Source organism: Aplidium turbinatum, chromosome 18, assembly GCF_918807975.1.
Source record: "Aplidium turbinatum chromosome 18, kaAplTurb1.1, whole genome shotgun sequence".
Classification (NCBI taxonomy): domain Eukaryota; kingdom Metazoa; phylum Chordata; class Ascidiacea; order Aplousobranchia; family Polyclinidae; genus Aplidium; species Aplidium turbinatum.
In genome coordinates, this window is record NC_137489.1 from 6,645,869 (window position 1) to 6,717,232 (window position 71,364).

At 37.4% G+C, this 71,364-nt stretch overlaps 5 protein-coding genes across 8 annotated transcripts in view; 2 read left to right on the top strand and 3 right to left on the bottom strand.

The window, feature by feature from the left end:
* Window positions 1-6,046: 6,046 nt before the first annotated feature.
* On the top strand, window positions 6,047-9,516 carry LOC145787091 (PACRG-like protein). The gene is made up of 4 exons (XM_082598808.1): window positions 6,047-6,218; window positions 6,532-6,687; window positions 7,143-7,370; window positions 8,298-9,516. The coding sequence occupies exons 1-4, from the start codon at window positions 6,105-6,107 to the stop codon at window positions 8,451-8,453; spliced, it is 654 nt and encodes a 217-aa protein (XP_082454934.1). The 5' UTR covers window positions 6,047-6,104; the 3' UTR covers window positions 8,454-9,516.
* Window positions 9,517-13,624: 4,108 nt separating this feature from the next.
* Window positions 13,625-24,967, top strand: LOC145787075 (ciliary-associated calcium-binding coiled-coil protein 1-like). Of its 3 annotated transcripts, none has more exons than XM_082598793.1 (7): window positions 13,625-13,788; window positions 14,926-14,964; window positions 15,493-15,602; window positions 20,141-20,310; window positions 22,170-22,390; window positions 23,411-23,506; window positions 24,591-24,967. In XM_082598793.1, the coding sequence occupies exons 1-7, from the start codon at window positions 13,741-13,743 to the stop codon at window positions 24,828-24,830; spliced, it is 924 nt and encodes a 307-aa protein (XP_082454919.1). In that variant the 5' UTR covers window positions 13,625-13,740; the 3' UTR covers window positions 24,831-24,967. The 3 variants fall into 3 exon arrangements, with proteins under 3 accessions (XP_082454919.1, XP_082454917.1, XP_082454918.1); XM_082598791.1 differs by lacking the exon at window positions 13,625-13,788 and adding an exon at window positions 14,508-14,632; XM_082598792.1 differs by lacking the exon at window positions 13,625-13,788 and adding an exon at window positions 14,508-14,632 and having other exon boundaries at window positions 23,411-23,503.
* Window positions 24,968-25,081: 114 nt separating this feature from the next.
* On the bottom strand, window positions 25,082-37,224 carry LOC145787074 (26S proteasome non-ATPase regulatory subunit 4-like). The gene is made up of 8 exons (XM_082598790.1): window positions 37,083-37,224; window positions 36,852-36,992; window positions 29,059-29,257; window positions 28,705-28,835; window positions 27,629-27,888; window positions 26,656-26,841; window positions 26,147-26,202; window positions 25,082-25,551 (listed from the first exon to the last, which is right to left on the bottom strand). Exons 1-8 carry the CDS (start codon window positions 37,106-37,108, stop codon window positions 25,357-25,359), a joined length of 1,194 nt encoding a protein of 397 aa, XP_082454916.1. The 5' UTR covers window positions 37,109-37,224; the 3' UTR covers window positions 25,082-25,356.
* A 14,807-nt stretch (window positions 37,225-52,031) lies between these two features.
* LOC145787578 (uncharacterized) lies at window positions 52,032-59,428 on the bottom strand. Its single transcript, XM_082599345.1, has 5 exons — window positions 59,236-59,428; window positions 58,268-58,373; window positions 56,062-56,144; window positions 55,600-55,736; window positions 52,032-55,390 (listed from the first exon to the last, which is right to left on the bottom strand). Exons 1-5 carry the CDS (start codon window positions 59,265-59,267, stop codon window positions 55,194-55,196), a joined length of 555 nt encoding a protein of 184 aa, XP_082455471.1. The 5' UTR covers window positions 59,268-59,428; the 3' UTR covers window positions 52,032-55,193.
* A 3,699-nt stretch (window positions 59,429-63,127) lies between these two features.
* LOC145787492 (serine/threonine-protein kinase/endoribonuclease IRE2-like) overlaps window positions 63,128-71,364 on the bottom strand; it is a 9,284-nt gene continuing 1,047 nt past the window's right edge. The window contains exons 2-11 of one of the 2 annotated variants that reach the window (XM_082599244.1): window positions 70,669-70,813; window positions 69,611-69,661; window positions 69,278-69,425; window positions 68,325-68,500; window positions 67,961-68,111; window positions 67,492-67,637; window positions 66,700-66,897; window positions 66,140-66,318; window positions 65,849-65,976; window positions 63,128-65,003 (exon numbers count right to left, since the gene is read on the bottom strand). In XM_082599244.1, coding sequence (XP_082455370.1) covers window positions 64,456-65,003; window positions 65,849-65,976; window positions 66,140-66,318; window positions 66,700-66,897; window positions 67,492-67,637; window positions 67,961-68,111; window positions 68,325-68,500; window positions 69,278-69,425; window positions 69,611-69,661; window positions 70,669-70,813 — 1,870 coding nt within the window. In that variant the 3' untranslated portion in view covers window positions 63,128-64,455. Of the gene's footprint in view, window positions 65,004-65,848; window positions 65,977-66,139; window positions 66,319-66,684; window positions 66,898-67,491; window positions 67,638-67,960; window positions 68,112-68,324; window positions 68,501-69,277; window positions 69,426-69,610; window positions 69,662-70,668; window positions 70,814-71,364 lie in introns of both variants that reach the window. The other variant, XM_082599243.1, reaches the window with a different exon arrangement.

A 71,364-nucleotide genomic window follows, 5' to 3' on the forward strand; every position in this document is an offset into this window, starting at 1 on the left:
AAGCCAAATAAAAGATTTTATGAAAGAGTGGTGAAGTCCGGAACAGAAGCCTTCATTCCTCACGATATACTTACTTCCCCGAGACTGGTGTCATAGCTACACGACTGAAAATGACACCTGCACAGCAAGCCGCCTTTAGTGAGGCATTTGTAAAGGAAGCTGGGGGTGATGCTTCAAAAGTCTCTACATCATATTTACAATCGGCTAAGGTCAGATGTGTAGTGAACAAAAAAATAGCTGGTGAAATTAAGAAATCCTGGATCCCACCGACCTTTGCCTCTATTCACTGGGATGGGAAGAGCTTACCCACTCTTCAAAACAAATACGAAAAAGAAGAGATATTGGCCATCGCCATTGGCAAGTTCCCTGATGAACTAAAGTTACTGGGAACACCTGCTTATCAATCTGGTATGGAAAAGCGAGCTGGCGGAATCATATCAAGACTGACCTTAGAGTTACTCCAAGAATGGCAATGCTCTGAAAAAGTTGTGAGTATAGTATTTGACACAACCTCATCAAACACTGGACACTTGACTGCTATCCAAAATCAGGCACGTCTTGAACGTGCACTATTCTGGGCAGGTTGTTCTCATCATGTCGGTGAGTTGATAGTGGGACATGTATTTGAGGACTTGAAGATAGATGTCAGCAAGTCACCAGAAGTAACTTTATTTACCAGAATTCGTAAAAACTGGAATTATATTTCACATGACATCAATCAACCACTCAACTCCTTTGACATTTCCAAGCTCCCAAAAGAAGCACACGAGTATGTTTTGAAATGGAAAGATAAACTGATTTGTTTATCAGAGCAGAAAGCCAAGTTCTTGAGGGATGACTATAAAGAGATGATAAATTTGTGTGTGTCATACTTAACTCCAGCCACACAGGTAAAATTCTGTGTCCTGGAGCTGTGCATAAGACCAGGTGGATGGCCAAGTTGATTTATGCATTAAAACTTGTTCTACTGGAGGATCAAATTGCAGCTCTGCCGAAGGGAACTGTCATGACAACTTCTCAGGCCACCAAGATTAGAGATTTTGTGAACGTTGTCTCACTTGTGTACTGTACCTGGTGGTTTAGATGCAGTGTAGCTACTGATGCACCTTTGAATAGCTTACAGTTATATATAGACATTCTGAAGTACAAAGCCATCAACAGCATCATATCAGACAGTGCTGCACGATGTCTCAAACGACATTTGTGGTACTTGTCCAGTGAATTTGTTCCTACATCTTCATTCAGTTCTAAAGTGAGCAATGCAGATAAGCGTCAAATAGCTGACAGACTTCTCAATTTAAAACCGGCAGAACCACTTGCTGCTCCAACTAGACGTTTCGGCACCAGGTACGGAAAACCTACATTTCCGGACTCCATTAAGCTAGACTCCAAACTTTCAGACTTTGTTGATGTGGACTCATGGTTTTTTTTCTCATCTTTAAGAATTAAAGATGAATTCCTTGTTTTACCGGTCAAAGATCAGGAGTTGTGCAAGGCCTATCAAGAAGCTAAATGCAATGTTAGAGCTATAAATGTTACCAATGATATTGCTGAGAGAGGCGTGAAACTCAGTACTGATTTTTTAAATAGTGCAAGAATTGAAGAAAATTACCAAAACACACTCCAAGTAGTGGAGAATGCGAGAAAAATGACACTTAATTTGTGAGAGAAAACAAAGAACTCTTCAAACAATGAAAATGTATCATTGTGTATCAATTGTGTACTGTACCTTAATGTGTATTTTTCTTGTATCTATAATTATGTGTACCGTAAAACAGCACAACTTTGCCCAAAATTTGTGAGTTAAAGTTTGACCACAATATGGTCTTAATATTTTATTGGATTTGTCTAATGGATAATATTTAACAGTATTATTCATTAGACAAATCCTATAAAACATGAAGACCATATTGTAGTCACACTTTAACTCACAAATTTTGGGCAAAGTTGTCCATCCGGGCAAAGTTGTGTTACTGTATTTTACGGTATCTATAAGAATGCTCAATACTAAGAGCAATATCAATACATTTCATTAGGAACACATAAAGTCTTCTTTGTAGATATAGATACATAATAGAGTGTATCAGAATGTGTATCTTAATTTTGGTAACTTGTCCAAAATGTTAGAAATAGTCAAAATAATTACATGAATGCATGTATTTTGTATGAGGTTATATACAGTAATTGTACAATTTTTGTTACTTTTTCGGAAATTATGGGATTTTTTGATAGTGGTGTTGCCCACATAGACATTCACCAATCTCACTGATATTTGGCCCAGCATAGTTACTCATCTAATCGAACAAACAGGGGAATCTACAAATGAATCGGGTAAAAAAATTCAAAAAAGTCGGCATTGTGTGCACCCTAACCTACGTAGGTTGCAAACCGAATTTATTAGAACCGTTGCTTGAAACGATTAGTTTTACGCATGCAGTACGGTACGCCTAGTCGTAAAAATTTTGATATTGTTAGCTCATAATTGGAACAGTTGGAAAACAAGCAGATTCATTTTCTTTTGTGTGAGTGAATAATAGGGTGGCTCTTATTTGGCAAAAAATGAAAAAAATTTGAATTTTGTGTGGGACACCCTTTGAAAAGGTGAGGTTGTCAGAAAACATAACTCCTGCAAAAAAATTTTTGACTTTGAAATTGATTTAGAGGTGGCCCTCCCCCCCTAAAGTTTTGCGCCCTCCTCCCAAATACCAAATCTGCATATCTCAAAAACTGTTTGAGCTAAAGATACGGTTTTTGTGTCAAAAGATGCAGAAAGCATGATTTCCTATCTGCTTTCTGAACAGTGATTGCGTCTATCTTGATTAGAAAAGCAGTTATTTAGAAAAAACCTGTTTTCGGTATTCTAGCACAAAACAGTGCTAAACAAGTATTGTGGTCCAAGCTATTCAATAAACAAAGTTCATAAACTAACCTGTAAAACTGGTAAAGTAATAAACGAAATAAGTATTCCTAAACTTTTATGCATTCATGAATAGCTAAAATGCCCATTTTTTGTCATATTCCTTGAAGAAACTCCTGAGTGTGGAATCTGCTTTCAAGCTTCAGGTGCTATGCATTGCACTTGTTGGAAGGCGAAGGCGATTTATGCAAAAGCTTGGTCTGCTTTTATGGTATCTGTCTGAAGAAATGGTTGAACTAGCCTTGTTTGACTCTCGATTGTCTGTGGAAAGTAACAAGGTAATGGTGGCAACCATGTTAAATGAAACAGCAGAACGTCCACCAAGGAGACGAAGCATCAAAGTAGATGCGTTTCTTAGCAATAAGGGTCTAGAACAGTATTGCACCTCTAATTCAAAATGGCTTCAGCTGTTGGGTGAAGATGAAGCAATAATTAGACTGTCAAAGGATCCTGCTCATTGGACTGAAGATGGTGCATTTATTCAAGCTTTACACATGGCGAAGGGACTTTCAGTAGTCAATGACAGAGCAGAGAGAGGAGTTGCTCTCAGTCTAATCCCGGATTTTAACAAACTCTCAACTGAAGATGAGTACCAACTTCAGTTTCTTTTGCAAGTTGTTACTGAACACAGGAAACTGTTGAATCCAAATTCCAACAAGAACAATATTGTCGATTCTTCTTTGTTTAAACCTTCTTTGTTACTCCAGGGGTCAAGGGGCTCTATCTTTTACCACCCTTGGGCAGTGCCGATGTGGTTTAGATGCTTGAGCAGGTGTCGAGTAGCAATTGCATTGATTCGTCATCCAGTTCAAGCAGACCACGCACACCATTTGGCGCAGTTACAGATGGTGTGGTCTGTGGTTTGTTCCTCTTTGCCACACTCACAGATTGCGGATGGAGCCATCCCCAATTTGTGCATGTTTGAGCGGAATAGTCTGACTCCAGTAGCCCAGCACGCAGGCGGTTGTGCCACACCCAGGCCTTCCTTGGCAAATTATGCATTCTGGTTGGATGGGGGCTGGTGTCGGAGATAAAACTTTAGAGCCTTGAGGAGTTCTTCTTCCTCTCTGAGCTCTATTTGTTGTCCTCCCAGGTAGCCGCGCTGATGGATTGGTTTTCAGCGGTTTTCATCAGGAGTTGTGCGTCACATACAAATGGGTGTCTCGATTTCAGTTGGCGAGGATGCTCGATTGCTCGCTCACAGACTTGTAGAGACTTGAGTGGAGCAAGTGGTTGGGGTTCGTAATGCCGAGAAAGAGACAGGATGGCTTCTTCGCGACAAAACTCAGCTGGTTGGTTGCCTGCAAGGACAGGGAAATTGTCCGATTGTGTACAATGTGTAGGTCGCAGACATCCTGTCACGATACGCAAGGCAATATGTAAAATATTGTCGATAATATCGCTTCTTGCAGTACTGACCAGAATTACATTTTGAAATGAATATTGTTACCAGTGTTCCCTCTAAGGTGCAAAAATTAAGAAAAAAAAACGAAATTTTGTAGACGGTTTCGTGGTCACAAAAAAGGTTGTAAAATCAAGATTTGGTCAAATGCGTTTTTTCTAAATAACTGCTTTTCTACTCAAGATAGATGCATTCAATGTTCAGAAAGCAGATAGAAAACCATGTTTTCTGCATCTTTTAACACAAAAACCGTATCTCTAGCTCAAGTGGTTTTCGAGATACGCAGATTTGGTATTTCGAGAGAGGGCACAGAACTTTAGAGGGGGAGGGCCACCTCTAAATCAACTTCAAATTTAAAAAAAATTTGCAAGAGTTATTTTTTCTGACAACCTCACCATTTGAAAGGGTGTCCCATGCAAAATTCAAAAACTCAATTTTAAGAGCCACCCTAGTGAATAACACCGATCAAGACAGTGAAGTTATCGAAATAAAACGCAAAAAAATCATGATCTCAAGCAGAGTGAAAATCCGCTACCAGTTTTATTAACCTCCTTTCACTCGTTTTGCTAATTACTTACCTTCAAAGCGCTAACAACGGCGAAGTGTTTTCTCTTCTGTTTTTTATCGAATACCGTAATTATACTCAAGTACAGGTCGAGATGTTCGCAAGTGATTTTCACCTCAAAAAGACAGGTTCAACTTACAGGACAAGCTGTTGTTTCCAGCTCGGCAGTTTTAAAAATGAACACATTTTTTGCTGCGGCAAAATCATTGTCGAGGTAGATTACGGAGTGTGAAATGGCGTCGACCGAAGTAAAAGTTTTAAATACGTTTATTTGCAGTAATTCAAACTTAATTTTCAAATTTAATGATTTCTTGTCCATTCTAAACTATGCACTTGTTGAGCAATATGCAAAGCTCATGAGACAAACAGCAGAAAGAGCTGTTTTAAGAGATCAATCTTTTTTTATTTTTGCGTGTAGGATATAGTCTTTCTTTTTACGTAACATTCCGTGATCGTTGAAGTCGACGTCAAACCTTAGCGGCCGCATAAAACAATGATGTCAGGTTGGCTAAGTGATATTAGCGGTAAGAGACGTCGTTAATGCAAGCAATATCTGCGACCAAAACCATTAAACACCTTTTCTTTCATCGATTTTTGATTTAATTTTCACACATTGCGAACAAAATAATGCATTTTGTTGAATCATAATTGATCTCACAGCAAATAGTTACCGTATGTGACTATTCCAGCAGCGTAAGTTACTCTTCTATCTACTTTGAAATTTTCATACCGTATGACGGTATGAGAAAGCCATACGATCGCCGATCAGCTGCTGTTTTGCGGGTAAGAGCAACATAGGTTATTTTTCGCTTTCGGCATTCTTTAAGTCCGTTTAAATGATCTAAATGTCTTTTGCGAAGTATTTCATCTTTGAAACACCGCTTGTAATAACCATTTTTGTTGCCCCTCAACCATAAATTTCCGGGGGCGCCGCCCCCCGGAAGTCAGCGCGTATGCCAGTGCCTCTTCATCTTGAGTCAAGCACATAACCACTGAGTTAATGGGGTGACTACTTGAATTAAAACCGGATTTTAGGAACAAGTTGTACCTATTTACTTATTATATCGACATCTTTCTTTATCCTTGAGATGTCCATAAGTCAATTCTACTTCATCATATTGATAAACAACATTAACTCATATGAATTCATTACAGACTATAATTAAAAGTTATAGCCTTTACATTTAAATTTTATATTACTATCATAAAAGTTGCATAGTATGTCTAATACAAATAAAGTGAAGCAGTCATTGAATCAGAGAAGAGTTTCCTCTGCTGATCAGAAACGAAGAGCGCTTCCTTCAGATAAGCTTAATCCCAAGACAATTGATCCTGTAAGTGGTCAAATTTTATTTATAATATGTGTTAATAATATGTGACAAAATGTGGTCACCTGTTGAGAGATGTATTGCACATTATGTGCTCATTTTTTACTTAAATGTAAATGTGTGAACTGAATTGCTTCAACTGCTGTTTAGTTTGCCAAAAGATCATCACAAACAGCCTTTGAATCTGTTTATTCAAGAGTTGGCATTCCTTCCGATGTGACAAAATGTGGTCACCTGTTGAGAGATGTATTGCACATCATGTGCTCATTTTTTACTTAAATGTAAATATGTGAACTGAATTGCTTCAACTGCTGTTTAGTTTGCCAAAAGATCATCACAAACAGCCTTTGAATCTGTTTATTCAAGAGGTGGCATTCCTTGTCGTCTAGTTCATGGGTCTGTCAAGCATAAACTTCAGTGGGATACACCAAAGGAAAAAGTACCTTTTGATCCTGTACTGGTGACACTTGCAGAGGTAATCTGACATTGGACTTTAAACCTTTGATACACTACCGTGATTGCATTTAATCTAAACAATTATTTTTCAAAATGGATTTAATAGTATTTTTTAAAACAAGGTTTTATGAGTATGAATGATTTCAAGCTGAATGATGGGGTCGGCATGCACCGTAATCGAATGCTCTGAAGCTGTGATGACTTCTTACCCAAATATTGTAGCCTAATGGCTTCCACTCGAATGATGAAAGGCATGATTGTTTCTTGTATTTGAGGTTGCAGTGTTTAAGGTTATTACAGTTGGTTAGTAGTTGCATTATTTTTATATAATCTTATGTGATTGTTAAGAAAAGGAGGTGAAATAAATATTGTTTCATTTTGAATGTTTAAATAAGTTCATTTGTATACCAACTGAAGGAAATCACACACTTTTTTGTATGTTTTCATACTAATCACTAATCTTTTACTCTTTAGGGTTTACGAGAAACCCAACATCCGTACACATTTGTGTCAATAGAAGGATTTAAAGAGTTACTCACTGCTCCTGAAGCCGCACAAAAAGCTTCTCCGTTGCTCTTCAGAGTCGCGCCTTCACTTAGAAGTGCGCTCAGCTCAAGAGATGCTGGTGCTTTTGAGAGAGGCTTAATTGCATTGGCACACTTAAGTGATTGTGTTGGCCCTGAACTTAATTCAGCTTTGAAGGTAGGTTATTATATTTCTTATATATAAATGAGCAATTGTGCAATTAGATTGAAGGTTTCTATTCAAAGCCAATTGAGAAAATTTTATTACTGCGTTTTTCTTTGTATTCGTCTTGTTGAACTGTTGTAACTTACTAGATGGATGCCCATTTACACTTATTCTTTATTGACGCTTTATCAATATAAACTTACGGCAATGGACTGAAACTAAATTGCGTTTTTCTTTGTATTCGCCTTCTTAAACTGTTGTAATTTACTAGACGGATGATTAGGTTAATGTATTTCTTGAATTTTGTACCAGTATATTGTTGGAAATCGTGGGAGAACACCAGTTAAGATTTAGGCTTGCAGGTTTTGATTTTAATATTATGTAACCATCTATTTAAAATATAATTTTTATGCGTGTTGATAACATCGGAGTTTGCTTTATTTGTTCGTTTTACGTATTTTTCAAATTTTCTTCTTTTTTTACATGTGCTAGCTGAAGATGCTATTACTATAGCGAAATCGATTCTTAACTTAATAAAATACACTAAGAGGTTAGATTGTTGTGCAAATGCCAGCATTTGATGAATGCAAATTAGCAGTACCATTAACTGAGTGTAAATGCACTTCTCTAAACTTGTAGAGGGAGTAAATCAATCAGGATTGAACTTGTGAAATCTCTTTTGTACTGTGTTGCTGAGTGTATACTTGAATTCAAGAGCACTCATGACAATTGCGTACCTCACAATGTTTAATCAACATCATTTTTGTTGCCATCTACAGTAGTGTTTCTAATTCTAATGACAATCTTCGATTTGTTGCTTCATTGATGTTTTTAAGGCTAAAGTTAACAAAAGTACATTAACCTTCTCAAGTTAGTGATGTTAAGGTTAAATTGTGAACTCGTATAATCGTGTAAAACAACATGTATTGGTGAACGCAGGCGCTAATGACTTGTCTAGCAAAGCGCATGCAATCAGACAGAAAGATGCGGGACGAAATCACTGCTGTATTGCAAAAGCTTGAAGTAAATGGTGGGAAAGATGTTTTGCCAATTATCAAGTCAAAGCTTCCGGCATATTGTTCAGTTTATTCCTGATTTGTATTTATTTTTGACTACTCCTTGGTCCTTACTTGCGCATAGGAAAAGCCCTGAAAATTGTGTTATGCAAAAAGGAGTCTTAGTTGCGCTTAACATAAGGTGCTGATCAACAACATATAATGGACAACACTGTGAAAATGGAGACTAAATTCGTTCTCCTGTCTTTGTAGATGCTACACCTACTGTTCTTGGAAATCGATTTTATAGAATGTTTACTCGCCATTCACCAACATTTCTTACTGATCACTGTATAGTGTATATGCTAGCATTTGTACCAATTGTTGCAAGGGCACGGGAGGCTTACGAATCAGACCACTAACAACATAGACGTACAATATTTATATCGGTTGAAGCACCCCCAAATAAAGGCAGATTACATTTGGTATATTTTCTCTTGTCGAAGTTGTGTCCTTATTCTGAACAAACATCATGACAGGGACATTTAAACTCACATTAATTTAAATTTTGTAATGGGAAAGATAAGCGAACGAAAGTAAATAGCCGAAAGTTACTTATCGTTTTACTGACAATATTTGATCCAAGGGTAACCAATTTTTTTCACAAAAAGCATTTTGTGCAGCAACGACGTTTAAATGACAGACCCTCAATTTGAATCAAAGCGATGTTGGGGCAAAGTGTTTTGACGCCAAACGTCAAAATACTGAAGTACTTTTGCTTTGAACACTCAATTCAGCTTAATAAATTGTGGTTGAACATGACGCAAAACCACGAAGTAAAATTTTGCGGTGTTTCCTTATTCCAATCAGTGTAGTGCGTTTTGAACTCACAAGGAGATGAAATTGTTTGGACTTCTAAATAATCTTCTATTGTTTGAGTGAAACTTATCAGCCTGGGTTAAGGTTCTGTTGAACTCAAGCAAAGTTGAGTTATATTTGTAAACTAGACTACTGCTTAACATTCTTCTATGCTACTGTGCTGTTAACAGATTTTTATATTGTCGATATCAAAAGAAAAACTGATGGTTTTATTAGTGACTTACTGCTTTGTAGCCTGTTTATGTGAAATAATTTGTATTTTTTCTAAATAAAACAATTCATTTATCCTATTTCGTTGTAATTGTTTACGAGAAACTGTATTCTTGGACTAAGAAACCACATTGGAAGCTTAAGTTTCGTACAACTTTGAGGGCTGCCAAAAAGTTTTTTTTTTAATTTGGTACAGCCAGCACAGAATATTTAGCTATATAACTTGTCACAAATTTGCAACATTGAGCTATAAATAGTAGGGTGTTTCATTTTTTCACCATTTTTGAAATTCAAAATGCCTGGGGTCCCATCTGGTGGTATTTGGGGAAAAAAGTTTATACCCCAAATTTTTTTCAATTATGACGTCATATTGAGGTGGTCCACGAGGTTTGAAATTTTTGGACCTCAAAATCTCGAAATTTGGCCGTATCTCCGGAACCGCTCATCATAGATCGACAAAATTAGTATCAAAATGCGCAGAAGGGTCGGTTTCCTATACCTGATGTAGAGAATATTAAGGTCTATCTGCTTCAAAAAAAAAGTTATTTCAAAAAATCTGATTTGCGGTCTATTTTCTCCTGATGAACAGAGATCAGGTGATCAAGATAAAAGTTTTTCTGTATTTTTCCATCTTGGAAGCTGCTATTGCGTAATAATAGTCCTTGTTCGTTTAGCAAGAGATGAAATGGTAATTTAAAGGTATTACTACTATAATATTAATGTAACCGTTGAGGAAGAGGTATGCTGCTCACCTGCTTTAGATTAAGTGTCATTACGGCATTAAGGTCAGGTATTTGTAAGTCGATACAAAACTTCAAGGAATTGGAGAGAAATGTGCTTCCCCTGAATTCAGACATAGTCAGTCACTATTTTTACTCGAGGAAAAAAGTAGCCGAAACTAATCCTAAGTTTTTGAAGAAAATACCCCATTTCAAAGATTTAAAAGATGAAAGATGTAGTTGGCATATGGAACAAAGCTGGTCTTCCAGTGCATAGCAAACAGAGAAACCTAGCACTTCTGGCATACAATCTGCCAAAGCATCGGCACTACTATGTTTGAAACAAAGAAAAAGAAATGAAGTAGTTAGATGTCTACACAGTAGCGAAAGCGACTCTGATGGTGACATGAATTGGGAAGATGATAAGGAATACGAGCCTCTGAAACCAGCTGTTTGAGGAAAACTGTACAAGAAAGTACATTCTTTTTCCATAAATGATAGAAGTTGTGTACTTGCTGATCGTAGGATGACTTCGGTACGCCAGCAGTCAGACCTTCTGAGGTCGGTTCTTGGAAAAGATCAAGTAGCTGCAATGCTGCATCACCTTCGACAGTATACCGCCAACGACAAAAAACGAGAGAAAAATCTCTGATGGAAAGTGAGAACCTTCTCAACTCAGCTTCTGCCATGCAGTTATGTTATGATGGGCGCGTTGTCGATAAAGTAGGTCGAGTGTCGGTCACTGCAGTACTGATTTTTGGCACCATCATCCAGTAGGCTTGCAGAGTTCACCTATCCCAAATATATTCAGTCATGGCTGATACGACTGCTCTCAACACAGGAAAAAGGTCCGGAGTCAATACTCGACTGGTCAATTATTTTAATGATGAAGTTGGTCATGATATTCATACCCTTTAATGCAAGTTCCACATAAACGAAATATATCTTTCCCATGTCATTTCTTTTGTGGACGGCGCCAAGAAGAGTCCCGGAGCACTGCAAGATGGGGCTTTACCAGATAGCAAGACCAGACAAGCCCAGTACTGAAACCTTAACACCAACTATTATTACGCAATAACAGCTTCCAAGATGGAAAAATACAGAAAAACTTTTATCTTAATCACCTGATCTCTGTTCATCAGGAGAAAATAGACCGAAAATCAGACTTTTTGAAATAACTTTTTTTCTGAAGCAGAAAGACCTTAATATTCTCTACATCAGGTATAGGAAACCGACCCTTCTGCGCATTTTGATACTAATTTTGTCGATCTATGATTAGCAGTTCCGGAGATACGGCCAAATTTCGAGATTTTGAGGCCCAAAAATTTCAAACCTCGTGGACCACCTCAATATGACGTCATAATTGAAAAAAATTTGAGGTGTAAACTTTTTTCCCCAAATACCACCAGATGGGACCCCAGGCATTTTGAATTTCAAAAATGGTGAAAAAATGAAACACCCTAATAAATAGTGCATTGAAAGTATTTTTTGCTTCATTTTGTACTGACTGAAGTTTCTGTTTGTTGAAGTGTTATCTAAATTATTTTTTTCACCACGTGCCGCTAAAAGTTCTCGCCTTTTCATTCACGCAATCGAGCACTTCACCAAGTGCACTATCCGAGCAACAAATAAGCTTTTCGACGACAAAAATTTGCGTGCGTAGTTTGAGGTCAGCCGTTTCTTTTATTTACAAAATGGTCAACTTTAGAAGTTGCACACCTGTGAGTATAAAGTTGTAATTAGATATAACGTATTGTTATGTGGTTATGGCTGCCTATACGACCGCATGGTCGCGCAAGCTAGGATATGGCCTTTTCCTACATCGTGATTGTGTCAAACTTACTTACAGCACAATGCATTGTTTTGAAAGATAAATTGACGAGAATTGTTTGACTTCTTGGTAAGTTTTGAAATGTGTGAAAATTTTGTGACCATTTACAAAAACAAAGCAACGGCTTCGATCAAGCCCGTTTTCTCACGCCAGCGACATCAATCAAATCTCACGCCCGGAGCCCACTGGTCAAATCAATTCAACTTTTAAAGGAGGAGTTGAAGAACATCAAGGACAACACCTTTTCAACGAAAGTTTTGCCGACCTCACTTCTCTAATAATTAAATGCATGGTGGGTTCTTTACACAAACTTTGAATTTTTTTGCTTACAGTACGGTAGTAACGTAGCCTATCTATAGCGTGTAGCCTAAGCACTATGATCTCGGAGTCCCCAGAAATCCACTATGGTGAGTGCCTATTTCAATGACTGGGCCTAAAATTTCTTGCGATGTGGGTTAGCCTATGGGCCTGTTTAAATGTAGAGTGTGAAAACATTAATTTCAGGGCTTTATTACGGGACGAGTAACTCAATTTTTCCGCCCGGCATAAGCAGAGTTACCGATATTTTGACTTAACTTGGCAATGGCAACAAACTAAATGAAATGAAGATCTGAACTCAATGACAAAGAGTTGCGTTGAAGTTTTGGGGGCGTGCAACGTCCAACAAGTCGCTCACGTAGCCAATATGCTCGCATTTGCACCAACTGTTGCAAGGGCACGGAGGCTTATGGATCAGACTACTTACAAGTTTACAACATAGACCTAAGTTACAATATTTATATTGGTTGAAGCACCCCCTATCAATGGCAGATTACATTTGGTAGCCTATCTAGCCTATAGTTTCTTTTGTCGAAGTTGTGTCTTTGTCCTGAACGATCATCATGACAGGGACATTTCAACTCATAATTAATTTATGGATGAAGCATTAATATAAATTTTATAATGGAAAAGATAAGCGAACGGTAGCCTATTGCTTTAAAATAAGTAGCCGAAAGTTAGCCTACTATTCGAACACGACACAAGGCGACGAAGTAAAATTTGCGGTTTTTGTTTACGCGTAAACGTTTGAGTTACTATGTTATATCTTTTGTTTTGTGTGTAATACATTATGTTAAACCGGCTAAAGTTACTTTGTTTTATGGTTCAAAAAGCAACTCTTTACCAAAGAGTTGCTTTTTACCAAAGCTTTAAATTTTTTTCTATGTTATGTTTTCTTTTCTTTATTTTACAATTCTACATTGTTTCCATGCATTTTGCTGAGTAGTCTTGAAATACAAAGGTAAAAATTTATTTTAACTGAAATGCGAGTGCAGTATTTGTCACTGTTGGCTGTATTTTCATATATGGCAAGAGCTTAACAAATTGGTGCTGCTTCATCTTTACTGTACCACCCCATCAGAAAATCTGCTGATGAAAGGAAGACATAGGCTACTGTGGAATGAAATCTCATTTGTCACGCTGAAAAAATTTAATATTCGAAAAATAAATGTAGTGAAAATTGCTGTGACGTGCATCAGTGCATAAAATGGACCAACCTTGTTTTTCTACAATAAAACGACTTCTGTAAATGATTCAACAGCTTGAAGTAAGCAAATTTACTGTTAGCTGCTGAGCTTGGGAATTGGGATTTAGGAAGATGATTTGTTTTATTTATCACCAAAGATGTTTTGTGGGTTTCCTGACTTTCCAGTAGTAGATTTTTATGTGGTGTTACTTTAGCGTGATATAAAATACATCTGAATAAAAATATGGGAAAGTTAAACAAAATGACAAGTGGAGCTCGCAAGAAAATAGCAGTAAGTTGCTAGCCAATTGTGCATTGCTAACAGGCAGCTGCATGCTAAATGTTTTTTCACTCTTTCTCTATTAAAATTAACCTGAACAGTTGGTAACAAGGCTAAATACCAAAATAATTGATCAAAATAGTGTTAATTTTTTATTGCATTTCACTGCAGTTTTAGCTTATTGCGCTTCATTGCCAAATCATATTATGAATCAGTAAACTGCTTTAATTTTGACAGTTTACCTTGGTTGATACCAAGGTACCACTACCAGCACTGGAAATGTTTTATTGGATTCTTTTAAGTTATTCAGGTAATAAGTACACATTCAAGCTTTGATAAAGAACATCAAAATTGTTATAAATAAATTAAAATAATATAGGGCCCATTTGTGACGTAATTGCAACCACTTCATAAATTTGTAGATATTTTGCAATGGAAAATAACTTAACAAAAGAATTTACCAGTTTATCCATCAATAATTTATTTCTTGAAATTTTTTTATAGCCCAGCATGGCATAGCCTTTTAGCAGGCTAGCTCTTTAAAAATCTATCTGAGGTGTCTTTACCTTGCTTCACCTAATGTATTTTCGTCGTACATTTCACTTCATAACGTATCTCCATTAACACCAAGATTTATCAATTTAATTGTTAGTTAATTAGGCTATTTGAGTGAGCACTGAGCAGTGTTTACTTCATAATATTAGTCCTTTAATTATTTTGTTAGCTTTTATGGTATACAAAAGATTTGTTCTCCTTTAATTCACTTTTTGAAATAATGTATGTCCTATATTGCTGGTTAGGTGAAGAAATTGTGGTCGAGAAGAAAAACCAGGAAGAAATTTTTGAAAAAATGGAAGTAAAATTTCATATTAAACGTTTAAAATCTCAAGCCGAAAAATGCTGCACAAACTAAATATGTATGGGCCCCTAGATGGAGGTGAAGCTCCAGCCAGGGCTTTGGGAAGCAGTAAATACAGTCTTTCATGATTTAAGTTATTGATTATCAAGCTTTTGTAGCAGCTTTTTTCCTTTTTAAACAGTCAAAAAAATTAAACAGACTAAAATCAGTGGGCTCCTCCCGGACGGAGGCACAGGGGGTGATTAACATGGCTCTGGTTTGACTATATGCTTATTAACTTTATTTCATAGGTACCCAAGCAAGAAAGTAGTCCACCTCCAAGCAATGATGTAAGTGGGTCAACTTTTTCATAGAAACCTATAAAAATATAGTTTGAAAATATTTTGATTTGAAAAAAGAGCAAGTTTGTTGTGAGTTTGAAGCGAAATGATTTGCAGTGCATGTTCACAAATACATTTTATTTTGACATGAAATTCTGTGTTTTGTATTCGTTTTAAATTAAATTCTTTGTGAATGATTTCATTCAGACAAAAATAAAATTCATTTATTCAGCCTTAAATACAACCCAATAGCTATGGTTTACTGCAGCATATAATTTCATTTTCAGAAGGTAATTAAAATGCAGCAGATGTGTGATTTTTCTTTCATTTTGGTTGTTTCTGTATTTTCATTCTCCAACTGTGTTCTATATCACCAGCACACTTCTATCAACTTACTGTAGTCCACTTCTAAAAATTGTATTTGAACATACACAGCTTTAAAGCTTTATTATTAATACCTTGCAATAGCCCATTGCTCAATAGCATGTTGTATCCAATATTTACTTTTCCCACTATAGAAAATTTTTATTTTTCAAGGATGATGTAACCGCTGAGAATGAACCGCTGGACTCGTTTGCTTGGACAGTGCTTTTCCCATCACAAGTGAGAGAGTGGATTGCCTGCGAGAACCTTCAACAGCTTCAGGGGTAATTTTCACCTACCTAGACCAGTACAAATCAAGGTTCTCAGCTAGATTTATCTTTATTTAAATAAACGACGCCTTCTGTTTATTTAGAGAATTTTGTATTTTATTCCACAATATCGTTTCTTGCATTCCGACAAAGAAAAATAAATTGAAATGAAATTTAGCTAAAAATGTTTGAACTATTAAATTAAAATGTTTGCTCACATAAAATTGACATGTATCCTACGTCAGTGCTTCTTAAACAGGTGAATGGTTCACCCCAGGGTGAATAAAATTTTTGCAGGGGTGAACCAACCAAAAGGGGTGAATAATGGTGAACCGTTAGAAAAGGATAATAGCTTGCCAGCAGGGGCTGCAGGGCGGATATTCCAGGTGTTCAACCTGTTTAGTGAACAGGTGAGAATTTCCAAAAACAAAATCAATTTTAAGTTTTTCATTTTTTAATCAAAACTAATTGTTTTTTATAAATTTCAATATTTTTTTTTTTATAAATATCAAATAAAAATATTTTGTTATAATATAGACGAGGCGGAATGCTGGTTGAACAAGTCAAAAGCTTTACCTATCTGGGACACACAATAACTGAAAATGGCAGATGCGATACAGAAATATTGAGACGAATAGAAATAGCAAGAAACAACTTCGTGAAAATGAAAAAGACATTAACAACACGCAAAATTAACATCAACACTCGAAAACGAATTGCGAAATGCTATATATGGACTACACTACTCTACAATGCAGAAACATGGACACTGTCATCACAAATGGTTAAACGACTTGAGGCATTTGAAATGTGGATTTATAGAAGAATGCTTAAAATTTTATGGAGGGATAAAATCACAAACAAAGATGTACTATCCAGAATACAAACCAACATGGAAATTCTACAAACAATTAAATCAAGAAAATTGAAATATTTTGGCCACATGATTCGCAATAATTCTATTCAAACACAACTACTAGAAGGAAAAATGAACGGCAAACGAAATAGGGGCAGACCACCAAGAATTTGGACTAATGATATTGAAGACTGGTCAGGACTTAACTACAAAACTGCAAAAGAAAAAGCTCAAAACAGAGAAACTTGGCGTCTCATTGCCTCCAACCCTCGACGAGAGGAAGGAACTTAATGATGATGATGAGACGAGGTAGTTTTATCATATCATGAGACAAGGGTGAATGAAATCTGGAGATAGATGCTAGGGGTGAACAAAACTAAAAAAGTTTAAGAAGCACTGTCCTACGTCACCGTCTGTATGCAAACTTAGAATATATTCAAATCCTCAACTATTACAAAATTCCAAATCCAACAACGCCTTCTGTTTATTTAGAGAGTTTTGTATTTTATTCCACAATATCGTTTCTTGCATTCCGACAAAGAAAAATAAATTGAAAGGAAATTTAGCGAAAAATATTTGAACTATTAAATTGGTAAGGAACTAACCGAAGGAATGCGAGGTCATGTAACGCCAAAACCCAGGTTCATTCTAAACTGCCACTTAGGCTTTAACTTCATCTTTTATGTCAAACGCTATTTGGCAACTGTATTTTTTTCGGATGGGACAGTCTCCACTCTGTTTTTTGTCTTTTTTTTATTGACACGTGTTTGCTGAGACTTTATCTCATTAACCTCTATTGTTAATCATGAAACGCTGTTGGAGCAAATCGGTGTTGCAATTGATCGGCGAAATGATCCTTGCATTTACCAGCTCGCCGCGCCAGTCAGCAAAACAGTCTTTTTTACATTGAATCAACCTGTTCAGACGTGAAATCACTGTAAAGAAAAACGATAGGCCAACTGAGTGATTCAACGTATTCATACATTGAATCAATGTAAATACAAACTGTTAGGCTAATTGGGTTCTTTGAACAAATCGTATGGCTTTTGTAAATGTTTCTCAGTTACAACCTATGCCTGGTCAGGAAAAGTTCTCTTTTGTATACGATTTCAACGTCTGGCGACGTTAAAACGATGTAAAAATGACAATTTTTGCTGGCCGGGAGCTAGGCTACCGTACCGAAGTTGAACTTGACCAATTAGGCGGTTGCAAACATCTTTCCTTTCGATAAAACCTATAGGCCACCACGTTTGGTTTGCCTTTACATTAAATTCAAAAGTTTTGTTGACATCAAAAATATTTGACTGTTTTAAGTTACAGCAGCTTTTTGTGAAAAAGGTTGTTTTGATGTAAAACAAATATTTTATTTTGAACAGTCTGTTCAAAATACTAACTTAGCCTACAGGCTGAAGGCACCCAAAAGTAAACACTGGATGAGATATATTTGAAATATCATATAAAATCAACAAATAGCTTATTGAAAAAATGACATGACGAATGACATAAACATGACGCAAAGAAGGTGGATGAAACAATATTGATTCTATAGCCCAGAATGTGTATTCTGTGAAACGGCTGCACAGCTAAAAATATTTGGAAACTACTGCCATAGCTTATGCATACAAATGGTCTCTACAACAATCCAATCCATCAATGCATTAGAAACACCAACAATCCAATCGTTCATTATCATTCCTCATCATCCATTTATCTATTGTAAGCTAATTCCTTTCAATATACAGTACATATGCCGCTGTGATTTTACAATTCTCTGAAAAAGACTGTCTCCGAATCGGATTCGCCGAATAGTAGTAGCAGACCCAAAATATGCATTGTAGAGAGTTTAATGGGTAAGCGCAATTCACGATGGTTGCTCAACCTAGAATGAAATGAAAGCAAAAAGTAGGTAAGAAAACTAATGATCCTGTGTAAAACATGAAATTCCAAAATAAAACTTTGCTACTAAACTCACTTTGAGCTAAAAATCTTCCTTTAGATTCACTAATGATCCAAAAGGATGCATACTGCGTAGTGCGACACCGAGGGAAAAGCTGTTTGGTAATCTGATTTTGTATGATTGAATAAAACTCTTGTGGTATCATTCCTTGAGTGTAGAAATGGATTTGATTGAATCTTTATCCTCAGACTGGGAAGGCTTCATGCAGAGCTTAAATTTGCAGAGCAGTTTCGCATACTTGTAGAGCAGGGGCTCCCAACCTTTTTACGATCTCGTACCGCTTGGACGCTCTGTACTGCTAAGTGTACCACTTGTTGCAGAACAACTAATTTGATCGAATCATATTTTATTCAGAAGAATAATTTTGGCGTACTAAAATAACACTACTGAAAATCCCTGCTCACATTCCCATGTGCAAGAGAAATCAGTAGCTGTGGAATAGCATGGGAAGCTTGCGTTGAATGTAAAGAGGCCATACTGAGCCAGAAGTTTATTGGTTAACTGTTATTGAACATTTTATTCTGATCTATTTTTAGCTTATAACTAGCATTATTCAACGCTATTTGCAGCTTAAGCTATAAAACAATAGATGATATCTATCAAGAGCAATCATTTGAGGTAATTAACGCCCACTGTCCCACAGCGTTGTACGGTTTTTCAAAGCAACTGTGCTCCTTGTTGACAATTGACATGACCTGTATTCTGAAGATCGTAATGATACCAAACAACAGGAATAGTTACGTAACAATAAGAATTGGCTTCCGGATTTTTTTTTTGTAAACAAAACCAGATAAACAAAAAATGAAGTTGTGAATCCAGGTTTTTGTGAAAAAAAACGGAAACTTCCCGCGTACCACCTGGACATTGGTCAACCTTCAAAGTACCACAGGTTGGGAACCCATGTTGTAGAGGCTTTGAATCACGGACGCAGGCCCTGTCACCGAGATTGACAGAGTGAAGTTTCCGATTGTTGAAGTCTTGTTGCTATGGAATTATTCCATCTATTACATGCCGCTGAATGGAAAGCAGTCCTTAAAGGCATACTAAAGGAAAATTTCAAACCGGAATTAAGCATTAAAATGAGTAAACTGAACATTCAAGAATACATTTCAAAAACAATTACCCAAAAAAATTTGTTTTCAATGGCGCTGGCAAGGCCCAAAGTCCAGTGTTTCATTTATTTTCATTTTTTTCAAAATGACCAAAACGTGCAAACACAGCTCAAGAATACGTCATAAAGTCCAGCAATAACAAAAACCACGTTACCAATCTGATGTTTTGAGCAAACTGTCTGCTGTTTTGATGTAAATACATACATAGCCTACAGTCAAATCGCCCGCAGTAACAATTATTGCGTGATCGGTTGATTGCTAGACTTTATGACGTAGACTTTATGACGTTCTTTACAGTCGCACGCTTCGTTGCTCAGGCCAATCTCATTTTGAAAGCTCTGACAAAAGCACGCGCACAATGGTGGTCAGACCGCAATGGGGCAAAATTTTATTGAAAATCGTTTTATGGTAGCATGTTAAACACAAAGAACGTGGAAAATCGCCAAGTCAGGTTTTTCCTTTAATACCCCTTTAACGTGCGTTGCTCAAGCGCACACCCCCAGAGTCGAACCAGCGCCGCTTGATCTTAAAGCTTCTTCGTTCCAGAAGTCACGCGCTAACCAACTGAGCTATCGGGGCGGACAGAGTTTGTAGGCATACATGTTTATGCTAAATGCACTTTTCACAGACTAATATCAACTACAATGGAATTGGAACAGTATGAGTACGAAGTGAAAGATGCTTGTCTATTAGATTATTATGTCATTGCATTTCACTGGGCAAAAGAAAAGGGTTTTGATGAACGACAGATAGGCGGTTTCATAACGTTGATAGTGAATCTTATTGACAACATAAAAGGTAAGCTTTAGCATTTGTAGCTATTTTATCTAACCCACCGAGCTCTCTAACTGCAGTGTTAACAAGGTGAGGTTATTTCACATATATTACAGGTTAATAGTGTTCTATTCAGTATAGGGTAGGCTATGTTTTGAGTAGGGATGAAGATAATGTTTTGAGAAGAGCGCTGGAGTTGCGAGTGGATCGTTGTAGAAAAAAAGAAGACCCAAGAAAATCTGAAAACGGCAAGTTGAGGAAGAAAGCAGGAAGGTTGGCTTGACAAGAGAGGACGCTTTAGGCAGGTCAATCTGGAGGCAGGGTGTGAAGGCAATTGCGACACGTAGAGGTGGATCCGGTCACCCTTTGTAACAGGGACGTCACCGGATTAGACGACTACTACATAGGCCTACTTTATTTAGCACAGTGATGCCAAACACTGAAACTTGTAGACAGAGAGGATTAAGTAGGTAGCTCATATCAGGTTTAGATAAGATGTGCTATCTAGGAGAAGTGTGGGACCTATGGAACGATTTTTTGTTTATTGGCCACTATGTCTAGAAACTCAATTAAAATTTCCTAATTGTTTTTCTACATTGTTGTGGAACTAACCTACCTTCACAATTAATTAATTTTCAATTTTTTATTTTAATAGTGTATCACAAGAAACTTGTAAAAAGTTGTCAATTGTTCCAAAGATCCCATCCATTTTTCACCAATGGAACACCCAATAGGACTTTTGGAACAGTAGCTTATTTACAAACTCCTGTAAAACATGCAATCTGGCATTTTAAATTTTTGGATCATTTGCAGAACATAACTGAATGAAGCTGTTCACCAGGCATTTAGTTGAATAACATGATATGCGTTCTTCTGGTGCAAACTAAACTGAACTATCACAAGATGTATAAGGTGACAGTCTGTTTTTATTTCGACGTTTCCTCAATCAGACAAGACTGACTTCTTCAAGGGGCTAGGTCAAGTAGGGACTATCTGTCTAGCATGGTAAAACACATGTTTAACGAACAAAATAAAAGAAATACAAAAAGAAATATACGAAGGCACAATGCAAACTTAGGCTCATTGTATTTGAAAAAAACATCAGTTATAGTTTTCTGAATACTGAAAAGTTTGGGTGTTCATTAGGACAAGTATCGTTTCTAGCATTAGTTGCTACGTTCATCTGATGAAATTGAAAGTAAAATTAACAACAAACAAGATGGTTTATTGCTTCACTGACGTTTCGCGCACCATGACAATGCGCATCCTCAGAGCAAATAATATACAAAATAAAATTTCACCAGGTTATATACTGCAGTGCGATTGAAGGCAAGAAAAAATAAAACACGCAATATTTTAAAAAATTGGCCAATGATGTGTGAGCGGTTACTTTCCACGTTAAATTACGTAAAAACTTCCAACACTAAACATAAAATTTTAAAGCAGTGACAACAAGCAGTTGGTAATCGGACTCATCTGCATGGTAATCGGACCACTCGGCATGCGACAACTCAGCAAGTACATTTCAGCAACTGCTCAAGTCAGCCAATGAAATTTTTATCTACCATCAGACTTGCTTGGTCATCGCTTTCTAAACTGAATTGCTACATGCCAAGTATCGGCTTTGTCAGCTTTTACTTGCTTAGGTTCATTATTTACCTATTTTATCCACTTGCTGAAATGTTGCTAGCTCAGTTGTTACTTGCTTAACTGCAATGTGCTGAGTTGTAGGAGACTCCGACTGCATATCTTAATCAACATTATGCCTTGAATAAGTAAGAAATTTTAAATGCCATTGATTTTTTGGTGTAGGCACTAATAGGTTACTTGCAGAAGATAGCACTAAGTTAATATCACTTAACTGGAATATTGAATTTGTCCAGAACTTCAAATGACAAAGTGCGAAAACTTGACCTACTTGAAGGAGTGTTTCTCTGGTGTTGGTTTGGAGAATTCTGAAAATGCATTAGCGTCTTTGTATTTCTTTAACCTTGAAGAAGCAAAGCTGATTATGGAATACTTGATCAAAACCTTTTTTCATCATTACGCTTTGTATGAGCATGTTTTTGCCCAGGAACAAGACGAAATGATCATTGGAACTGACGTAAGATTTTTTTTTACTTTTTCTGGCAAATTGACAGCAAGATCTGGCAACATTGGCCTGCTGTAATGTGGGTTCATGGAGAATCTCTTGTGTTATCTTGGCACTGAGAGAACGGGATGCTAAACAAAATGTTCTTTACAATTCCTGACCGGAACCATGTAGTCTACACGCGCCATCATTTTGTGATAAGCTTACCCCATCTCATTCCATTTGTTTCAAGAGCTGTTTTCTTTTATAAATTTCAACATTCTTTATTTTTCCGGCCACCAAGCATGGCCTACCAGGGCTTCTTCCTGGCGGCTAATCAAAAATCCGTTAAAAATTCGTGTTTTTGCCTTCACTCACGCAAGGACAATAGCAAACAAGGCCTTGAAACATATTTGCGGTTGTATTTAGGCTATATGCTCTGCTTCCTTAGCAGATGTAGAGCTAATCTTTGAGTTTTTATAGGTCCATGCTCAGATTTTTTGCGAACGTTTTATGAGCAATATTTGTCGTTGGCGTGTGAGAGACTTTGCTTTGTTTGTGAAACAAGGTTGCAAATGCGAGTAAAAAGATTCAAATTCAACGGTTGGCTTATTGAAGCCGGCGACCAAACATGGCCTACCGGCGCGGTAGTTTCGGCGGCCATGACTTAAGAGGCATGTCTTGGCATAGGATTATCCACTGTCCCTAGATTATCAGCCCACAGAGAAGTAAAAACAGAAGTGACATGCTACAAATTCCGTGATTATAAAACAGTAGAAAAGAAAACGTCCCGCGAGGCTATTGTTTTCAGTTTGCCACTCAATGTGGTTTTAGTCGGTTACTTTTAGTTTCCTTATTCAAGCTAGTTTTGCCTCAAATCTACTGGAAAGTGGCCACGTCGTTGTAGGCTACGTGCAAAACGCCACGTAATAATTTGATGAACTCTTTTTTGCTGCATAAATGTGCAATTTATTTTAATTGTTCAAAATGGAAAAATGGACATGACCTTTAAATAGAGAACGTAGGCTATAACAATCCCATTGTTGGTAACAGCTGGAAGTTGAAGTTTTTCCCACACCTCCACCATTACTCGAAAGTCTTCCTGTGGACATCTACGAACAATACGTCATTGGACACAGTCCTGAGGTGGTATGGAAACGTGTTTGCATAGCGCAATGTTCGATACTTAACCTATTTAAGCACAGCCTCACGACTACCGTTAGTGTGATCACAAACTGCATTCTTTGCAAAAAATTGTTTTAGAAAATAGCCAGTGACCGTTGTAAATTAGATTGAAAAATGCATGGTTTTCAAGCCTTATATTTGATACAGTAGAATTCGCCTATAACGGCTTCGTTTATAACGTCAATTCGCCTATTACGTCACATTTCGCTCGGTCCCGGCAGAATTCCTATCTTTTACATACATTGTAGTTCGGCTACAACAGCATCGCCTATAACGTCAATTCGCATGTAACAGCACCCTTTATTGGTCCCCAGACGTCTTTTGTTCGTTTATAACGTCACTTTAAGCCACCACCTTCACCACGAACGGTCAGTCTTTTAATCCAGTTAGCGCTGCTGCTTGCACAATGTCTTCCCTTTATTTCGCTACGTCGTTCTCAGCAGGGACTTTAACTGAATTAACTTTTTTCCCGCGTGAAAAACTATCACGTGTCAAAAGCAGCTCGACAGCTGACCTTTAAACAACCCAAAGCAACAGTTGTACAATGTACGTGCAGTAGCCTACTGTATAAACTAATTAACTTTTTTTTCCCCCGCGTGAAAAACTACCACGTGTAAAAAACAGCTCTACAGCTGTGTCAAAACCGAAACAGCTTAAGATCAATGCCTTTTTTGCTAATAAACAATGAACTTTTCTACTACTGTATGTAGCGAGCTGAATTGCGCAAATTTCCTGTACCTTTCGCTGTAGGTTATTTTTTTTAAACAATTTCTTTGTTTACTGTATTTTTCTGCGTGCCCTTTGTCAGTTTGGTGGTACACAGTAACCCTGATTGGATTATACACCTCTTTCTTTAATAAAAAAACAGTTGTGGAATAGTTTGCGGTAGTTCGTCTATAACGTCAATTCGGCTATAACGTAAGTTTTTGCAAATCCCCTAGAGGTGCCGTTATAGGTGAATTTTACTGTAGCCTATAATAAATTCTAGTTGAATGTGGTCCATTCGGTGAACTTCACTTTAACAATATTGCGCCTTTACTTTATACAGAAATTGTCAAAAGGAGAATCAAGCCATGGTGAAATAGATGACTTTTCAGAAGCAGTGTTGAAAGCAGTTTCATTATCCAACAATGAGGCAGTCAAGGCGGTCACCCCATCTCAACTGCGAAAAATTATCGAAAAAGTTACAAAGGAAATGATTGAGCCGGCTCAAGAACACATACACAGCAGGATAAGACACCATGAGGCACACCATCTTTCACATATAAGGAAGATGAAATTTTATTGACTATTATAGAGCATCGAAGATGATAAAGGGTCTATTGCAACGAGACTGGACGACACGAGTTGATTTATTGTTATTGTTGATACTTTTCGTGGTGTTTATTTTTGATGTTTGTGTTATCATGACTATTTTTGGTGTCATTTACTGCATGAAAACTTGGTTCATAGTCAAACTTAAAGATAGAAAATAAGAACTGCATTACGATAAGCCACTTCCGAAAAATAGCTAACTCTGCGACTAACTTTTAGACAATGTCCACGAATCCCCGCGATGCTTAGGCAACCAGGCTTTTTCTTTGTTCAGCATTTCGTATAAGTACAGTAATTTACTACAGCAAGCCGAAGCTCGTACGGATTAACACCAAATACATAAAAGCCTCCAAGAACGTTTGCTGAAAATCGTATAATTTGACCGGTATTGTATTTCATGCAGAAGATAATGTGAATCAGCATCTTATTTACGCCAGCCATGTCTGCAAACTAAAAAAATAACAGCAAAAGAATCGTCTGTCGGGCGGCACACGTCTCTTTCACGCCTCATCATCTTTCTTCTTATCCTCGTCTTCTTTCTTAGTAGTGGATGGTTTAGGCTGAGCAAGCTCGCTCATGGCCTGTCGGACCGCATCACTCTGAGGATCGACTCCGGGTAGGCTTTGAAGGACGCTCTGGAGGAATTCCGGATCTGCCATCACTTCGTCATCGCTCTCCTCATACTCCGCAGCTTCCTAAAGAATAAGTTTTTTTCTGAAGTCGCATTATCAAAGCGCTCTTTATCACGAGGAAGTGCTTTATTTCCAAGAACAACTTCCTCTTCAACCATAACACCCAGCCGGAAAATCCGTCTATTTTACACTGATTCAACATCTGTAGACGTTCACATAATAAGAGCGGGGTTTGCTAACTGGTTGGTATGGCTTATAAAGAGGACATTCTTCCTAAAAATCATCAACAGTCCGATCACTCATTGGCCAAGCGAGCATTAAGCGATTAGCTAACCTTATCGATATAGCTTCCACAGTGGCTGTAACTTCCGAATCAATTATGTGATTAACAGCTATGGATAACAATTTTGCTAAACACATTGTGTGGTTTGCACTACAACATCAAACCAACCATACAAAAACTTTTCGTAGTCGCACACTCTCATTAATTATATTTCAGGAGGTCACAGCTGATCAATCTGTCGAAGATGGTGCAAGGACATATTCTAATGTTCAACAAACCAAAGTTAACTTCAGGAAATGTTAATTGCAACAATCAATGGTCATCCACACAATAGATGTAAGAATGTGATCCAACATTATTGCAGCCATGACTCACCTTTGCTTGGTAACCCGCAGCACTCTCAGTTTCCATTGGAGTTTGTGCCACACTTTCTGCAAAGACAGACAAAACAAAGTAACTTTAACGGATTGAACATAACGTATTATACACCAAAAATATAACATAAGTAAAATAAACTCTAACGTTTTCGACACGTACTCGTGTGTCCTCATCAGGAATTACAAATCTGCAATATACATAAAATAAAAACTATAAGATAAATCTGACTATGGTTCAACAAAGCGAACTCTCTATCAAAGCTTTAACTGTCTGCAAAAGTAATGACCATACATTTTTTCAAGTTTACAATTGATTTTATGCATGAAAAAGATACATGCTATCATGATTGAAATTATTAAAGTAATCGTTAGCAATGAGGACTCCGGAATATACTACAATATTTAATGTTGTTCAATAAACTGTGGCTGCACCAAAATGTACAGTACGGTAGTGATTCTAAGCCGAGCATAGTGCCACAGTTAAGTGTAGGCTGCGTACTGACATACCACTTGGAGTTCCCTGCATTGACATCTGCATGGCGTAAGCTATCTGCTCTTCTTCAGTCATCGCAGAAACATCCACATCCTGAGCCATGGCTGCAGGGGGAGCCGTGGCAGGAGGCTCCATCAGATCAGGATCCATAGACATTGCTATGGCAGCCCGTAACATTTCGTCATCTGAAGTCGCATTTCCTGAACAAACATATAAATGTATTTAGACCTTTAAAAGTCATTTAATTTCAACGAATCCATAGCTTTATCAATGTATTCTGCGCTTCTTCCCTCCATTGTGACGTTTTTTGACAACACAATTTGAGTAGAGAGGTAACTCTTTTGAACCACCTTTGGTTTTTTGACAACCTCCCCAAAAGTGCCATACTGCCATATGCTATTTGAATACCCTGAGGTGAAAATAATTAGGTACTGTGACTGTGCATATTTTACAATCTTTACTCCAAAAATTTTTAAAACCATGTTCAAAGATTGGTAAATTTGTTTGCTTTATTCTGTCACATTGGCTAAATGCAAAGTCAGGCAAGACAAAACAACACAACAGGGTTGAGCAATATAACAATATATTTTACATATTTGCAAATAGTTTTAACAGTCGAACGTTTTCGGCTTAACTTAAGCCTTCATCAGGAATTTGAAATTATTTATAAAAATGCCATAAATTTCAACCTTTTGAAGGTAACTAGCTAACTTATTGCATTTTTATAAATATTTTCAGATTCTTGAGGAGTGCTTGAGTTAAGCCGAAAACGTTCGACTGTTAAATTTGTAAATATGTAAAGTATATTGTTATAATTATCAACTCTGTTGTATTGTTGTGTCTTACCTGTCTTTGGTATAAGAAAGCAAACTCTCCCAAAACTATAAATACAAAGTATATTTTTATGAAAATGCGAAGGAAAAAGTACACTAGCTGATTTAACGAGGTAAATAGGTTGTGCACAAAGATTTAATAAAGCAAAATAACCTCCTGCTGTAGCCGGTGCTGATTGGGTTTCTTGTGCAGTATTTTTCGATTTTCTTGCTTCCTCCTCTTGCCTGTGCCGTTGCTCTTCCAGTGATACTCTGAGCGCCAATGCCAGCTCCGGATCCGAGTTGGGATCGAATCCCAAGTCAAAGTCATTTCCACCGCCAGGAGCTGAAACTCCTCCTTCTTCCACAACAATAGGGGAACCAGCAATGGCTTGTGAGAGCATTGAGCCAGGAGGAATAGTCACCAAATGCGAGCTGAAAACCAAACATGCAACTGAAGATGCAGATGTGTTAGTCGACAAAGCACTTAATAGTTTTTTGTAGATTGTATTCAAGTTTCAACAAATATATATTGATTTGTCTTTAAAACATGTGCTGTAACTAAAATAAATTTTGATGCAATACCAAACAGTTGGGCTCAAAACGATTTTATAAAATAGCCGCTTCCATATCCCTGAATTTTTGTAACAGTTTAACTGGTGCAGCTAAACTGGTACATAAAAACATACGATTGACTGGATTGGCAAGAAAAAGAGAAGGCCTTCGCTCAACAGTGGTATACCAGAGGCTGACAGCGATGATGATATCCCTGATGCTAACTCTATGCTACATAGATAGATATAGATACATAGAACATATCAACTCATCAGAAGTGAGCTAAGGAAAGTGAATAGCCAATTTTGGTTCCTTCACGCATTCTTGTTATCACCATAACTTGACTTGAAAGATCGTAGTTATAATAAGCTGCACATTTATTTAACCCATCGTACATCGTTTCTCTTAAAAAGAACATACGGTAAAACCGTTCTGTTCTTTTTCCACCATGCCTATTCCCATTCAGGTTTCACACGGATCAAATAGATGCTAAAGCTACGCAACATTTCTGCTTAAGTAATTTCTGCTTGGCACTGAGTAATGGAGTGGATTCGGGTAATAATGTACTCAGTTGCGCCTCAATACGGCTGCATTGACACTGTCTGCTTTGTAAAGCGCTGAGGAGCAACGCATTCTGCGATGGATACAGCGCTATATAAAAACTAACATTATTATTATTATTATAACATAACTCACCTTGAACCATCTTTTCCATTTAAAGTATTTATCAAATTAGTTAGCTTTTCAGTGTTAGCAGCTTGTTCTCCAAAATTGACAATATCCACAGAAACTTTTTCTTTCTTCAGCTTCTTTGCTACTTTAGTTATCTGGTTATAAACCACAATAGTAATATTTTGAATTGCCTAAACCACATTTGTTTTAAAAGAAAGGAACAACAACTAAATCATTTTTCTAATCATGCTACAAACTTATTGTTGACACAAGATACCCTTGCAATCTTGCATATGTGGTAAGCATCCAATCAGTAGTAAATGAAAACACAAAAGTTGTTGACATTTAACACAAAAGTAAAACAAATCTATGCTGCACCTCTTTTTCATCTTCTTCAATAGGACTTCCAACAAACACAACGATCCTTGTCCGATGATTTTTACTTTGGCGATGTTTTAACGCCAAATGAGCAATACGTAGGCCATTCAAAAACTTCATCTGTCCACTTGGCTGAACCATATTTAACTTTGAAAGCAGTTTTCCAGAATCAGTTGTCAGTGTGACATGCACTTGCGTACTAAAAAGGATAAACATGATCAGTTTTTCAAGTGGGTAGAATATGCTGACATTTTTTGAAGTGCAATCAGTTGCAAAAAATAATTAATCAATAGCTTTTTATGCAATAACATCTTGCACCGTTAGTCACATGACGTGAGCATATGACATAACTGTATGTTATAGGTTTCCTCGCTTGGATTGATTTTTATGCTCTCATTGACTTGATAAACAAAGAAAAAAATGTACATCGAGCGACTCTCTGCATCTTAAGTTGGGAAGTAGACTTCAAAAACAGCCCATTTGACAACACTTGGATGGAAATACTTTTGCGGGCAACAAGAAGAAAAAAATTCAAACTGTTAATGGTTTTTAAGCTTTTCAACAAGTATACATATAGAACATCCAACATTAAGTTCCTTTAGAAACGCTTATCTCAGTTTCAATTTATCAAAAAAGCGACAGTACCATGCTTTCATTCAGTATTTCCTTGAACAAACTGATTGTTTTAACACATGGTCTTAACATGGTCCTAATCCAGTGTACCTACTACACTGAGGAGACCGGAAGGTTGAAACGTTGTGCACTGTCTGCAGTTATGGTCTTAATATTATACAGTTTATACATTTAAAAAATGCTTCCAAAAATATTTATCAACAATTGATTGATTGATTGATTGATTTTATTTCGTTGTAGGTAAATATAATACAATAAATACAGCAATAAAAAAGGAATTTCCAGCAACGGGAATCTGCGAAGAGACCATGGGTCTTCGAGTCAAGCAGATACCCCAGATTCTAATAGAAGTTCTAAAATTGCGATAAGAATAATTCAATAACGAAAATTGAGACAAGGTGTTAGAAGATGGTCATAGAGAAATATATTTAGTAGTCTATCGGTAGCATAAAGGTAATACAAAATTAATCGTGCTAATATTTGGCGATGAGTGAGTATTTGTGTTGTTTTTTAAAAGAATAAAATGACAATTTACGCAAGCTCGTTGGTAAGGAGTTCCAGACTTTCACTCCGGCATATTTAATGCTGCGCTGGAGTCGGGATGAGGCGTAACGTGGGACAAAATAACAATCATTGGAAGAGTGTCTAGTAAGTCGTGCATTATACATGAGTTTGGTTTTTTCAAAGTAGTGTGCGAAAGGCAGAGGCAATACATCCGTATCAAATTTAAACATGAATTTAGCAATTTCATGTTCGTACAAATCTTTAAGCTTGAGTATGTTAAGTTTCTTATAGAAAGGTGTGACATGATCAGACCACCTGCCACCTGCTACTATTCTGACAGCCTTATTTTGTAAGGTGCTAAGCTTGTTCATTTGTGTCTTGCAGCATGAACCCCAAATCGTTATCCCATATACGATATGAGAATGTACCAGTGCGTAGTATAATTGTAATAATGTTTTGTTTGGAAGAATGTATTTGAGTTTCGACAATATCCCTACAGATATAGAAAGTTTCTTGTGGAGCATATTAATATGAGGTTCAAAATTTAGACCATTGTCAAAAATAATGCCAAGGTATTTGGCAAACTTAACTTGTTCGATCTGAACACAATTATAAAGTACATTGATATCTTCTGGGTAGCTGCATTTTTTAGGAGGGATTACAATGACATTTGATTTGGAAGGATTGATAACTAATTTATTGGCATTAATCCAGTTCTTGATGTTAAGTAATTCAGACGATGTTTCCTTTTCTAAGTAGGTTAGATTAGGAGCGTTAATTACCAGGCAGGTATCGTCTGCGAAAAGTCTTGGAACAGAAGACGTGCAGTTTGGTAAGTCGTTTACGTACAATAAAAACAGTAATGGACCCAGCGTTGAACCCTGAGGTACACCGTGTGTTATGCATCTCTGTTCAGATTCCTGTTCATTAATCGCGACATACTGCATTCTGTCTTTTAGGTAGGAGGAGAATAATTCGTTTGCTGTACCTCGGATTCCATAGTGGTTGAGTTTGTATAGTAGAATGGGATGGTATACTGTGTCAAAGGCTTTTTTGAGATCCAAGAGAACCAAACCTGTGTACAGGTTGCTTTTTACGTGTTCATAGGTGGCACTAATAATATCAATAGCGGCATATGAAGTAGAGGAGCCAGACCGAAATCCAAATTGCGTAGGAGCAAGGACAGAATGTTTGTCTAGAAAGGAAGAGACCCTTTTATATATGAGCTTTTCCAAAATTTTTTCGAAAGACGATAAAAGGGAGATAGGTCTATAATTATTTACCTCAAGTTTGTCTCCAGATTTGAAGACGGGTACAACTTTGGCAAGTTTAAATGTATCAGGGAAAATACCGAACTGAAAGGAATAGTTAATAAGATTTGAGAAGGGCAGGGCAATAATCACGGAGGCGATCTGTATGAAATATGCTGAAATGTCATCGTAGCCAGTTGCTTTGTTGGGTTTTAGAGCTCGGATTTCTTTGAGTACCTCATCGCCAGTCGTTGGTTCAAGAAAAATAGAAGAAGGAACGTGGTTTGTAAGGTAGGATGTGAAGTTGTTATCGTTGGCAAGCGGAACGCTGTCAGAGATCTCTTTTCCAACGTTGCAGAAGAATTTATTGAATTGGTTCGCCATTTCGATGGGTTTGTTTGATGACACTCCATCAATATTAATGGAATTGATTGTTTGCTTTGATTTTTGTTTATTTGGCAGCAGTGAGTTAATGACTTCCCATACTTTACGTGGGGAAGATTTGTTCAGTTCAATTTCCGAATGTATATAATTTTGCTTGGAAATGTATTTCAATTTAGTGAGCTTATTTGCGTATTTTTTGTACTCTAGCCTGTCTGTTTGATTCCCTTTCAGGTAGTGCGATTGGTACATTTTTTGCTTATTTTTAATTGAAGTAAACAACCCACTGGTAATCCACGGCTTCCTTTTTAACTTGCACATTTTCCTTGACATTTTTTTCAGTGGAGCGTATTTGTCAATTGCGTTTTTTAAAATCTGTAATAGTTCGCTATATTTATAATCCAGTTCCTGAGGTTGTAATGATTTAATACCCAACAGAAACGTGCCTAGTTGGGAGTTCAAGTCCTCAATGAAGGAAGCCGAATCAAGGTTACGCTTGTCTCTGTAGAAACGAGGTTTGTGTTGATGCGAGTTGTCAACATGGGAAATTATACAAAAAGTAGGGTAGTGATCAGAGATGTCAGACTTAATTATTCCAGGTAATACGGAATGAGAAACATCGTTCGATAAAATGTGATCAATTAGTGTTGACGATTTATCAGTAACTCTTGTTGGCTGAGTAATTATAGGGCAAGTACCATTGCTGTTTAGCATATTTAGATAATTTGTGACCGGTGAAGGGAGAACGTCGTTTAAAATATTGATATTGAAATCACCTAATATATAGTAGGTTTGATTCATTTTGTTTAAGTTACTTAGCACACTGTCCAGCGCATCAACAAAACGTTGGATATTGGTGTTTGGGTGACGGTATACTACGCCAATTTTCATGTTAGCGCTTGTTGTGGTGTTACTTATATTAACAAATAAGCTTTCACAGTCAACACAAGGCACTTCAAAAGGTTTCAAGGGTGTGATATTATATTTGTCTAGTGCGTAAATCAAAACTCCACCTGCAGAAGTAATGGAGTTAACGTATTTATACTCGTACCCAGGTAGCGTAATATTTGACAGAGGAGTGACTTTAATACGAGTTTCAGTTATGCAAATAACATCAGGAAGTTTGTCGAAGTTAGCAAGAAAATCGTACAAAGAGTCAAAATTTTTTTGTAATGACCTGATATTTACATGAATAACGAATAATGATGCACTACGAATTGTCTCAAAAGTAGGAGAGTTGATGTTGTGGTATTCGCAGTTATTGAAGTTGCGAGTTAGTGACCGATTAAGAGAATCGCATAGGTAGAACGCATTTTCTGCGTCTGAATCAAGAGCAGCAGCCTGACTCGAGGACACATGGGTCTCTGAAATGTCATTATTGGTACAGTTAATTACGAGATATGTAGATCAGCACAGTTTGACGCGGTAATCAGCACGCAGGGTTTATTCAAGATATGAAGAGCACGCAAAAGAATAGCATCACGTGGCATTGCGGAAGGCCAAATGTTGAATTGAATTATCACTAAGAATCCACGCAGATGCATGAGTGAAAGACATTAGACAAATAACAAGCAAACAAATGATAAGGTTTTGTAAAAAATTAAATGTTACTATTAACAAAAATCAACACAGAGAGAGCAGAAGTTAATTACAGTTCGCAGGCAAGTATGCATAGGCTATTCATGCCAGGGTAATGGAACATAAAGAAGTATAGTACACATTCGTGTCTACAAAACTAGGCCGTTGAATGAAATGTCCGGAGTATTGAAAGGAAACTCTTTTACAAACATAATGTCAATGATTTCCATTGCTTCTACACTTAAAGCAAGACAGAATCAACCAGTGCCCACAAACACCGAAAGAAAACTAGTGCCCGGAGCATCGAAGGAATCCAACAATGCCTACGGCACCGAAGGAAACAATCAGTGCTTGCAGCGCCGGAAGGTTCTCAAAACCAAGGCGAAACACACTTGCTTAGTTTCACAAACTGATTTTGCTATGGGATGCAATTGAGTGAATGTTGCATATCTTATACACTAAACACAAATCTTAGGTACACTAAACATCCACAAGCTTACCGTTAATATAAAGATTTATATCACCGGGCGAGGTAACCCACTTGAAGCTTTCATTATTTTCTTTAGCTTCCTTTAATCGTGGGAGCAATTTCAACAATATTTCAGTGGCTATAGCTATGCTTGGCATAAAAATTGCCTCCAAGAGAAAAGTCATTGGAAAACCAAAGTTTTGCAATACAGTCGCATGTATATGATGATATACTAAGTTTTGCAATTGAGTCGCATGTATATGATGATATACTAAATGCCTTTAAGATTTGAAATTAGAGATGTACCGATATATCGGTATCGGTGATAGTGGCCATCTTTTGAGTATCGGTATCGACAAAATTTGGCCGATACTAAACATGTAAAAAAGGCGTTTTCTGCGGATTTTCTGCAGAAGCAAAGATATAGATTTTTTAAGGTAGTAACTAACGTCACATTGATGTAGAAAAATAACAACCTGTTCAAATTTTTGATACCTCACACTCCCATGACTTTATGCGCACACCTTTTGGCATTGTTTGCTCACAGTGATTCTTTCACTCAGACAAAACGTTTTGTTTCAGCAGTCTTGCGTTGTTCGATTCTTAAGTTGTGAAGGAGACTCAGTTTCTCCAATAGTTATCATTTGTGTTTCTTTTTTACTCTCAGCAGAGGATAAAGCCAGGCCAAGACTACCCAGGTAGCAAAAATGTATAATTTTGCATCGTTTTTACGTTGCTAAACGTTTAAAAAACCCATGTAACTTGGTTATTTTTAGTAAGCTGGTTCTATCAGTTTGTGATTTAACTTTCACCTTTGTTGTAATAAACTCACCAAGCTTAAACAATGTCATGGCAGAATAAGTAGGCTCAAAATCAAAGCAATGGGACTACGAATCCTCACTAAACTAATCAATAAATGGTATTTTTGCGCCTAAGTTGACAACCTCATTGTGAAGAAAGGAGCGTTCTTCCCGTCTATCAGCACAAGGCTGAGCACTCACTAGTACAGCGAGCTGTTGCGATTCGCTAACCATAACGGTGTAGCTTCCACACTAGCCATTTAGACTATCCAATCAACTATATGTTTCTCGGCAGCCGTTTTGTAGCAAGAATTGAAATGGCTAGTGTGGAAGCTAAACCGTTGTAGTTAGCGAATCGCAACTGCTTGCTGTACTAGTGAGTGCTCAACCTTGTGCTGATAGCCGGGAAGAACGCTCCTTTCTTCACAATGAGGTTGTCATCTTAGGCGCAACAAGATCATTGTCACGATTTCTTTCTATCTCTTACCAGGAAAAAGACTTGGAAAGGTTCAATGACGTAGTTTAATGGGTTATAACCGAAAAGCAGTCAATTAAATGTCGAATGGTTCCACTAGTGAAATGATAATCTAACTTCTTGAAGGACTTTAACGAACGGCTTCTCAAATAACTCTAATTTCGAACACAATTTATATCAGCACCAATTCTCATCTCCTTGTATTCGATTTCTTCAACTCTCAATCAACAATAATTTCTGCACCAACTACCAATCCACAACTCATAACACAACTCTCATAATCAACTCGTCATAATACAACTCCCATAATCAACTCAATAATAAATGATTACACAAATTACACCACTATTTATAGAAGGTTGTTTCGGTCTAGTAACTTCGAGAAGGTTACATAATGTCACATTGTTCTGTCAAGTTGCATTAATGTAAACACGCAGAAGCCCAAAGAAGTTTAAAGAATGTCACGTAGGAGTAGAAGATTCTTACATAATAAATATTTCGCAATCGGACATCTACTGGTAAACATCCTTATGACGTCATGACAAACGACGCTCAGAAATTATGAAAAACAACAGAACATTCCAGATTTGCATGCTTACAGACGATTCTGGAAATGCGTTACATAATACAGATATCTCATTTAAAGGTTACTTCAGGTCAATACCCGATAATAACACATCGGTCAAAATTCCATAATGAAAACAGCACATTCTGTCAAGACGCAAAGCAGCCTGGCGCGACGCCTTGCACATTGATTGTGACAATCATTTTGATTAGCTTAGTGAGGATTCGTAGTCCCATTGCTTTGATTTTGAGCCTACTTATTCTGCCATGACATTGTTTAAGCTTGGTGAGTTTATTACAACGAAAGGTGGAAATTAAATCACAAACTGATAGAACCAGCTTACTAAAAACAACCAAGTTACACGAGTTTTTAAACGTCTAGCAACGTAAAAACGATGTAAAATTATACATTTTTTCTACCTGGGTAGTCTTGGCCTATCAAAAGCTTCTCAACCAAACGACAAGCGCCCCTTAGGTTGCACATTACTTGTCGAATAGTTGTTGTATGACTACACAAATGACTTGGTTTACATTTTACATCTTATTATCCATTATGATAGCCTATTTGGAGAGTTTGCGCAAACACTTTATTAATTTTTCAGAAACCCCAATTATGATGTAATGTTTCTTCCCTTATACCCCAGTCCTCAATTACGGTGGCCTTTCATCACTGAAACCTACTATTATGACACAGCAATGCGGTTGAGATTGGATTCTTGAATCTTTAATTATAATTTATGCCAATTGAAAGCTTTTTTTAATAGTTTTATGCAAATAAGGTAAAACTTAGCATTTGATATAATTCCTTGCAAATACCAAAATTTCTTCTTTTTGTAACACCAAAGTATCGGCCAAAATATCGGTATCGGCCTAAAAAAGTGATATCGGTATCGGCCAAAATATTAGTATCGGTACATCCCTATTTGAAATATAACTTTTTACATGTTTGTAAACAAAACTACATATTTATAAAAATGAATGTTTCTTGTTCTTTGTGTTACAAGAATTGGATGCCAAGGAATGTCTACTTTGTCTGATGACATTTTTTCATGCCACCCGGTCCTAAGGGTCGATTGAAACATTTTCAATTTGAAGCTTTTTGACAAAATGAAAAAAATGATCAGCCAGTTTATACTTACTCTGACATAGACAATAAAGCAACATTGTTTTCCGGATTAGAACGAAGTTTAGACCGACAAACCATGTTAGCAGCATCTTGCTGAGCTTGTATTCGCGTGGGGAGATAATCGCCATTTCTCATATACTCACTGTTGTCAATGCTAAAAATACAATAATACATTAAATGTAGATTAAGTTGGTGTCAATAAGTTTTGTCATAATACTGTTTACGGTATTTCTAAACATCTCACCATAATATGGTACTTTCCAAAACCATATTGAAACTTGTGTACTTCAATTGTATCTGTACAAATTAGTTCTTCGCTTTCCGAAATTGTAGTTGGTAAAAAAGTTTGCAATTTATAAATAATCTACAACAAAAAGTAACTTGATGTGTCTGTTATAAAAGAAGTCATACAATGTGACACATATAATAAGATAGATACAATCGTCTTACATATTTTAAAATTATAGTTTTCCTTAAATAAGAATTAGTGCTTTCAGCACTCACTGTACTGGTACCTTATTACTGAGTATTCAATAGACAAGCTAGCACCTATTGTTTTAGATATTTTTAAAGGCTGTGGCTATATTACACTTTATAGTGTAATAATAGCCTCAATAGTGTTGCCAGATAAGGAATTCTTCCTTAATTTGAGAAAAGTTTAAAGCTGTTGAGAACAAAAACTTGTATTTTGGAAATTGTTTTTAGTCCTGGGCAAAGATCAAAACCCCAATCTTATTCCTAACTCTAACCCTTACCTTAACCCTTTTTATCTTTAATTTTAACTCTGGCAACACCTGGTTGTAACTATGGCATTAAGTGTGGAAAAAATAGCCACTTCCGTCTTCAAAGTTAGGAGCCTAATGCAATCATTTTTTAAACTATGATGGTCATTTATTTAGTTGCCTGCGAGGACCTGGATTGTATCTGAAATTATCAGGATCGTTCAATTGCTTGTAGTGATACCCTTGTTTTCTTTAACATTGGCATAATATTTCTTATTATAAATGATAGTTAAATTATAATCTGTTTAAGTTTAATCTATTTTCTGTTTCATCCCACATTTGTTTATTCCCTTTCTTGCATTTCTGAATGATAAATTAAAAAAAAAACTTTTCTCAACCATCAAACAGGGTCAAACCTGACCCTGAGAGAACATTAATGATAACTTTTTAGATTTAAAATTTTAAGCAGCAATCTAAATCTTTAATTATTATGTTTCAAGGAAAATAAGAAGAAATATCTTTTGATCTGATGTTCCTGTGTGTTCTTTTTCAAGTTAAAAAATAATCACTTAAAACTGCAATTGGGGTCAAATTTGTTCCCACAGTGATTAACCAAGGTTACTAACCACTTGCTTTGTAAAGTTTGTAATTCCTAAGTTTTCTTGGTGAGGGGTTCAGCGTTGTCTTTTATAACTTTTCAATAGCCTACTGTCTTGAATGCATGACTAAAATGGGGCAAACGCCATCATGGATTTTTTGTTAAGTAAACGTTGTTTGCAAGGTCAAATTTAACGGGTTATGAGAGTTTCTACAGTTGGAGCACACTGCTCATGGGCGCCGATCACTCTCTAAAATTGGTGGGGACATTTACTATGAAAGGTATGAAGGGGCGACTATCGAAGCGAGCTAGAAAGATCGGGGGTCTGTTCTGACAAACAAACAAATACAGTTGGTTCAAGTCTAATGCGATGTGTATATATTTTAATGTCAGTGTCAGCATTGGACAGCAGACATCCAAACACTCGGCAACGAGTTTCCGGCGAATTAAAAACGAAGTCCTTGGTGAGGTCATGAAGGTTGATTGAATTCAAAACTTTGTTGTGCAATGTGCATATGGCAGACCATTGCATGATTTAGCCAGAGGTGGGCACCCGCTAGTTTTAAAGTAGCGCGCTACCCGCTACTTGGGCCAAAGTAGCGGGCGTTACCGCTACCAATTTACAAAAGTAGCGCTACCCGCTACTTGGGCCAAAGTAGCGCACGCTACTGCTACTTCTTCCGCTACTTTTGTCTAAAATGACACTAAGAAACACTCAAGTCCCTAGCGACGCAAAAATGACCTTGAAAACAAATGTTATCATTCGTTTACGCTGTCATTTTAACGTCGTTATAGAAAACACATTCTAAGGGAAATTTATTGTTACGCATCTTTGAAAAACACAAGCATTTCAAAATGAGAGTCACTAAGTCATGCCTGCTTTCGCTTAAGCACATCTTTTCCAACAAAGAAAAGTCTCTCGACCGCAGCACTGGAAGGAATGGGGGTGTTGTATTTAATGAACAGATGTTTTAATTTAACTCGGTATTCGAAAAGCTCAAGGACTTGCTCTTGTCCGAAAAAAAGGCGTCCACAATTGTTGCTTCCTTCTGCACCGACGTTTCATGGGATGGCGCAAACACTTCAAAAATACATCCTCGGAGTCATGACTAGTGTTGGATGGTGTCACTCTTATCGATATCAACCTGGCTTGATGTCTCCCGCAACAGTCGAATTACATCAGTCTTGACTTTTTCTCGCAGTGCGTCAGCATCATTCGTGGAAACGTAGTGCAGAAATTGTAGCCATGACGTCTTGAAGGAGGGATGAAGACATGATGCCATAACGCATTTCATGTTGTTAAAGCACTTGCTGAATTGTTTCTTCACCCCTTCAAGGACTTTCACTTTCAACTCCTCACCGGTCACAAGATCACCGATCTCGGTCAACTTCTTCCCGCAAATTGTGACGGTTGGAAGCAAGACTCCGTAATATGCCTTGGACTCGCCCTGGAGAATGTCTAAAGCCTGGCATATAGGCTTCATCACACGGAGATATTCGTCGAAGAAGTTGACGTCAGCTAGAAAAGACCAAAACTTGGCAACCAAGCGGATTATATAGCTGCTTGACCACGCCAGTATTGCAAAAAAACAAGCATTTTTTTTCAATTTAAATTAAAAAGTAGCGCCTCTCCCGCTGCTTTGGAATGAAAATAGCGCCGCTACTCCAACTAAAAAGTAGCGCCGCTACCGCTACTTTTACCAAAAAAGTAGCGCGCTACTGTTCACCTCTGGATTTAGCCATTTCTGTATCCTGGTAGATCGTAACCAAGTTGTGACATGTCGTAAAGTTAAAAATGACCGTTCAGCTGAACGCGACACGGGCTAGCTGATAAAATGAGCAAAAGTTGCACAAAAAGTACGGTACCACTTGCGGAAACATTTGCCGAACAGCAAATGGCATCTTCTTGAAAATCGTTCGAAAATCTTCCACCGACTTTCCATTGTACTGCTTTCGAAAAAAGCATAGTTCTTGTGCAAAGGACTTTGTGTCAGAAAACTCAGAATATTAAAAGCCTACTGCACTACATACTTAAAGTACGAATCTTTCTAAGTAATTCCAACACTCTGTACTGTCTTGCCTTGGCGTACCCGAAGCAAATCAATTGGAATTCTGAATGGAGGTCAAGCATCACCAGACTCCATTCATTCATCCCCGACACACGCCCCATCGGCCTGACACTACAGAGACAGGCATGGGTGCGCCTCAACCGTCTCCGTACGGGCGTCAGGCTTTTCCGCTCAACCATGCACCAATGGGGAATGTCTTCTTCCTCCTCCTGTGAATGTGGTGCCGAGGAACAGACCGCAGACCACATCATCAATGACTGTACCATCTTCAAGCCACCTAACGGAGTGGAAGGTCTGCGTGTCATGGATGATGAAACTAAAGACTGGCTGCTCTCTAGCAGCCTTCCAGTGTAGTCCCGGAACATCGTGAATCTGGGGTGGTAAAAAGATAGACCCTCGGCCCCAGAAGCTCAGACGACGACCCGAAGCAAATACAATTTGCAAGTTGCATTTCTACTACGGTCGGGGTTTCCTCGCATAAAACAAAAATGTTGTCCCCTCCTTTCAATAGGTTTTAAACGTCTGTTTGTGACTTTCATATGACAATAAAATTGTGACGTTCGGTTAATATTTTTTGCTTTTACGTTACAAAAATAATGTAAAAAGATGGTGGGGACATGTCCCCACTGTCCTATAGGGATCGGCGCCCATGACACTGCTCATCTTGAAAACGATATTACCTTTTTACATTCAACTGCACATTGAAACTTCTTGAAACATATAACAAACTTACATATATTGAAAACCAACCCATTTCAAAACTTGTCGAAACTTACATACCAGGAGTTAAAACTCCTACTAGTCTTTTCCTCTAGAATTGAGACGCTAGACGTCGCAGTTTAAGAACCAGCTTTTAGATTACAAACATGGCCCGACTTGTTGATTACAAACAGCTCACAACAACGCAGATAAACACAAAATCATGTGAATGCAACATAATGCGAGAGAGCAAGTACGAGCTATGCAAAATTCCAGCCAGAAGATTTTTACGCACTGCAGGGAAAACAGTGAGCCTGTAAATGTGTAAGGTCACCCAAATTCCAGAACCAATTATAATAGGCTACCGTATTTGGGTCATTCCATTATAATTCAACAAGTGAAGGCAACCCGCCCCTCTTGGAATTTTTTTGTTTTTAGATATGTTGATGTGCATGAAATTCTGAATGCAACAAAAAAAAAATTATGAAAATTTATCAACCGGTTCACTAGATATGCCATTTTGAAATTTGTTGATCACTTGGTGGCGCTGATGAGTTCTCAAACATAAAATGTCATTTGTTGCGCCCCCTGATGATAGAGAGGTGATTAAACATTCGATTTCACTATTTTTAAGGGTGAGGATTCCAAAAATGCAAGTGTTTTCTGTGTATAACTATCACAAAAAAAGTTATAGCAACTTCTATTGTTTTTAGGTGGTCGCAAAAAGACGCCCAAAAAGCCTTGTGGGAATCCACGTAGAGTGAAATTTTTTTTTTTGTAAGATAATCAAAGATGTCTTTTATTACAAAAAAGAAAAAAATTAGAGGTGTTTTTTGTTATTTTTTTTAAAATTTAATTTTAAAGTAAAGTATGGTTTTCACAGAATTTGTCCATTTCCAAGCCTTACATTGTTGCTCTTGTGTCATGTAATAATAGGCACACCAATGACATCATAATGGTTATTATTTCTTAACAATCAGCCTGTTAGTTGAGGTTCAAAATGGCTGCTCTTTTAAACCTGACTGCTTCCCTATTGTGTTTTCTGTCTGAGAACACCCTGTGTAGTAGGGTGGCTCTTATTTGGCAAAAAATGAAAAAAATTTGAATTTTGTGTGGGACACCCTATGAAAAGGTGAGGTTGTCAGAAAAAATAACTCCTGCAAAAAAATTTTTGACTTTGAAATTGATTTAGAGGTGGCCCTCCCCCCCTAAAGTTTTGCGCCCTCCTCCCAAATACCAAATCTGCATATCTCAAAAACTGTTTGAGCTAAAGATACGGTTTTTGTGTCAAAAGATGCAGAAAGCATGATTTCCTATCTGCTTTCTGAACAGTGATTGCGTCTATCTTGATTAGAAAAGCAGTTATTTAGAAAAAACCTGTTTTCGGTATTCTAGCACAAAACAGTGCTAAACAAGTATTGTGGCCCAAGCTATTCAATAAACAAAGTTCATAAACTAACCTGTAAAACTGGTAAAGTAATAAACGAAACAAGTATTCCTAAACTTTTATGCATTCATGAATAGCTAAAATGCCCGTTTTTTGTCATATTCCTTGAAGAAACTCCTGAGTGTGGAATCTGCTTTCAAGCTTCAGGTGCTATGCATTGCACTTGTTGGAAGGCGAAGGCGATTTATGCAAAAGCTTGGTCTGCATTTATGGTATCTGTCTGAAGAAATGGTTGAACTAGCCTTGTTTGACTCTCGATTGTCTGTGGAAAGTAACAAGGTAATGGTGGCAACCATGTTAAATGAAACAGCAGAACGTCCACCAAGGAGACGAAGCATCAAAGTAGATGCGTTTCTTAGCAATAAGGGTCTAGAACAGTATTGCACCTCTAATTCAAAATGGCTTCAGCTGTTGGGTGAAGATGAAGCAATAATTAGACTTTCAAAGGATCCTGCTCATTGGACTGAAGATGGTGCATTTATTCAAGCTTTACACATGGCGAAGGGACTTTCAGTAGTCAATGACAGAGCAGAGAGAGGAGTTGCTCTCAGTCTAATCCCGGATTTTAACAAACTCTCAACTGAAGATGAGTACCAACTTCAGTTTCTTTTGCAAGTTGTTACTGAACACAGGAAACTGTTGAATCCAAATTCCAACAAGAACAATATTGTCGATTCTTCTTTGTTTAAACCTTCTTTGTTACTCCAGGGGTCAAGGGGCTCTATCTTTTACCACCCTTGGGCAGTGCCGATGTGGTTTAGATGCTTGAGCAGGTGTCGAGTAGCAATTGCATTGATTCGTCATCCAGTTCAAGCAGACCACGCACACCATTTGGCGCAGTTACAGATGGTGTGGTCTGTGGTTTGTTCCTCTATGCCACACTCACAGATTGCGGATGGAGCCATCCCCAATTTGTGCATGTTTGAGCGGAATAGTCTGACTCCAGTAGCCCAGCACGCAGGCGGTTGTGCCACACCCAGGCCTTCCTTGGCAAATTATGCATTCTGGTTGGATGGGGGCTGGTGTCGGAGATAAAACTTTAGAGCCTTGAGGAGTTCTTCTTCCTCTCTGAGCTCTATTTGTTGTCCTCCCAGGTAGCCGCGCTGATGGATTGGTTTTCAGCGGTTTTCATCAGGAGTTGTGCGTCACATACAAATGGGTGTCTCGATTTCAGTTGGCGAGGATGCTCGATTGCTCGCTCATAGACTTGTAGAGACTTGAGTGGAGCAAGTGGTTGGGGTTCGTAATGCCGAGAAAGAGACAGGATGGCTTCTTCGCGACAAAACTCAGCTGGTTGGTTGCCTGCAAGGACAGGGAAATTGTCCGATTGTGTACAATGTGTAGGTCGCAGACATCCTGTCACGATACGCAAGGCAATATGTAAAATATTGTCGATAATATCGCTTCTTGCAGTACTGACCAGAATTACATTTTGAAATGAATATCGTTACCAGTGTTCCCTCTAAGGTGCAAAAATTAAGAAAAAAAAACGAAATTTTGTAGACGGTTTCGTGGTCACAAAAAAGGTTGTAAAATCAAGATTTGATCAAATGCGTTTTTTCTAAATAACTGCTTTTCTACTCAAGATAGATGCATTCAATGTTCAGAAAGCAGATAGAAAACCATGTTTTCTGCATCTTTTAACACAAAAACCGTATCTCTAGCTCAAGTGGTTTTCGAGATACGCAGATTTGGTATTTCGAGAGAGGGCACAGAACTTTAGGGGGGGAGGGCCACCTCTAAATCAACTTCAAATTTAAAAAAAATTTGCAAGAGTTATTTTTTCTGACAACCTCACCATTTGAAAGGGTGTCCCATGCAAAATTCAAAAACTCAATTTTAAGAGCCACCCTACGTAGGTTAGTTAGTGGGTGTTGTGAGTAGAAGGTATTGAGATGGAGGATTGCACTGAACTTGGAAAAAAAGTAGTGGTACTTGTCATTTGAAATGGTATAGCCGTAAGGACAGCTACATAGCTTTGTCTGACCTTTCTGAAACTGAAACAAAGTTAGTTCTATGGAGATCTGGGATTGAACTTGAAAAAGAGGAACTGCCAATGTCAACAATTTGCAATCATCATTTTGCTTACTTTCTGAAAAAATATTCGAATCATTAAATATTGATTTCACATGGCAAGTATAATACTACTACTTTTTTTTCCAAGTTCAGTGCAATCCTCCATCTTAATACCTTCTACTCACAACACCCACTAACTAACCTACACAGGTGTTCTCAGACAGAAAACACAATAGGGAAGCAGTCAGGTTTAAAAGAGCAGCCATTTTGAACCTCAACTAACAGGCTGATTGTTAAGAAATAATAACCATTATGATGTCATTGGTATGCCTATTATTACATGACACAAGAGCAACAATGTAAGGCTTGGAAATGGACAAATTCTGTGAAAACCATACTTTACTTTAAAATTAAATTTAAAAAAAAATAACAAAAAACACCTCTAATTTTTTTCTTTTTTGTAATAAAAGACATCTTTGATTATCTTACAAAAAAAAAATTTCACTCTACGTGGATTCCCACAAGGCTTTTTGGGCGTCTTTTTGCGACCACCTAAAAACAATAGAAGTTGCTATAACTTTTTTTGTGATGGTTATATATACACAGAAAACACTTGCATTTTTGGAATCCTCACCCTTAAAAATAGTGAAATCGAATGTTTGATCACCTCTCTATCATCAGGGGGGCGCAACAAATGACATTTTATGTTTGAGAACTCATCAGCGCCACCAAGTGATCAACAAATTTCAAAATGGCATATCTAGTGAACCGGTTGATCAGTTTTCATAATTTTTTTTTGTTGCATTCAGAATTTCATGCACATCAACATATCTAAAAACAAAAAATCCAAGAGGGGCGGGTTGACTTTTTGAAGAAAATCTGTTGAATTATAATGGAATGACTCATTTATGAAAAAAAGTGTGCAGTGCCAGCAAGAGCTACAAAACCCTCTACAATTATTCAAAACTGCCATAAATAAATTTTCAGATTGTCTCAGTCAGAGGATACCAACTTAACCTGCAATAAACTCTATTACTGTAGCCTATCACAAAACTCAGTCAAAAAACTTCAGACAGCAGTCAACACACTGCGACTGGTTTCTTGGTTAAAAATATAAAACAGATGATGCAGAGCTGCCAGACATAAATTTGATTTCCGACCAAACAATATTCAAATTTTATATAAACAATTTATTTCAAAGCATAATTTTTGTCAATTTGGACATTTCTAAAAAAAAACACAAGATTTTGCTAAGAAAGTGTTCAGAATATTTAAGCTTTGCCTTCTTTTTAAAGCTTCTAACTTCTGTAAATACTCTCTTTAAAAACGTAAGCCAGACAATATTGCCAAAACCAAGAAAACCTTGCGAAATTAAATTTTTCTGAAGGTGTTGCGACCGTGCCAAATTTTTTTCAACTCAATAACTTACTTCGATCATAAGCACGTATTAACGTTCGCGTTTTGTCGCTTCTACCTTTTTCTCGATCTTTGCTATGTTGACGTGTATTGTTTTGATATGATGGTCAGAAATAAAAACAACTGAACTGAACTGAAATGATATTTTTGCCTGCTGCTAAACCACAGCAAATAACATGAATTGCATCAACTGGCAACTTTGGATGGTGACTGAGCTTATTTTCATTCCTCACAAGTTTCCAATTATGAAAATCAAATTTGCTTTTTGCATCGGAATCAATCAATCATTTTCAATTCAATTCAATTTATTTTTCTTTGTCAGAATGCAAAAGAAATGATATTGTGAAAAAGAAATACAGTAACAAAACTAACAAAAGGAAAAGGTGGCAAAACCTTAATGGTTTAAGACGTGCATGAAAGGATCTAATATTGCGGTATATGCATCAATAAATATAGTTAAGCACGGCCACCAAACCTGATACTTTAAAATAAGTTGATGAATTAGTTAAGAATCAGTCGCCTCCTCGTTCCTGGAACAACTGGAGCGCCAATCAATCATTTTATTTTTCGTCATTAACGCGTCCGGGACGAAAAAGATACTAACTACAAAAATCGATAGAAACAATTGATTGATTTGATGGTGGAAATTTTTACCTTTGTTGTTGTGCAGAAAAAAAGCCCCTCTGAAAGCTTAATCCTGGCAGCTCGCAAGGAAAATTTCAGAGCTGGAGCAAAAATAAGCAAACTTTATCATAGAAAGAATCATTTGTGCAGTCTGACTATCGTCATCGTCGGCTCCAGCTCGTGTCCGAGCATTGGTTTCGTCTTCAAATTGAATTTGGTTTTGGTTGGTGATGTCGTAGGCTATGTGGCTTTGGAGGCCCAGTTTATGAAGGAAAAGACGTAGGCAAAAGTCACATTGTATGGAGGGTGGGAGGCATAGCCGTACGAGCCAGGGGGGCAGGGGGGCAGCTGCCCCCCCTGTTGTTTCAAAACGATTAAATGTAGTTAATTTCATTAATTTTCACACATGCATCGTGTTGATTTGGGCAGCTGAAAACATGACATTATCTGATCATAGATGAAACTGATTAGTCTGTTTATGCAACTGTTCAAATTAGCGTGAGGCAGTTTCCCAACATGGACACCACGAGAAACCAAAAGAAAAAAAGGAAAACCAAAAGTGAGATGGAGGGACGACATTGACAAACAATGCAATACAACCAATTGGTACCAACTAGCACATAATCATGTAAATTGGCATGAAAAGGGGAAGGCTTACGCTCTGCAGTGGGCTCTCACAGGCTGAAAATGATGATGATGATGATGATCGTTTAGATTTGGGCAGCAAAAAAATATGAAATTATCTGATCATAGTCTATTTATAAAACTGCTCAAATTGGCATGATGCAGTTGCCTCGGCATCAAAATTTACAAAGTCTTTAATTTTTTTCATAATAGGCTATCCATAAATGCATCATCTTGATTGGGCAACTACAAAATATGAATTTATACAAATCTGGTGAATACTTTTATAAAACAATTCGGGTGGAGAGGTTACAGTACTTTTTCAACCATAAAGGAACATAGCTAAGCAACACCACAACATTTAACAAAAAAATGTTATACAGTAGAATTCGCCTATAACGGCTTCGTTTATAACGTCATATCGCCTATTACGTCACATTTTGCTCGGTCCCGGCAGAATTCCTATCTTTTACGTACATTGTAGTTCGGCTACAACAGCATCGCCTATAACGTCAATTCGCATGTAACAGCACCCTTTATTGGTCCTCAGACGTCTTTTGTTCGTTTATAACGTCACTTTAAGCCATCACCTTCACCAGGAACGGTCAGTCTTTTAAACCAGTTAGCGCTGCTGCTTGTAAAATGTCTTCCCTTTATTTTGCTACATCGTTCGCAGCAGGGACTTTAATTAACTGAATTAACTTTTTTCTCGCGTGAAAAACTATCACCTGCAAAAAGCAGTTCTACAGCTGACCTTTAAACAACTCAAAGCAACAGTTGTACGTGCAGTACTGTATAAACTAATTAACTGAATTAACTTTTTTTTCCCGCGGGAAAAAATCCGAAGTCACGACGATAGCGAGCAAATCCTACATTATTTAGCAAAAGCTGAACGCTATGTATAGTAGGGAAATCCGTATCAAAACCGAAACAGCTGAAGATCAATGCCTGTTCCAGACGGTTGTTCGCCTGGTCAAACGTCATATAGAAACCGTTCAAGTCTACTGAATATTACGTCATGGAAATTCCTAAAACATGAGCCAAAATTGCGCCATCGTTCGTAAGACCTGTGTCAAACCTGTTTGGGCCTGTTTCAGTTTGAAACCTGTTTAAACATGAAATATTGCGTCACGAACTGCTGGCGTGCCTTTGAGTTATCACAAATTTTTCTGATTCATTCTCGAAGTTGTTTGTTGGAAGTCGGTCGCACATTTAACTGGTTTATTTGGTGCTTGCTAGCTGGACAAATTCTCCGTCTTTTATCCAAGTAATCTGTATCGTAGTGACAGTTTTTAGAGGTGCAAGGCGTTGCATCTCGATTTCGATAGCCGCGGGCTAATTTTACAGGAATACACTTTTGAAAAGACGTTTCGAAAGAGTGTTTATTTTTCGGTCACCTACATGCAGACGAACGGATTTGGGAATCTTATGTTACAATTTTCCCACGAAGAGATTATGGTTTACCGCTGTGACCAATGCCTTTTTTGCTAATAAGCAATGAACTTCTCTACTACTGTATGTAACGAGCTGTATTGCGCAAATTTCCTGTACCTTTCGATGTAGATTATTTTTTTTAAAAACAATTTCTTTGTTTACTGTATATTCAGTATTCTGCGTGACTTTTGTCAGTTTGGTGGTACACAGTAAACCTGACTGGATTATGCACCTCTTTCTTTAATCAAAAGACAGTTTTGGAATAGTTTGCGGTAGTTCGTCTATAACGTCAATTCGGCTATAACGTCAGTTTTTGCAAATCCCCTAGGGGTGCCGTTAGGCTATAGGCAAATTCTACTGTACTGTACCTGTTAAATGTAATGTTAATGTTGTGGTTTTGCTTAGCTTTGTTTGGTTACTTTTATAAAACTACCCAAATTAAAATGATGCAGTTGCGCCCCAAAATAAAAAATAAATATTTAGTTTGTATATGCAACTGTGTCATGTTAATTTCACCAACATTTAAAATGCTACTGCTGAAATATATAATACTCATAAATGTTACTCCTACCTACCATGCCAAAGTGCAGAAACATCGAGCAATGCACAAGCAAGGTATATTCAAAGATGAATTCAGTTGTTCTATCTTGATTCCTTTGGTAAGAAATTCTAGCTAGCTGGTGATCTTTTTATGTTAGTTTTTCACTGTTATCATGCACCGCATACATTATATTTGGGCAATTTCTATAAAAGCGTGCAGATTTGGGCAAATTTACGTTCTGCCCCCCCAAAATGGTTTGGTCTCGTACGGCTATGGTGGGGGGGGGGGGGACGTGGTAGTTTTAGCTTTTCTTTTCTAGTGTTTCGTTTTTCTTGGGCTTTTTGTATCCTGTTTTTTTCAAAAATTTCCGTGCCTTCCCTAATTCTTTTTCTCCAAAGTGGTCTGTCACTGGCAAGTAGTTCCCATGAATCTAGATCAATTTTTGCATGATTGAGGGAGACTTTCAGCTGATCTTTGTAACTCATTTTTGGTCTTCCGGAGGGTCTTTTCCCTGTCTCTAGTTCACCATAAAGCATTATTCGTGGAAGCCTCGTTGGGTCCATTCGTATGACATGCCCTTTCCAGCGAAGTCTTCCATAGGCACAGTGAGCTGCTTTTATACGTTGTTCAATATCCTTTGCACATGTTGGTGCTGTTGAAAGTATGCTAGGCTACCAAGGTAAGAGAGCTCAACACCTTGAGCTCTCTTAGAAAGAGCTCAACATCTTGCTCTCCTGGGCCACATCGAAACGGGCTTTTGCCTGAGGATAGGTTTCTTTTATGTTTCTCCAATGTTTTGTAAGCATGAAACAATGAGTCACACTCATATATAGGCTACCACGATTAAACATAACAACAAAATGTCGAATTTAATTAATCTGAGCCTTGACTTCGTATTGTTTCAACAACTTGTCAAAATTAGGAGCTATCTTGCTCAGTGTCAATCTCATGTCATCTTCGGGTTGAAGACAATTTCTCTCCTTTGTTTTGATGTAAGCGCAGAAAACCCGCTCTCACACAAGCAGGTAGTAACAAATGGCAAGTGAGTTTTTACTGCGTGCGTGCCAACAACAGTCTTTTCATTCATGACTTTTGTCCAAAATTGACCAAGGGTTTCTTTCTTAAAACAGTTTATCAATACACTGTTGCGATGAATGTCAATAAACTCCTCTTGAAATCCAAAAAGGTCGGCAGCAATGGCCGAGTGGTTAGCGCGTTGGGCTCGCAGTCGAGAGCCTGCATGTTCGACTCCAGCCACCCGCACTTGCTGTTGTTTCTCTGGGCAAGAAACTTTACGATAATTGCCTCTACCCAGTGATCGATTTCGAGTAATGGGTAGTACCAAATTTAAGTCATAAGTAGAGTAGACAACCGGAAACAGTCATTGCCGTCAGCTGCAGCGTGGGTCAGGTGTACGTCGGAAGGCGTACACCGATGCATAGCGCTCAAGTCCGCTTTCCCGCAATGCAGGATAAAGATAAACAAACAAACAAAAATGCTTTGGTAGTTTTCAGGCCCACTCTAACCCCTCTTCATTCATAAATGAGGCGACCAAAGCAAAGATATATTCGCCTCGCGTTGTTGTTTCAAAAGCTTTGAATACGAATAAAAATTCTTCTTCCAAACTAATCTAGTGTGTACTGTTGTCTCCACTTCACGGCAAAATGCATGTGGCAAAATCGTCGCGTGAAACCTGCGGCGTAGTTTGAATAGTGGAAATTACAAAAACTAAAGTAATGGAAGGCACTTTTAACTTTGCTCAAGAGACGTGATTTTTTATCACCACATCTTACACACAGCGACCCAGCCAAAGGAAACGGCGACCCAGCCAAATGAAACGGCGACTCAGGGGTTGAGAAGCACTGGCTTAGGGCTATGTTCCGTTAGCTCAGTGGTTACGCGCCCGGATCAAGATCACGCGGCGCTGGTTCGACTCTCGCGGTGTGCGCTTGAGCAACGCACTTTCAGGACTGCTCTCCATTCAGCGGCATCTAATGAATGGAATAATTCCGTGACAACAAGACTTCAACAATCGAAAGCTTCACTCTGCCAATCTCGGTAACTGGCCTTGCGTCAAGAGCCTCTACAAATATGCGAAACCACCAGGAATAACTTACCAAGGCTTTGTCAGTCCGAGAATAAAGATTCAAAACCAACCAACCATGTTTATGAAAAACAGGAGAGTGGTATGCAGAACATTAAAATCACAGTATGTAACTTAGTAGGTGTAGGCTACACAGCGAAAATTTAACGAGTTATAAAAAGCGGGCTTCAGACGTCATGACTCCGTGACAGTCTCACTTTCGCACGGTTTAGGCTAGATGCAAATTAGGTCGTTTTGAATTCTGGTTTTTAAAAATAATTTGTATCCTGGCATGTCCACAAGATCTCATCATTGGTGTACGAAACTAAATGCCAAAATAAGTAGAAATAGCGGATTGTTTGTGATACCCGAGGACTTTAGGGTTCAACATAGTTTAAAGTTTCTCTCCAACTGGGTTTGTGAAAATGTTGTGTTTTACTAATTAGGTGCATATTTACAAAGTAACGACGGGCAAGAGAATAGTTTTGAAAATGTGTTGAAAGGATCGTGCGCAATAGCCACTGCACGACATTCCCTCAGACGTGTTGCGACAGAAAAGCAGTAGCCTATCTAAAACGCGACTGAAGACAGTAGAGGGATGCACGCGGAAAGCGTGCACGCATACATCAAACACTGATCATTGATGAAACATACCGTATCTCACAAAAATACGTTTCAGCAAATAGTCTATGCTGCGTTTTCACAATTACAGATAGGAAATATATATAACTCTATGTTTAAAAATTTCATATCCAGCACGTACTGTATACCTACTTGGATTCTTTAGCCATCAAAGAATGTTGAAATGTTACTTTTGCTACCTGAATTCATCACAAGTCTTCCTGATTCCACTTGACGATTTATGCCAGCAAAATTGAGTACAGAATCAGTATAAAAGACCATCATAAGCTTTATTTAATTGAGTGTAGACAAAAACTAATGCACAAAAACAGTAGGCCTCATATTTATAGTTTAATAGCATGAACAAACTATCAACACGAACCATTGTTTGTAGGCTATTACAAACACATTTGTTGGCAACACGAAACTGAAGTGATGAACAAAGTAAAGAAAATCGATCTGTAGTAGCCTACTAGTTAGCTTATTCTGAAAATTTACTTTCATGGTGGTTAAATAATGCAGTAGGCTAATGACGTAGTAATGACGTTAATTGTTAAAGAAAAACATTAAAAACCTGATACAATTAGGCTTGTTTTAATATGAACTAAAACCATTTTGAAGACTCTTCGGAAGGGCCTTGCAGCGTTGTATAGTTCAGTTGACTAATATCGTCTATTGAGCAAATACTAATAAAAGTAAAACATTGCAGAGATGGGTTATGCAAACGGATGATATAAGACGAGGTGAAAAATATAAGAGCAATTGCTTGGCTTTGCTCTGATGGGGACAGACACAGTTAAGATGTAAATTGAACACAGCTGAGGTTCTGCGTCATGCTACCACTGTAAATTCACTTCATTACGTTTCACTTTCAAACGTTCCTTGTACGTAAAACACGGGATAAAGATAGTCACTTTCAACACTGCAAACAAATGAACACGATGTACACACAAATAGCAACACCAACCTAACATTGCAACATGGCGCTGTAGCAAACTGAACATCATAAAAAACTGTACAATAATGTCCTTCAAGATATATACCAAACATTGAAAAGATTATTACCGTTAGCGAAACACATAATGGTTTCCCTATCTTCTGCACAGTGTGAGCTCATTTTAATTCTGAGACCGATATGGTTCATTATAATTGACATGCTCGCCTAAGCCGGAGGGTGAGCCAGAAAGTGCATTGCGAATAACTTCCTCAAAAAGTAGACTAAAAATATCGTTAAGTACATGGCGTATAGAACGTGACAAAAGAAACTAAAGTTCTGCATTTAAACGACCAAAGAACCTGAAAACAAACGTGCAAAGTGAAAGTCCACGTGTATTTCATCACTCAACGCGAAAGAACTCACATATAATACTCTACTTCCAACCTGCAACAATACTTGCAATGTGTTTCATAGTTTTTGCATTCGACGTTTCACAAAAGTTATTTTTTTTTAAATAAAACTTGCCATCTTGCCCAAGAAAACAGTTTTGGAGAACGACCGATTGTTGACTTAATGAAGGGTTTCAAAGATTTCCTTATCAGCAGGACTTCAAAAAAGATAGCTCTAAGAGTTGGACACACAAGTTCAGCTGATCTTTGAAAATCGTCTTATTAGTTGGTAAAAGTTCAATCCAGGAGGAATTCATTGGTAATGGTAATGTCCTAATTGGCGATTTAATCAACAAATTAGCATTTTTACGGAAAAAGAGTCTGTGGATTAAATCGCTTAATCGGCCGATTATGTTAATTGGTGGATGATCTACTATTGTGTATTCAACAATGAGAATCTACGTGGATAAGGAGACATGATTAAAAAGTTACAAATAACTTCAAATATTTGTGCAGAATATAATGACACTCATGCATTTGAATGCAATTAAGATAGTGTACACACCACACGCCCTGTGGAAGGCACAGCAGTTTAAACAAAGGTTCTCAACAAAGGTTAAACAACTATTTGCTCTTATTTACTCCTTGCCGACTTTGTGATGGCAAATTTAACCTTATCAACATCTTTTCGCATCAGATTTTTGGCCTTGATAATTTAGACGTCTTTTCTTCTTTAGAAAACCTATACCATCAATCAAAATTTACTGTTTAAGGGTAAATTTACTTCCGGTTGAGAATCGTTGGTTTAAAAGAAAAGGATGAAAAAAGTTGCCCTTGACTAACCGAGGATGCTAGCATATAAAACAAATGTAATACAATGGCATGCCGCATACTTATATATAGGCCTGTCGACTGTAGCACATTCTACAGCCAACCGTGAAACATTTAGTGGTTTTTGAATCAATAATAAAACAATTTGTTAATGATGGACAATGGAGCGATTTATCTGAAATCGATTGAATCTGTATCTCTTAGTGTAAACAAGGTATATATAATATACATGTCGAAATTTCTGAAAATTTTTTCTGCAAGTAGTGCACGTTGAAAAATCGATGTGCATAATTTTTCACTGATATTATGAGAAAATCAAAAACGTTTTTGTATGTCGCTCAGCTACTAAAATTAATCAACAAGTCAAGATTGATTTTAATGATGGCTTGAATATGCAATATGCGCATGCAATCCACTCATTGCCTTCACAACTTAGCTTCCGTTACAGTAAAACATCTGTTTATCAGATCGAAAAAAAAAATTAGAAACATTATTGCAAACATAATTGAATTTACAAACAATGTCGCAGAGATTAGAAAACAGAAACTCGGCGAAACAACTTGAAACAAACGTTGAAAACTCAAACACAATATTTAAAAAAAAGTCAATAAAACAAATACGGCAGCAACAGAAGGACAATTAAAAATTCATGACCTGGGTGCTATATGCACTGTTTGACAGACAAAGCAATGGCAGTGGGAACACAATAACACCAGAAAATTTTAACAAACCTCTTTGAAACAAAACAGCGTCTACAGTAAAAAGAGTTTGGAAAGCTCTTTAAATTCGATTGGTTAACAACAAAACAATTATCCACATCAGCATTATCTTCTTTCAAACGTGATTGCTATATGTATTTCAATTCAATTTAGTAATAACATGTTTCTTTGTCATGTAAAATAGTGATTTTGGGGTTGGAAAAGATTTATCGCAAAAGACCAAATATTGTCTTTTATGATGTTTATTCAACACGAAACCACGTGTCACTAGATTAGTTTTTCAAGACAAATCTTCAATATCGCAAACGGAAATCAGTTGAAACAATGGCACGGGTTGGAACAAGTCTGTTTTCACCAAGTACATGAATAGGTTTGGCAATTACACAAAGCATGACGGGAAACAAATATTTGATTACGCATCAAAGTAATGAAAAACCATGTTCAATTGAGCAACTAGCAATGAAAGGCCGCACAAATTTAAATAATTAATGTTCATTTCGTTCAGTGAAATTAAACCTATTATCATATAAAAAGACTTGAATGACGCGCAGAACAAATAACCCTAACCTGACCAAGAGGAGGCGACTAGAATACAAAACTTCTTGACGTGAGCGACTTGAGAATATTCCTTGACAAAGTGTCAGCATAGGTTGCTACAGACCTCCGTGTACAAACAACAGTTTCCGACTTTCTGCGGTTGGTGAACAGGTCTCTTTTGATTGGAAACGGTTTGCGCAATATATGTGGGCAGGACCCCCACCGCCGGACACGCTTGTTCCTGACTGGACAAAAAGCACCGAGTTAGAATAAACCCTAGGAATAGGTTGAACAGGTTAACATGAACTAGTTAAGTTGATGTTAAGACAAATGGCACACTGAATTACGAAATTAAGAGAACAAGGATCTTCACTTCAGTGAAGCACATATAGTGTATGGCACTATATGATAATCTTATTTTACAGAAGATATTTCTTTAAAATTTGTGACGTACTTGATAGCACTTCGTTTTCGTCGATTACTTCTTCACTTTCCAATGCAGTCAGAGAGTAGAGGAGTTGGTCAGCAAAGAGGTAGATCCCTCTCTTCCAGTGGCTATCATCCGCAGCTGACCTCGGTGAAATAGCTTCACTGTACCAAAACATAAAAATAAGATGTAAATATGTTTTATTTTGAGCACATTGCAACAACATTAAAGCATTAATTTTCATCACTGAGTTTTGATTTTATAACATGCAGGTTTTGCAGGACAGTTGTACAATCGTAGGCCGCATTCCACAATCCACATAGCTGGCTTAGCTGCACGCATGGTAGATCGCACATCAGATCTCTACATCTAATTGTCACAAGGGTCGGATCCCAATAAATTCTATTCTCTACGATCTTTCAGTACCGGTTCCCAAGTTAATTTTGGCCTACTAACCCCATGTTTTATTGTTTATTATTGAAAACTTACCATATCTCTTCAAAGCTGTCACTTCTATTCACTGTAAGTAAACTTGATGATGAGGAGTATGTTGACGTTGTTTTGTTTATTAACTGTGAAAATGAAATAGATTAACCAACTGATTTGACAAAAGCTTACAATGATATCGCCTGACAACACATAAACTCAACAGACAGCAATCAAGAAAGCAGCCTCAAGTAAAAAAAAAAGCATAAAACAATGACACGCTGACTCCAACACCATTCGTCATAACATATGACCAAGAAACTGTGTTCCGTAAACTAGTGCAAACTGCTACTAGTATCCAGTTACATATTTAGATTAGTTAAGTAATCTATAGGAAAGCACAAAATATTCTGTAGTAGTTCAAATATATATGATACCGTACTGTATATATTTGCAAAAAATATATATATGATACTGTAGGCTATAAATATATTTGAAAAAAATATTAACCTGTTAAGCGTCACTCCTGGGAAATGAAGTTGTTTTCGTATTGTCGCCTTTTTTGCCAATTATCGTGCACCGCGTCAGGGTTACCAGATGGCCTAAATTTCGGACTAAAATCGATAAATTGGCCTCATTTCATTTACTGTGTCTGACAGCTATCAAATCATTCGGACATTTAGCTTGTGTCCTAATTTGGCTGAATTTTTATGACCTCTGAAAAGTTTTTTGGTTCAGTTCGTATTCCTAGCACCAGTTCCGTGCAGATTGTTTTCTGGGTATCAGCAAATCAAAGGGTGCAACGAAAGACTATTCTGAGTTTTATGTTTTTTCTTGCCTGTCTGTCCCTGCATTAATTGCTACAATCGTGCGGCTTTTCTTCATGCTGTCATTCACATTTTACAAAGACAAACACCAGAAACTAAACGAAATCAATCTTACTTTATTTATTTTGCCAAGAAATGCTCTTGACTAAATGCTAAAGAGATGAATGAAAGGTTCTCTGCACATGAGAGATGTAGGCTACTCAACCCAAGAAGCAGGGGCTCTATCCACTTTTAGAATTCGGGGGGTGATTTTTGGACAGTAGGCTAAAATCGTCATAGTCATTTCAATTTGACTCCAATGAGTGGGGGGGGGGTGATCAGTGATCACCCCCCTTTGGATATAGCCCATGCCAAGAAGAAATTGAAAATTTAGCAATAAACATCGAAAGTGTGCAATAGGAATTGGAGTTCTGCCATGTCTTGTGTTCTATAAAGCCTATGTCAGTTTTATGCAGTTTATGCACAACAACGCAACTTTTATGCACAACAACGCAGTTTTGTGCGTTGTTGTGTAAATTGCTAAAGGGTGTAGGCTAATAATCGATTTTTGCTTTCTCTGTTTTGTCACATTCTGGATGTGCTTGATGGTTATGTGCCAATGTTTCATTTTTCTGCGAGAACAGTGAAGTGCTGGATGATAAATAAAACAATTTTTATCATTTTTTCTAAAATGTCCGAATTTCAGACTGATACTGTCTGAATTCCTTCAGGATTACTTGGCAACCCTGCAACGCGCAGAGACTGGTTTGTGTGCTTACAATAGCAGTTTTTTCTTGTAGATAGACTAATTGTTGTTGTTTTATGTTAAACAATCATGAATAAATAAAAACGTTGAACATTGTTGTGGCACAGTTTATTATTAGTCTAAAAACGGATCAACAGTGTACACTATGGCCTACTAATGGAAGATCCAGGGGGAGCGATCGTCCCCCCCCCCTAAAACACAGAAGAGTAACTTCATTCAAGGTGTATTTGCAAAGTCGGAATAATGTAGAACTACACAATATTGTTTTTGTTGAAATCTCCCCTCAAAGATTGCTGGATCCACCCCTGCTATGTAGGCCGTACAAGTAGGCCTAGTAACCTCTTCCAAACCAACAAACTGCACTTGCAGTTGCGTTGTTGCTATGACGCTTTTTCGCGCTTGATTGATCACAGAGTTTCTAGAGAGTTTCCTTTTTTCATCGCTTCTCTTTTCTTTGCGAGAAACGTAATATGTCGTGGCTGACAAATCAATGTAAACAGCTCAAGTCTGAAAACGGCATATGCCATTGGTGTCAGTTCTAAGTGAACAACTGTAAACGGCTTATGCAGTTGGTGACGCTTAACAGGTTAAGATACATTTTGTTAAGCAACATTAAACCTTGTATAATATTGTTGGGGGGGAAAATATAATGATAATAATTTTGCAAAAAATATCTGATGTTTGAAGAAAAACTTACGGTTTGAGAAGAATCCCAAAACATATTTCGTGTAAGTTCGGTGGCATATTCTTTCACTACACTTAGAGTCGGAATTGAATTCCTTTTTTGTTGGCCAGCTTTCAAGCTAAAAAGCAATATTACAAATTATTTAAAACAAGGTGCGATTCTATTTAAGTATTGTAGAATAAAGGCTATTTAAGATACCACACTGATGCCTCAATTTTACAGTAAGAGATGGAGTAAAATAACAGCCATTGATAAAACATTTAAAAAATTGCCATAAATACAGTAAAAACATGCCAAGAAATATAGTTAGCAATTAGCATTATAAAAAGGCATGAAAAGGGGAAGGCTTACGCTCTGCAGTGGGCTCTCACAGGCTGAAAATGATGATGATTATAAAAAGTATTCTTTTTCTGTTAATTAAATAAGAATATAAATAAAATGTATGAAGTTGTTTGAGCAAACAGCAAAATCAAAAATTGAATCAAGTTGTTAATATAAAATGAAAGCATAAGAGTCAATAGTTTATGCCTTGGAAAATGCGTAGTGAAAACCCTCATATGATTCTGTTAGACATAGTTCCACGGAATGCAGTAAATATGGTGCATAACTTTAATTCATCAGACAATCAAACAACAACATTACCACAAAACAAATGAATATTGAGAGTGAAGAAGGCATAAACTCAATCCAAACTTCTTAAAACAGGTATTTCTTTAAAAGCAAATTCATTTAGCGTTGATATGACGTTTGAAAGTGCACTAGTTTCGACACTGGTTAGAAGTGTGCAGCTGTGTCTTTGCTTGGACAAATAATGGCATGCCAGAAGATGGACACAAAGATTGGCTTCCTTCCCTTCTTGTCTATATACTTTACCTAAATCTGCATCACATGGATGTTAACCAGGTCATCGAAACACTGCTGTAGTTTTATAGCTATAAGTATTCATTGCAAAAATAACATAGTTTAGCCCTACAACTTACTTTTTTGATGCCTCATGAAGTGAAAGAGACATAATATCATTTGCAACAGTTTCACAATAGGTTGTTGTTGAATTACAGACATGGTTCTGTTGACAATTTTCTTTTAAATTGAGAGCATCCCTGAAAACTTCCTCAATAACTTTTTCTGCAAAGTTTGGTAATCCATTTTTTGGAATATGCTTATAACTTGCTTTTAATTTATCGTGATATATGTCAATATTGGAAAGGAAGTGCACAAAAACATCTCTGAACACTCTTGAACAAAGGTTTTCTGCAAACACAGCAATGGTATTTTCTTCTTGGTTGTACCTTTGTTTATGCTCAGCAGCAAACTTTAGATTTTTTGACATAAGCAATGAACAGTTTAACAATCCATGATCAAATAGTTGTATGATTGGAATAGTATTTGAGACAATAAGCTTCTCCACAAATGCACTAATAGATTGACTTTTGGAATGCGGAGCATTGTTTATAACAAACAGCATTTCATTGAAAGATTCATGTAAAATATTATCCACTAGGTTTTCAGCGAAATGAATTAATGCAATGTGAAGCATAATGTTTTTTCTTTGTAACCAACTTTTCAAAGCTTGAAAACTCAGTAAACACTCTTGAAAAAGAATTAGTTCATTCCTTTGATATACACTTTCTTTGTCTTTAACCCAACCAAAATTTATTTCACTGTTCAACAAACTTAGATTCCTAATTTCTAAAATCTAAACTAAAAGGCAAACTAAATTTAGAATTGGAATCCGTCCAATCTCCAAGGTAACGCCTAGAACATCACACAACTATGGCGAAAGTGCCATGTCTATTGCATCCTGTCTTTGTCATGAGTTACCAAGGGGGGTGGGGGGACTTATATACAAGTCCCAGGTATACAAGTTCTCTCATTTTCGCAAACCATCATTTTTTCCCGATTTGTTTTCTTTTTTCAATTTCTCTTTCGCCTGAGTTGTGTGATGTTCTAAGTTTTTTCAATCTCCAAACTACCGAACAAGAGTTGCCAGACTTTTTTATTTTTTGAAAAATTCCAAACAAAGCAGGATCAATCAATCAATCATTTTATTTTTCGTCATTAACGCGTCCGGGACGAAAAAGATACAACTACAAAAGTCGATATAAATTTTAAACCTACCAGCACAGGATGCAATGGTGCGTGCAAAAATAGAAAGGACCGAATCTCATTGGCAGTTTCTTGAGGTTCAAATCGAAATTAAGTCTTCTTCTTTTGTTCTGTCTTGGACGTCGCGTTAGAAGCTGCAAAGCTGTCGTGTCATGTCGGAAAAGAGCATATCTGAGATATCTATGGAAGGGGATAAGGAGGCTTTCATTACGTCTGACAATAGAAGGGCTTCTGTTTATCGTAAATAATCTCTGTCGTAAAATGACAATTGGCACCGATAGCAATTTAATAAAGCGTGTTATGATAACCTGCATTATGCTATTAGTATCAAGCCTGGATATTCACTGCATGCTCATAGTTACTTATATTAATTCAAATACCCGTATAGGCTACTTGCTTTACACCTAGCCTACTGAAAGGTTATGTTAAGAAAAGCATCTTAATTATTGGTAACCTTCAACTGTTTTTCCAATTAACTTTTAAATATGCTCTACATAACATTTTCTAACTGTCTTTTGTACCTGCCTGCATCAGCTGCACTACAAAACTTTCTGCTATTTAAAAAAGAACCCCATACTTAACACGGTAGGCTACCAATTACCGGCCTTCTAGTGTCGTGACTCGTGAGAATAAGCCAATCGTTGTGAGCTTTCGTAGGCTATTCCTTTCTTTAGATATTCCTGGAGCAGATGCCAAAACTCAAGCCTTCGGGAGGCAAGACCTCGTACGCCTACTACGATAACTGTTCACCCAAAACAACATAACGAAGTTTATTAAGCGACGCCTAAGTTTTCACCAGTAGCCTAGGACTAGGTTATTCTAGCCTAAGCCTACCCTGGTTTACCTGTCGACAAGCTATATGAAATAAAAGTTTTTTTTTATCGAAATGTCAAAATGCACTGAGTTATCAGCATTAACTTGGATAAAACAATTCTTTTTCTTTGTCGTGTGACCCTCTGAACTGAGGCCGAGGGTCTATCCTTTTACCACCCCAGATTCACAAACAATGTTCCCGGACTAGGGAACGTTCAAATATTACGTAACGCCTTTTTTCCGAATTTTTGACCCCCCCCTCCCCCATGTAACGCCAACGTAACGCTTTTTTCAATCCCCCCTCCCCCATGTAACGCTTTTTCACTACGAATTCAGCACAAAAAACTACCATTCCGTACTCGAAAGCGTTACGTAACGTTTTGCTTGAACCCCCTCCCCCCCAATGTGACGCTAACGTAACGCTTTGCATAAACCCCCCCCTCCCCCTCGAAGGCGTTACGTAATATTTGAACGTTCCCCTAGGCTACTATAGAGAGCAGCTAGTCTTTCTCTTTCGTTTCATCATCCAAGACACTCAGACCACTCCAGTAGGTGGCTTGAAAATGGTTGGCTACAGTCATTGATGATGTGATCTGCGGTTGTTCCTAAGCACCACATTAACAGGAAGAGATCATTCCCCATTGGTGCATGGTTGAGCGGAAAGTCCGACGCTCGTGCGAAGACGGTTGAGCCGCACCCACGCCTGTCTTTGAAGTGTTAGGCCGATCATGGGACGTGTGTCGGCGTCGGACATGAATGAATGGAGTCTGGCGGTACTGATTTCCATTTTTGGTCCGCCAGAGATGTCTTTTCAGCTTCTTTGACAATCTCCCTGTCTTTGCAGGCATCCAACCAGCTGAGCTTCGTCGCGAAGAAGCCACTCTCTCTCTTTCTTGTCGCGCTACGAATCCCAACCACTTGCTCCACTCAAGCCTCTGAGCGAGAAACTCCAGCGATTCAAATTGAGACACCCATTTGTAGGCCTACATGCCGCGCAACTCCTGATAAAACCGCTGAAGACCAATCCATCAGTGCGGCTACCTGGGTGGACCACCAGTGGAGCTCGAAATGGAAGAAGCCCCTCAAGACTCCAAAGTTTCATATCCGACCTCCACCCAATCGGAATGCATTTTCCAAGAAAGGGGTGGGTGCGGCTCAACCGCCTGCGTAGCCTACTAGCGTCAGACTATTCCGCTCCAACATCCACAAATGGGGGATGGCTCCATCCACGATCTGTGAGTGTGGCAAGGAGGAACAAACGCAGACCACACCAATAGTAACAGCGCCATTTACCATGCGCCAAATGGTGTGCGTGGTCTGCGTGAACTGGATGACGAATCAATTCAATGACTGCTTGACACCTTCTCAGACATCTGGACCGAGTCGCCGCCACTGCCCAAGAGTGCTAAAAAGTAAAAACCTCTCGACCCTTGGGTGGCGAAGAAGCTTCGTTGATCAGAAGTTGAGCGCTTGGTACAAATGGGTGTCTTGATTTCAGTTGACGAGGGTGCTCGTTCAAAAGACAACAGACTTTAGAGTGAAATCTGTAGACTACAGAACGGGTGTCTACAAACTTGTGCCGAATACAGTAATTATTTAGTCCCTTTGTCAGTTTTATGAAAATTGTCAATTCCAAGCAAGCTGTCAGACTTTAAATATTTAAAATTGAGTTTGGCTTTTGGCAGTTTTTTAGTGTTATAGTTTGGAGAAAGATTCCTTGACTTGACGGGCTACGAAAAGTTAGGCCGAGGACCAATTACAGCCTGGACCAATCTTAAATAAGCTGAAAAAATCAAAGCAACGATAGCCACTAAAGCAAAATATTTCCAGAAGTTGACTATAAGTACGGTAGCCTATCTAATTCATAAAAATCTTTTCTTGCACCAACAAAACGATTTGTAGCTAACCTTTTCATCTACTTGGCTTGTCCTACACTGCAAAAAAGGTAAAAAAGTGTAATAAATTTAATTGTGACAGAAATTTTCAACCCAAGATAAAATGAGGTCAGGATGAACATGTTTTTTCAAAAAAAATTTATGGATTTTTTTTATGACGCGTTTAATCAAGCTGCTCTATGCAGTAGGCCAGACATGATTAAAATTATCTTTTGTAACTTGATGAGAAGTCACTGTCGAAACAACGCAGTTGATGATATCAAGTAATTACACAAAGTGCAAATGAAAATACGTAATTAAATAACTACAGACAAGCACAGGGTGACCAATTTAAAATACAAAATTCCATTGTTCTGCGCGTGCCTAGGGAAAACGCAGCCAAGATTGCTCTTGTTCAAATGCATAGGATTATTATAGCAAACCACATTACAATCCAACCAACGATCCAACCATTTAATAATTTACCAACACATTTACAATTTCAAGACATGAACTTAGTTAATGAATAAAATACCAATATATGAAAGAAAATATAAAAATACCACAGAAAAGATAATATGGATAACAACACGTTATAAGTAACACGAGAAACTGGTTATACACTTTATACAGTAGTGAAGATTAGTTTGAACTGGTAGGTTATAAATTCAAGAAAATTATTCTTTGCATAAAGCGTAAAGTCAAGTTATCTTTTATAACTATTAACTAACTACCATAAGTTACAACGGAAAAGGATAACCAATAACCAAGTGGCCTGCATAAAAATTGAAGAACTTTCAATAGCGATAAAACTTGTCAGAAACACAGTATTTCCGAAATGAAACACAGTGGGTCCAGTTGTACATAAAAAAAATAGGCTCGTTTTCTTTCATTTGGCAAAACAGCCTTCGCTCAAGCGTCAGCTGTAGTTTTCCTAATTGTAAGAAAATAGACAAATATGGATCTGGCCGAACTATTGCGATAGTAAACAATAAAATGTTAATCGTTTAAAACACACAAAACATATCACACCAGTAGTCCAGTCACTAAACGAACACTCACTGCAACGGAAAGATTTGGAAAATTTCAGAACACAAAGTAGCATACTTGATGACGTGGCAGATTCATTCCACGCCTCCGCAGTAATGAGGTAAACTGTAGAGGTGTGTTGAGCATACACTCGAAACAAAGGTAATCTCGTAGGCGAGGTCATTGCTTCTGCGTGCTTATGGCGCCGTGGAAGTAGCCCTTTGAGATATAGGTTTTGCTATGCAATTGCCTATCCCACATGAAACATACGCTATGAACATTCACATTTCACAAGTACATGATTATAATAATAAAATTTGCATTAAAAAAACCTAAATAAATCTAGCGTCGCGTTACTCAATTTACACTATCATTTTACTAAAAGCTGATTAAAATACTGCTTGAAGTTGCCTCACAAGAGTTTATGGCACCAAGTTTCAATACCAACTTTGCCGCCGCTGTGGATTCAATACTTACAGAAACCGGATAGATCTTGTTTTGACGAGTATTCGGATTTTTACCAAACACAAACTCAACACTGCTTTTCGCAGCACTTAAATTACCATTCTGTAATTGGTTAATCAATTTTTCAAATGACAACAGTTCAGTATCACTATCTCTCTCCATCTTTCGTGGAACTTGCTGCAGGTGACAGCTGAAAAATAGTTGGACAGCGCATTTCCTGAGCGCAAAAAGTGATTTAGTCGTTGGATCTGTGCGCAAAATAACTCCATCTATGCAGTTTTTTATAATTTGGTTTATTTCAGAGTTAGCATGGCGAGGAAACCGAATTTCAGATCTAGTTGAATCTTGAATGTCTTGGGACGAGTAAAATATCTTCAGAGAATTTCCAATCGAATATGTCTTTTCGTTTATAGTTGCTCCGTTGTACTTTACCGTGACCCTGTACTCTGAGATGCATTTGGCTGCAATTCAAAAACAAACATTACGCAATGAACGAAGGCATCCGTGCAATCACTCAACTCACTACCACGCTTCTTATGAGATAACTTCAAGCGTGAGTACAATGTAATGCAAAGGGCAATAGTATCCAAACACACAAAAGCGCTGTGTTGAAAAAATTACAGCATTGCATTATATTGTCTACCATCTTGCAGCGTTCACCTGATGAATGAGAAAGTAAAAGCAGAAACGTACAAGTTGTTTTATGGCCTCACTGACGTTTCGCGCACCACAACAATGCGCATCCTCAAAAGCGAATAACATAGAAAATAAAATTTCGAAATTATGCGGTGAGGTCAAAGGTAAAAGAAAAAAAGTTACAATTAAATGATTTCGAACAGAAAAAGTCTTCGTAAGTTCATTTGTGTCTCACTTGCTTCAGCCTGAACTAAATCGTTTGAAGGTTTTATCTGTCACCGGACGCATAAATTAATCGTCTCGCACCTCTTGTTGGCTATTCGAAATAACGTTTTTAACTTTTTTCTCTGGTCTTTAACCGCTCTGCAGTGGGCTGTATGAAACTGAAATTTTATTCTGTACGTTATTTGTTCTGAAGATGCGTATTACCATGGTTCGCAAAAATTTTATACAAGAATACGTTTGTTTTCTCTTTCTGCTTGTATCATTTATCAGACGAACGTTGCAACTATTGCTAAAATAGTATTGTATTCACCACTCATCATAGCCTACTAAGAAGCGACAACGTTAATTCAGAAGTTTGTAAATTATTATCTCGAAACATATTCTGACTTGAAAGGGCAAGAATGTAAATTTCGTGGGCATTATTTTTAATTATTGTAGTGAATACCTAAAATTCCCTGGTCGACCAAGAATTTTTCCCAAGGTGAAAGTGGATTTTCGGGTTCACGTGATGTTGATGGGATGTCGGGTAGTTTGATCATCGGGGTAAGAGCAGAGTCTTTCACCGCATTTTCCCTGGACAAAATGACGTAAGTTTTTGTTGATGTGATTAACTGTCCGTTTCAGTCTAGAATTATTACAAAATGCACAATGAAAATTAGCAGTTTGAAGACTTAAAAAAACTAATGAAATAACGTTAGTGATCTAACGAATTTCTTTGCCTGTATTGTTGACACACCTCTCATAAAAATCTGTAGCATTTTTTTTCTTTCTGTAATACTCATAGAGATGAACCAACAACTGAGGATGTTTTCCAGTCATGGCTTCAAGGAACTTGTCCATGTCCAATCTGTCTCCTTTTACTCCAAGGCAATTCTTGATCTTTTTTGTTTGGCCTTTATCGCAGGCATGTGCTTCCTGATGCAACCAGCAACAACACAATGTGGTTTAATGTAAGTTCTAGAAACAATCCTTAAAACAATTTTTTACTCGCTCAATATAATATTGTTTTCATATCAGAATCTTACAAAAGCATGAGATCATTTCTTATACTTCGAGTTTGTTCTTCAATAGATTATGTTATGAAACCTTTTATTATGTACTAGCTAGGAGCAGTGCTACTTATTAAAGCCAATGAAATAGTAGCATTTCAACACGAGCATTAAAATAATCTACAACTTGTGGAGTAGCTAATTTCAAGACCCGTGGCAAAAGGGAGGAATATTTTGCAAGGGTTATAGGTAACCGGTAACCAAGCTTTATGTAGAATTCTTGTACACTTACATGGTTTCTAATCACCTGCACCAAGCTTTGCACATTGGGACATGATTTGACAGGGTGTTGCTTTTGTTCCCGAACAGGCTTTGGTACGCTGTTGAGATTGATGCCAAAACTATGAAACTTTCCAGCGTCTGTATCCTTCAGAAGTCCCCCGTCGAATTTGTTCAAGTCTTCAAGTTCTTCTTTAATTTTTGGCTTGAGATCAACTTGGATTTTCTACAAACAGAACACATGAAACGTCGGTGCTGATAAGCAGCTTTAAAATAGAAACACTCTGACAAAAGAGCAGTTGATCTGAAATGAATTATTATCAGTGGTACTAGTAGTCCAGCTTTAATCTGGTGATGCCCCCGTTACCGAAGATGGCCGGATTCACATTGAGCAAAAACTGCATTCACGATCAAAAATAAGCTACAATGAATTCTGCAGTTTAAAAGATAGCTCTAGTCAAGGCTGAGGAGCAGCAGTCGGAAGGATTTTGGTATGTCCGGAGTCAAAGTCGTCAAAAAAAAAGACTGACTCCGACTTGATACAAAGCGGTGAATAAAATTTTTGTTGGCAACCTTTTGTTTATCAAAACATTTTTTCTAATTCTCTGCATTGCGCTCTTAAAGTTTACCAGAAAATAGAAGTATTCGTTCCTGTCAGTTTTTGGAAAAGTCGCAGTTTCAATTTTGATTAAAAAATGAAAAAGAACAAACATTAAAAAAACTGGCAACACTGAAGCCGGAGTCGGCCAGTTATAAGTAGAGGAGCCGGAGTCGTAAAATTTTCGCAAGACTTTGCAGCTCGGATTCTAGTACATAGCACCTTGTAGAACTCAACTTTCCTCTTTGAATTCCAAAACGTAGGATGACACAATACATCACTGATGGTTAGTCTGCATCCCGGGTCATGGGAAATCATTCGCTTGATCAAGTCACAGGCGGTAATCTTCTGCTCTCTTGAGAAAGGCACTAAAAGACAAAATTTAGATAGCATCTGGCAACATACAGCTCTTGTATTAATCAATCAATAAAAAATTGACATAACGAGTAGAGCCGTCATCGAATATGCAATTGGTGACACGAATGCGAATCTACATGTGGGATGAGACAAACAAATACATAAAATGTACAGTAAGTACTGCTGGCGTTTTGCAAGTTGAGATAGGAGATACACACTGCACACAGCCTATTTCCCAGACAACAAATCAACTGTTTTACATTGATTTAACATCTGCAGACGTTAAATGAACGTAAAAAAGGTTGATTTGCTGTCTGGGTTATCACATACTTACGATCCGAGTTACGTAGGTAGTCTAGTTTAGGCGATTGTCCATCACGTATATTTGCTTCTTGCTGATAGTCTTCTTTTCCAAAGAGATAATGACCGTTTGAAAGAACAAAATAGAGCAAAACGCCCAAGGCAAAAATGTCGGTAGAACGGTCCTAAGTAACAGAACATAGCTAAAATTAAAATCATAAACGTTAAAGTCATATTTAAAATTACAAGAGTGTGATACATCATGAAAAGAAAACGTAAAAATTTGGAAGAGGCTGCACAACAAAGTAATAGTATGTCTGTCTACTAGTAATAGTATGTCTGATTGTCTGTCTACACCAAAGCTCAAGAAGTTGTAAAGATTCAAGTTGTCAACTTACCCATGTTTTATTATAACACTCCTTCGCCATGTATGCCCTCGTACCCATTGACCCTGTAGAAACGCTCATTTTCCCTGGGGGAATAACCTTGCTGAGACCGAAATCCGATACTTTTACAACAGTTCCGCCGCTTGTTCGGACGAGTAAAAAGTTGCTCGGCTTTATATCTCGATGAACTGCAAAGTAAAATACAAGCAATTCAAATTTGTGAAATTATTATATTGTGGTAGTGGTAGTGTAGCACCACTTAAAGCTTTAGTGATAGAACATTTTTTGTTATGAACGCAGACGCATGGTGACTGTTTGTATCAAGTCACTAATGAAGGCAACCTGGTTGCAGTGATTTTCTGAACACAACAGATTTGCTGGTCTATACAGGGTCATCAATAATAATTAACCTTACAAGAGATCCAATTCAAAAACTGGCAAAAGAGGCGAACGTGGCCTATGGAACCATGTTCACAGTTCTCAAGAAGGATTTGAAGATGAGCACATTCAAACACATGAACAGTTGCTAAATGCCAATACCATCGAGAAATGTCTCTCCAGAGCCAGAATTCTGCTCTCACGCATTAAAGGAGGAGGCACGCTGCCAAACCTTGTGTTCAGCGATGAGAAGAAATTTGATGTCCACTGTCCAGCATTGTTTTAACAGTCAGAATGCTCCGCACCTAAATATCCTGACGCCACAGTGTGCACGCCTATTTGACCGGCGCCCAACTGTCTGCACCTAAAAGACGTGGACCCCTTTATCTTCTCATTCCCTGATGCTTAGATCAAGTATGGGACTCACCTAGTCACCTTTACCACATAACGACACGAAAACAGAGCAATCGTTTAGAGTTGGTGGCTTAAACTATGCCAGACCTGTTTTGTTGTAACAATAAATAATACTAAGTGAGCATACACAACACACTACACAGAGCGAAAAAACAAGACTGACTGCAACATACTTATGTTGCATGATGTGTGGAGATAGTCAATACCACACACGGCTTGCTGACAGATGTCCATGGGAATAATGCCAAAATAATCTTGAGGCTTAACTTTCATGTCTCTCTCACCTTCAGTTGCTGGAACAATCTCACTATTTCGAACATACTGTCAAACAACAAAAATTGTTTCACTGTAAAAAGTACAAATACAAAATAACCATAGTACAAACTTGATAATTTAACATAAAAATGAAGCACAAGCACATTACCAACTAAGTCTTTCCATACTTTACTAACATAAATATTCAAACAATAACTTTACATTATTATTGCAATCTGAAAGTACTACACCTCTTCAACATTTGAGTCACATAATTCCATGAACAATATCACAGCAACATCCTGAAAATATATGTTACTTATTTTCATGGCTTTAATTGTTCATTCTGCTGCTAAAAAATGCATGTGGCTGCCAACCTGGCATTTCATAAAATCAACAAACATTGAAATAATATGAGACAAGGCAGAAATGGAATTAGCAATTACAATGATAGTGAAAAAGCTCTGAGCAAAGTCCAAGTAAATTTCTGTATGTACATAGGAAAAACTTACTCTGACCATCATTCTGGTTAAAACACATCGTGCTTTTTGGTTTATGTATCAACTTTCTGTGAACAATCCTTTTGTATACTCCTTTTCAGTTTTAAGTACGGTAGCATAGGTCATAAAGTAATAAAACGAACGCAAGTCATAAAGAACACAAGTCATTTCATTTATCAAATGCCTGGTAGAACAGTTTCACTTAGTTTTAAACATTGATCAGTTATGATATATAGATAAGATATTTCCCTACCAATATAAGCATCCAAAATCATACCAAACCTTTTAGGATTGTCAAAAAAATATTTATTTAATAATTTTGATGAAACTACATTACTTTTGAAGTTCATATCTATAAACAAGTCAACAATATTTTCTATTTGTATAAGTTACCGTATATAATATTATAATAATAATTTCTATTTGAATAAGATCCTTCTGATGATCCTTATTTAGGTGAAACAGGTTGTTAAGGCTTCAAATAGTAATAACTATATTTGATATAAACAAGTCAGATTGACAATCGTAACGCCGATGCTTCTATGACGCAACATGTGCTTTTCTGATACTAAGTGTTGCCTAACTGTAACTGTCAATTTCAAATTATTTGCCGTTTTCCAAAACCAGTGCCTAAAATTAAGCATTTATATATAAAACTATTTGGAATTTCTGATAACCTCTGATTTGTGCATTGGTTACCAGAAATTCCAAACAGTTTTGTAAATGCACCATTACTAAATCAGGTAATTTCTCATTTGACTAGGTTCTAGACTGCTAAAAATAGAGAATAAAAAGAAACAAATACTTACGCTGTCATCTAGTGAATGATAGTGAATCACATTCTTATCATTGTGACCAACATGTTTCAAAATTTTAATTTCATTTTCCCATTTAGGATAGTTTGATTTGATTAGCTCTTTACCAGCCCAAAGGCAATCATCTTGTTTTCGATATCTAAACAACATGAAGTTTGACACTTGTAAGGAAATAAAATTTTATCCTGATCCAAACATACAGCATTTGTATCAATTCAAACCGTATTTATGCTTGAAACATGCTGATTTATGCTCACACAGACAACCTTTGGAACACACCAGGGACACAAACAACCAGCTGAAATTGGATGAACTGCAGAGGAAAATTGGTCTGATTTTTATTTGTTGTATGCTGACGCTCAGTAAGTTAAAACTTTAGAGTTAGAAGAGAGGAAGTCAAGAAAGCCAATCTTCGTGTCCACCTTCAAATGTATCTTTAAGTGTGTTGCCAAAGACACAGCCACTTGCTTTTGAGCGATGTCGAACTAACGCCTGTTCGAGTCTCACAAAAAAATTTCATCACTCAAACGTTGGTTTGATGAAACAATTTGAGTAAGATAGCAGAAGTACAATTCTTACAAACATTATCAGTACGCGAGTGATCAAAGTTTTCTTCACCATGTTACACAATATCTTACATGTAAGAAGCCCAGTGCGATTAATGCATTGCCTAAGATATTTATGCTCGCA

Bases quoted from the DNA above. Each gene is read 5' to 3' on its own strand.
- LOC145787074 (XM_082598790.1), bottom strand. From the start codon at position 37,108: ATGGTTTTGGAAAGTACCATATTATG. The intron at 36,993-37,082 runs GTGAGATGTTTA...TTGTATTTTTAG, and splicing joins TTGGAAAGTACCATATTATG to CATTGACAACAGTGAGTATA. The intron at 25,552-26,146 runs GTGAGTCATGGC...CTTATTCTTTAG, and splicing joins CTGCGGGTTACCAAGCAAAG to GAAGCTGCGGAGTATGAGGA.
- LOC145787091 (XM_082598808.1), top strand. From the start codon at position 6,105: ATGTCTAATACAAATAAAGTGAAGCAGTCATTGAATCAGAGAAGAGTT. The intron at 6,219-6,531 runs GTAAGTGGTCAA...ACTGCTGTTTAG, and splicing joins ATCCCAAGACAATTGATCCT to TTTGCCAAAAGATCATCACA. The intron at 6,688-7,142 runs GTAATCTGACAT...TTTACTCTTTAG, and splicing joins TACTGGTGACACTTGCAGAG to GGTTTACGAGAAACCCAACA.
- LOC145787578 (XM_082599345.1), bottom strand. From the start codon at position 59,267: ATGTCTCTTTCACTTCATGAGGCATCAAAAAA. The intron at 55,737-56,061 runs GTAAGTTTTCAA...GTTTTGGTACAG, and splicing joins GACAGCTTTGAAGAGATATG to TGAAGCTATTTCACCGAGGT. The intron at 55,391-55,599 runs GTACGTCACAAA...CTTTTTGTCCAG, and splicing joins CGAAAACGAAGTGCTATCAA to TCAGGAACAAGCGTGTCCGG.
- LOC145787075 (XM_082598791.1), top strand. From the start codon at position 14,552: ATGTATGTCCTATATTGCTGGTTAGGTGAAGAAATTGTGGTCGAGAAG. The intron at 20,311-22,169 runs GTAAGCTTTAGC...GAATTTGTCCAG, and splicing joins TCTTATTGACAACATAAAAG to AACTTCAAATGACAAAGTGC. The intron at 22,391-23,410 runs GTAAGATTTTTT...TGTTGGTAACAG, and splicing joins AAATGATCATTGGAACTGAC to CTGGAAGTTGAAGTTTTTCC.